Genomic DNA, 71736 nt, shown 5'->3' on the forward strand with positions numbered 1-71736 from the left:
TCCATAACAAAGAAAAGTAGGAAATACAGGTAAAGGGTTGACTTTTAATTATTAAAATAGTATTTACTGCTCAGAACTGAGATCTGACTTTAGCATCGGAGTGCCTTTTGCAGGTACCCTTTCCACGTCAGCAACGTACGGAAGGACATCATCCTATCCAGGAATAGATCAAAAGATTAGTGTTTTCCTAACATAAACACTAAGTTAATACGCGTTGAAATGGCTAGCTGAGTGTTGGAACGTTTAATACTTTGCTCCAACTCTAATTTTGTGTATTTGAGCGCCTAGTCTTTAATCTAATTTTTATAATTTAATGGCTTCTTCAAGACATTTCTCTATTCTAATTTTTTTCTAAAATAAAAATTAACAAAAATTAGTTAAATTAATAATAAAGTTACTTAAAGTTTAAAGTAATATGAATTCTTAAAGCACTTGTGGTTGCTAAATTAAATGTTAGGATGTGAGACAATATATTAAAATCAATTTCAAGAATGCAGAGATATAATGTTAATTAAATAGTAACGAATGAATGCACAAATTGCATTTCTAATGTTGGGCATAAAAAAGCCGTTTTGACACTTAACACTTCAATGGTACTAACGTTCACCAAAATCATAGGCAAAAAAATGCTTAACTCCCAACATTTTGATGCATGGGGTTCAAAATTATTATTAATCTTTTCAATTTCAAAGCGTAAAAATGTCAATTTCTTGGTATTTTGATGTTCTAGGCTTTGTTCATATACTTTTTCTTTCAATCATGCGTAAAAATTCCTTTCTGTAGGCATTTTGACACAGAATCTACAATCAATCATAAAATTATCAATTATTAGACATAAAAACATTACTCCTCTACGTTTTGATGCTTAAGGCTTAGCTTCATGGTATTTTTTTTTTTTCCCTCTCATTTTGGGTGTAATCACTTTTGGCGTTTTGACTCAGTAAAATACAAAACAATTCAACTTTTTTTAATCTTTTTTTGGACTTAAAAATGTCTACTTTTGACATTTTGACGCGCAAGATATTATAGAGGCAATATCTTACAACTTTTAGGATAACTTGTGAAGAAAATATATCATAGCTCCAATTTTTTTTTTCTGAAAAATTATCTTTTAAATTGAAATTGTAAAAAAATATTTTTAACAAAATAAAAACTATCTCAAAACTCGACTCAAATTATCTAGATGTAAAAATGTTCATAACGTTTAAATACTTAGCTTACATCAACTATAATTTCTTGTTATTGCAGGTAAAAATACTCATTCTTGCGTTTTAACACAACATACAAAAAATTATGTGTCATGTGTTAGCTTAAAAAAGCATAAGCTTGTCATAAAAACATAGAGTTTAACTTCTAATGATCTATTCTCCTTTTTTTCTTTTGTATGATCACTTCTAAAAACTTAGAAAATTCTTTATATTTTATTTTTCTCAATTAAAAAATAAAATTAATGAATTCAAAAACATAATTATAAATACTACATACAAATATGGAGTTGTCTCCAACAGAGCTTATTTAATGTTACAAGCTTGATGTACTTGGTTATTGCATGTTCTTTAATTATTCCTTCAAGTTTACAATAATATTCCCAACAAAGCTTTCTTGAGAATTATATTAGTGTATATCTCACTAGAACATGTCATGTCATGCTTTTTCTTACTTTTTTAGTGTGTGTGTGTGTGTTTTTTTTTTTTTTTTTTGTTATGAAAAGTATTCTCAAATTTGCAGTTTTCAAAAGATTTCTGACACTTGGACTCAACAATCTAACAATAGCAACCAAAATTTAATACACTTTATTTGCTTATGCAAACAAATGTGTCAAGTGCATAAATCATTTTAATGAGTATATTCATTATCAGCGTATCTTTCTTGATTTACAATTTGAGCATTCAACATAGTAGGGTGATATATTAAGCAAAATGTAAATAAATAAATAAATAAAATTATTTTTGAGTATATGTTTAATTGTACAAAATGACAAATACAGAAATATGATGAACAAACAATTGTGATTTGATTATCTTCTATTTATCTTTTTTACATTAAAAGTTATGTTATCTAACTCTTAACATGCAATAAAGATTAAGTTCTCTGATGTAATATATTTTAGGTTTATATTTATAGTTTTGTTTTGGTTAATAAATACTTTTCATATGCTTTATTTTTAGAGTTTATATCATTTTCTAGTTATTTGAATAAATTGGGCTTATTACAAATAAATGCTTTAATTTTATATTTTTGATTATTCTGACTTCTGAATACTCTTTTAGTTATAACTTTTTCTACAAATATCATTTTTGGCTGATTTTAGTTGCATTTGATTCTACATATCCAAGGCTTCAAAATGCATATATGGATCAATGGATTTGGAGTTATTTTTAATTTTTTATGATTTTTTGAAGTTGAGATATATTTGCTAAATATTACTGCTAGATTGCATTTGAACCCTTGTTATTTAATAATTGTATTTAGCCTTTTAGATATTATTGAGACCTAAACTTTGGCTACTTAATTTGCTCTAATCAGAATTTATAAATAGACTAATAAAGTTTTGAATTAGGGGAAAGGTGATTAGACACTTTGAGATTTTGAGACTTGATCGAAATAAGAATATTTGTTTCTACTTTCTCTCGAACTCTTTTTTTTTTTCATTCTTGCATGGAGTAAGCGTTTCAATGGAAGGCTAAACCTCTCGTTCAATCTGTGGAATTCAAACGTTGTAATTATGACTTGAGTTTTGTGTTAAATTGTTCTGAGTTTGTTCTCTTTTCTCTCTAATCTCGGAATTGTGTATTGCGATCGTAATTGACTTTTTTGTTGTTAGAATTCAAATTAGGACTCAATTGATGTTCTGATTTGATAATTCATGTAGATTATGTTAAATGATTATTTGATTTAATTTGTAACTCTATTCAATTAGGATATTCAATTGAATTAATAATTGAATTGGATGATTATTCAAACACAAATTTAAATCTTTAGATACTGTAATAGTCTAAGTTACACACAATTGGTATTTTGTGGATTGATATTTTTTAATTCATTTTTACTCACTTTAATTATGTTCGTAATTTAATTAATTGTAATTTTTAAAACTCCAAAAATCTTAGTTGTAATTTTTTAAATAAAACCTAAAATTGAATTTGATTAAGAATGTGTTTCCATGAATCGACTTAAATTTAACTCTATACTTCAAAATCTTTTAAAAAAATTTGTTATTTTGATAGCAACTTGGCAATCGTCTATCATTCTCTAATTTTAAGTCAACTTCAATTCCTTAAATAAAAATTCCAATACTATCGACCAAAACTTTTTAATTCTTTCAATTAATATGATTAGCACAGGCATTATTGTACCAGAACTCATAAAAAAAAAAACATTAAAATCATTGAGTGGTTTCTTCAATATCACAATAATCATGGTAAATTATTTAAATCTAATTTAACAACTAAATTTCTAACTATAAAATCAAGTTTGAGATCATATTTTAGCTCAACAAACTAGAAAATGCATTAGAAACAAACTGAATTGCAAGAGAAGAAAATAAATAAGAATGTAATAACATTAACAATAAATGAGAATTAAGCATAAGTCCATCCCATCCTAATGTAAAACAAATTAGTTATATATATTTACAATGATAAATAAAGAAACAAACAAAAAAGAAAACTTCATATAGATATGGAAAAAACATAAATTTTCCAAATTCCTATGATGGAAAAAAAAAAAAGAGAAAATGGAAAAGAAAAAAAGTTATAAGTAATGAAACTAAACAAAAATGTATGAACAAAAATGTATGAACTAAATGAGGTATATCTAAAAATTAATTCATATAATATTTATTTATAAAATTTAGAGTTATGTTGGACGTTAAAACATTGACATTGGTGTTTTTACCCTTGGAAATCAACATTCTACATTTTTCCATGATCAGGGGTGTAAAAATGTTTATACCTAGAGCATTTGGAATGGTGGTTTGACACGCGCATCTAGCGTGATCCTACAAATTTAGTTGCAGCATAATTTTTCCATGGTTGGGCAGTTTGATGTCCAAGTCTTGTAGCTTTCAACTTTTGCTTTCTTTGACGTTTTCAAGTTTTATTTCTTTGACAATTGATCCTACAAACAATAAAAATATATATAAACTAGTTTAATTCTTTTATAAATTAGATAAAAACAACTTTAATATATTCAAAAACACAGCTTAAAATCACGAACATTGATTAGATTACTTATTTGACTAAGAAATCATAGAAATAAAAGTTAAATACACATGTCAAATAATAGTTTAGTTGTAACTTCCATATACAGTCATATTGAAAACTATGACCACAAATTTGCATAATGCTTTGTAATGAAAAAAGAAGGTTTAAAAAATAGCTTAATTAAGCATTTATTTAATAAACTTTTTTATACAAAAATTTATGCCATAAATTTGACTATTAAATTTTTTAAAATAAACTAAAAATAAATATTCTAATTAGCTACAATAAAAATATTTATTAAAATAAAGTCAAAATAACTTATATGAGTTATAAATTATTTCTATAAACTCTTGATAAATTCTTTTAAATGCTCTTTAATTATCAAGCCAAAAATATTAATTTAGTAGTTTGAAAAAAAATAAAAATATTTTTTTTTCAAATGATGGTCTATTTCTACTCCAATTAACTTTTAAAATAAAAATTAAATCAATAAAATATAAAAGACAATAGAAGTACCGTTATAATATTAATAATGCACTTTTTAATATATTTTTTAACATATTTTTTATTACATGTTAAAATTTATTAAAAATAATAAAAAATATTAAATTAGAAATAAATAATAAGATTTACATAAGTTTTATAATTTTTAATTAATAAAAATAGTTTAAAAATTATATTAAAAGTGGGTTACCGAAAACTTTTTTTAAATGTCAAACTTGGTCAGAGCAGTCCCATTAGAATTCCATATCTTTGTTGTGCCGTCGTTTTTCTCCAAATTTCCAATTTATGAGTTACTTCTTTCCCTTTTAGTTCTCTCTCTCTCTCTCACACACACACACAAAGAAGCAAGGTAAATTTGATCTGATTCTCTCTAATTTGTTACTTTAATATATAGGTTTTTCAATTTGTTCTCTTCTTTCATCATACAGGGTTGATCGATTCATTTATGGCTTTTATTCTTTACTGCAGAATCATTTTTATGGGTTGACTGTGTTGTGTGTAGAAATGTAAAGGAATTTTGAATCTGATGATTTTGATTTTTGAAGAAATTGATCGAATTGATTCTATTTCTTAAGAACATAGGATTTTATTGATGGCTAGAATTTTGTCTATTGATGTAGATTAGTCTTTTATGTGTTCACTTTGTATGCAGGATCGAGTAACAACCGTTTTTTTTTTTTTCGTTGTGTTTGATTTTGTTCTTAGCTTCTGCTTCAATGACTTCTATCATCTCACCTGAATGGCATGATAAGGCTGCTGGTTTCTTTACTTCCTCAGGTATGTTTCACTAAATTGCTGCACTTTTATTTTCTTGATTACGCCCCGGTCTCTGCTTGTTTAAATTTAAGTTTGGTGTAGGGGTCAAGCTTAAAGAAGCTAAGGAATCAGCGGGAACGTTTGTTGGTGAGGTCACAAAGGATACAAAGAGTAATGTGGCTGAAGTGGCGGGGAAAGTTGGATTGATGGTCAAGAGTCGGTGGGCACTTCTTCAGCAGCCATCCACAAGACATGCTGTGCAGGATCGGTTGATATCAGCTGCTGCCACGACGGGTACGTTTCTTAGGAGAGGCTTCTCAGGGACAAAGGATAAGGTGGCTGTAGGAAAATCCAAGGTTGAAGAGGTGATGTAGTTGAGTAAATGATTTTGGTTTGTGTTAGATAACTTTTTAAAAAAGGCATATATATGCATAATGATTAAGTTCCATTGTTTTCCCTCTTTTTTGTTTACAAAACTTTGAAAAACCAAGAAATAGAGTGAGCACAGTGTGACGTTTTTGTAAATATTAGCAAAAATATATTAACCACAAATGAAAACAAAAGACAAACCAAACACTGCTTTATTATGATGATTTTATTTTTTCTTTTACTTGTGATCCTTATTTGGGGTTAAAGGAATGCCTTCTCCAACAGTCCAAAGTGATTTTGGATTACATATTCTGTCGGTTGGATGTGCGTAACTTTTGGTTTGGTTATAGATTGTTTAAAGCTATTATTTGATTTTTCAATTTTTCTCTTTATCTTGTCTTCTCTCCCCTTTCTTTTCCTTTTATCTATATGTTATCTGCTAGTTATATGCCAAGTTGTATTTTGCTGAATCAACTTGATGGTCATATTCTTTACTTTTTTCTCTCTCTGATTTGGCATTGTGGTCATTTAGGTGGCAAAAACAACAGCACAAAAAAGTAAGACTATCTTGACAGACATTGAAAGATGGCAAAAGGTGAATGACATCAGGCTAAATGTGACCTATTTTTACCAGTACCTGTCATTTTAACCATTCTTACTTTAATTTTCTGTTGCAGGGAGTTGCAAGCACTGATGGTAAGTTTCTCAAACCATATGACTCAGAAAGTTTCATGCATCAGAATCTTTTTGTAACTATGTAGAACTAGTTTCATTGTGTTTCCACAAGGCTTCTTGAGATGAAATACATTTTGTCGCTTTTACAGTAACATTTTTTATTGTTTGTTAGTTTATTTAAAATTTATACTGCATGCTTTGTTCCTATATAGATTTTTACTGTATTTAAAATTTGTTCCTGCCTGCATTATGGTAGTTAATTATTCATTACCTTGAACCCAGTATTTGGAGTTCCTATTGAGGTTACTGTACAGAGGCAAGATTGCAGCAAACCTATTCCTCAGATATTGGTCAAATGTGCAGATTATCTAATAGTTTCAGGTAGCTGTTTCTAGAGCAAGGTTTTACATCCATGCATCCATCTATTTTCTTATAGTGTTTTATTTTGATCCAATAGTAATTTCATCATTTTTATTTTATGTAGGATTGAACTCACCATATCTCTTTAAATCTGAAGGGGATAAAAAGGTTATTCAGCAATTGGTTTCCCTATACAACCAAGGTAATTCAATCATTTTTTATGTAATGAGTAGCTTTTAGTTATTATATTTGGATGATGTTATACTTGCTACCACAATTGCTTGTTGCAGATCCAGATGCTTTGGTGCCAGAAGGAACAAATCCAATTGATGTAGCAGCTCTTGCAAAATATTTTCTTGCCAGCCTTCCTGAACCACTTACCACATTGGAGCTTTATAATGAGATTAGAGCTACTCGATCTAGTATATATTCCATGAGAAACATACTCAAGAGGCTTTCTAGTGTGAACTACATGACACTGGAGTTTATAACAGCACTTCTACTCCGCGTTAGCCTGAAGTCACTTCTCAATAAGGTAGGAGACTTCTCTATGGGCTTGTGTATGTTTGTATGGTGGGAAATTGGTTTCATAAACCTGGTGAGAACTTATGTATTTTTATTTGCTTAACAAACCATGTATGGTGAATATCATGGCTCATTTCCATTTTCGTTGATTATCTGATATAAATTTTTTCTCCTACAAATAATGTCACATAATAAACTTGCCTTGCTATGCAAATAGCTTTCAAAACATGTGCTGAAAGTAATTTGAATTGATGCATTTTATTTGTTGTTTCTAAGTCATTGTTTTGAACAGTTGCTTTTGAACTGTTTCAAAGATGTATTTTCTCCCTTCATTAGCAATCTATGACTATCTTTTGTGGTTTTGTCAAATTTGTGTTTAGCCATTAACTTATCTTCATATTCTTATTCTTGCTGGTCTTAAGTTGCTAAATTTTATTATTCTTGATTGTCATATTTTTGTGGTTTTCTCCCTTCATTCACATGGTATCTATCAAGTTGGGTGGTTAAAGTGAAAAAAAATATCAACAGTTATTTGTTCGCGGATCTCCTTCCCCTAATGGTAAGAATCAAGAGCAAGAATTTCTGTTTACCACGGATGACCACGATCCTCATGAAATCACAGTGCAACCAAACTCCAAACAACACAAAACCCAACTCAATGTCAAATACTCTTCACACACCAACACCTTATTATTGGATTTACTCTTAGATTTTCTACCCCCATCAAGCTCCATGATTTTTAATCCCCCTTCTCTTGCATGCACCATTACAAATTCCCCATTTTCCCTCTCTTCTTTTAGTAACACTTCTAGTTGAAACATCTTAGCCTTAGGAGCACCCCTCAAATTATGAAGGTGCATGCAAGCGTGTGAGAGCTTTGATGAAGGTGGAATTGATGCGGTTGGGTGGTGCAGGTGACAACGATCCAGATCTGATGGTTAGAGGTCGAAAAAAAGTTGTAAAATGGTGGCCACTGGCAGGAACAATACTTGATGGGAGAGAGAAAGAGTGTTGGTGGTGTGGACTCTTTGGTTTCGATGGGAGGATGCATGGAGTTTCCATTTTTCTTATCTTATTGTATTTGCCATTTTTTGTTGGCCTCTATGTAGAGAGAGGAAGAGAGAGAGTGAATGGGTCAGTGAGATAGATGGATAAATTAGGGGTTGGAAAAAAGGCAAAGGGATAGATAGATAGATAAATGAGATGGGATGGAATGATGTTGTTTCTCTCTGCATAGGATGATGAGGATTTTAACCTTCTGTTTATCTTTTGGGAAAAATTGTTCTTAGGTTGTCTCGTTATGCCAAGTGAAGGGCTTGAGTCTATAGCAGAATGCATGACCATTTGAGAAGCTTGATCGTGCAGTGCCGAAGAAGAGGTGGAAGAATGAAGTTTAAGGATTTTTTTGCAAATATTAATATTTAAATAATAAAATATTCAAAATAACTACGACATGACAATGATGTGACAGTGATAAACTAAATTTCCGTTATTCAGCGCATCACTTAAAAGAGCACAATTGATGCAATAGACTAAATCTTTACATTTTGAAAATTTTAGGGATTAAACAACAACCAAACAATAAATTTGTCTAAGGTTCTTTCGGGTCCCCCTCTTTAGTGGAATAAGAGTCATCCAATCCACTCTCCTTATTATTACCTCCAAGGGTCTTCTCTGCTGACCGACCACTTTACTTTAGACGATTTTTGCGTATTCTGGTCTTTGATAATCGATTACATGAACTTGTGATTACTTACAAAGTTCAAAATTTTGAAAACTGACAACGGTCACTTTCTTGTAATTGATTACATGAATATGTAATCAATTACACAGATAAAATTTTAAACTTTGGGTACAAAAACAACATGGTAATCAATAATTATATATGGTAATCGATTACAATAAACCCCGAACTTGAAAGATTTAAGTTTTATCACTTTTTACATAGTTTTAAATCATCATTTACACTTTCTTTAGATCAAAACAATTATCTTAAAATTTATTTTGAGTAAAACTTGATTAATTTAAAAATGGCCAAATAAACTTATTAAAGAGAAAAACTTTTGACAAACTTTTCTAAAATCTAATGTTCTAACCATTTATCTTTGCCATTTTGCCTATTCATCATCAAGGATCTTCATGCCATTGAGTTTCCTTCTTGGTTGTCTTTTTGACATCATCAAAACCTGCAATATACATAGTCACATACCTTTTGTCTTTATTCTATGTTTATCTACTTCTTGCCTCTTGAAGGATTTTCTATGATCAGTTTCTTGTGTTTTTATCTTCTTATATATTTTTCTCCTGCAAATGTCATTATTTTTTCTTCTTAATCTAAAAGGTGAAAGGAAACATGACTATTTTCCTAGATGCAATACGATCATTGTCATCCTTTACTATTTTTGGTTTCCCTTCAGATAGTTGACCATACAAACAATCATCACATAGATATATATTCAAATATGATTTGAGTAGCATACTCAAAATTGTTGACTTTTTCCAGATGGATGCTCGAAGCCTTGCTATGGAAATGGCACCTGTTGTTATGTGGCAGAAAGGACAGAGACCTGAAATTTATTGTCAATATTGGAATCAGATGTCAAAAAGTCCTTCAAAAAGGAGCTTTGATCCAACACCTGGTTCACATACTGCTTGGGAGATGCTTGCTGGTAAGTGAAATGATGCTAAAACATGTAAATATTTAAGATAGCCAAATTGATTTAAAATACTATTTATTACTGGTAATTTTCAAAAGGATGACGATCATACTTTAGTCTCAAGCAATGGGGATTTTCTTCGTCAAAATGATTTATTAGCAATTATCTTCATTGAGTATAAACTTTTATATTGGCCAAGTTAGGAGAAAACCAGTAAAAGGCCTAATAAGAGGAGTTGATGACATGGAGATAACATGATAAACAGGGGTAGAGGAAGACCAAGGAAAACCAAAAGGGGTTGTTGATCTATAGAGACTTTTCTTCTTTCCTTCAAATTATATTTCCTATGAATCCTGTGTTCAGGGAATCATGAATTTTTGGAATGTTATAAATATGTTTGACATGCTTAAATATCACTAGGAATATTGGATGTTGTTTTATGGGTATGCCCAAAACTTTCCCACTTTTGTGGGAGAATCTTGGATTTAACCCTTTCCCATTGGGAAACATGGTTAAAAAAACATTTCTAAGAATGTTCATTTCTTGGAAATCTTATTTATAAAGTTCACGCCAAACATAAGAATCTAAGATTCCTATGTTAAGATTCCTTGTTCCTGGTAAACTTTATAAATCACTCTACTGAAGGCTCCCTAAGAGAAACCATTTAAAAAGGCCTTGATCTAAATGACATTTCCAAAATTTTGGTTTTTGATTGAGCACATTGACATTGTTTGATGCTTGTAGCCAACCTGCAATTATGGGAAAAGGAATTTATTGTTGCTGTTGTTGCAAGCATACTTTTGTAATGTTTAGTGCTGAAACTTCAAAAGTGGAAATAAAAAAATGTTGAGATGCCATACTGCTTAAAACAGTAAAACCTCAAAAGTAGATATCAATTACGTGCCTTACTCCTACTGGCTGTTAGCATTGAATTGTTTGGCATTTTCTTAAGAATAATCACATAACCTGAAAATGTATTAAGTGGTTAGGCACTGTCTTTGATATTTTTATAACAGTAAAGTAAAGTAAATCAATATTATGGATGCAAGTCGGCTGCTTCTATAATTAATGGGTTTAGCCTCATCTTGGGATCTTCTATGGGTGAGGCTAAACATCTTAAACTTTGCTTCAATTTGTACTTCTAACCTGTGGATCTTGAATCGACATTGCATTTTACTCTCATGTCACTCGCAAAATTTTTGGAAGGGTGCAAAAATTAGTTTAACGGTTGTTTGCTTTACTTAAGATTTTAATGCAGAGCATAGAATTAATGCTGATTGGAGATTGGCATTCCTTTTCTTGTTTCTTGTGTTGCAGATGATGGTGAAGCTATAGATGCATCATCCCCTATTCCTTTGGATGATGGCACACCGGTAGACTTTGGTGCAATTGAGGTTGTTCAGTTGCTCATAGAGCATCATAATGCAATTTTCACAGATGCAAATGAGACAGTGTGGAAATGAATTGCTTTACACCTCATCCTGTAGAGAATATTGGACTAATATTATTTTTCCAATCCGGTCATGAAGATCATTTATACAGGAGCTAATTTTGATGTTATCCGTAATCATTACGCTGCAGAAAGATGTTGGATACTGGTCCAGTTTAGTGATAAGGGTATCAGATTTTCAAAATCTTGTGCATTTAGGGGTTTGACCATCTTAGTTGTTGAAGTGGATAAAATAACAAAAATATTGTACAGCTATTATGTATCGCCTGCACAAATTCTCATCTCCAATGTGCTGTGTTATTGTGGTCTTCAGCTTGGGTCGATGACGTGATCTTTGTTTTTAGTTTAGTGTGGAAAGTCGTGTACATGTACATAAAGATCAATTTGGTGCAACTACTACCAGAATGTGTCATTTAAATCTTGTCCCATTATTGTAAGAATCCTACGTAACGGGGGTGAAGGTAAGTTTAATTTGAAGAGCTACGCACAAAAAAAATGCCATGGATTATTTTTTGAGCATTGCTATTTAGTATGATAAAATTTAGTCGGAATTTATATGAATACATGTGGATGAATTTTATTGGTTAAATGAGTTAAATAGGAAAAGAGCATTGTTAATTTAGTGTGGGAAAAAATTAGTACGAATGATGAATTTTATTGGTTAAATGTGAGTTAAATAAAGAAAACACCTAATTTCTACTGTTTGAGATAAATTACAGGTCACTGTTCGTATGTTTCTTCAACGTATTTTTCGTACTAAACAGCATTTCCGTTTTTTTTTATAATGGAATTTTTTAATCTTGTGACTTTAGAACCACAAGTTTTCGTTTTTACATATTTTTCGTTTTAGTACTTATTTTATTTCCTTTATTCAACTTAGTTGAAAATTTAATAGGGATTACTATTCGCACTTTAAGATTTCTAAATAGTTTATATTTTAATGTTTTCTTGCAAATTATATTTAAATAAAATATGTTAATTTAGTATTTATATGAAAACAAATTTATTGTTTTAAGAAATTTAATAGATATTAGTACTTCTATGAATTACTAGTGTTAGAAATTCCTTTGTGTCTTCTTCTTTGCACCTTCTTATGGCGGACGGGACTAGAGCACAAGAATATAGACATATTGAAGGAATAGTGAAGCTATTGAAGGAAACAACGCAGCAACAGGCCGCTTCCGTGTCTGATTTGACTAATATGGTGGCAGCTATCAGTCTAAAATTTGATCAATTAACCATTAGAAACGGAGATTCAACTGGCAGCAACAAGGGTGATAGGAATGTGCCCAATTTTCAGAATAACAATGGTTCTGTCCAAGATTTCCACAGAAGTGTGGACCCTTTCTCTTCCTCGGTAGTGTTGGTTAAAAAGAAGGATGGCTAGTGGAAGATGTGCGCGGATTATAGATCCCAACAAAATTATTGTCAAAGATAAGTTACCTATCCCTTTTATTGACAAACTATTGTACAAGTTACATGGAGCAAAGTTTTTTTTCTAAATTGGATCTCTGATCAGGTTTTCATCAAATAAGAGTGCATACTGCTGATATTCATAAAGACCGCTTTATTGGGTCATCATTTCCAAATAATTACGGATCACCTTAGCTTGAAATATTTGTTGGAGTAGTGAATTTTATCTTCGATGCAGCAGAAATGACTCACTAAATTGGCATGATACAATTATGAAATAATTTATTGCAGAGGGAAGCAAAATAAGGCAACAGATGCCTTATCTAGGCTGCCAGAAGGGAAAGATGAATATGTTATTATGGCTATAACACGTCCTATAGCCCAGTGGCTGAACGTTCTTCAAGACTAATGGAAGAAGGATGAGAAGATTTAATAACTAATCCAGGAATTAGTGGCTGATCCAAATTCACACACTAAGTTTGCATGGACAAACAATCAACTAAGGTATAAAGGGAGGGTATGGGTGGGAGAAGGATTCATTTTGAAATTTAAAATATTACAAGATGCTCATGGAGGGGTCGAGGGAGGACACCATTCGGGAACTAAAAAAACATTAGAAAGGATAAGACGAGCTTTTTATTGGAAGATGAGGAGAAAAGTTTGTAGATTTGTGATTGAATGTGAGACTTGTTAGAGGAATAAATTTGAAATTGTAGCAACTCTTGGACTCTTTGCCCTAAAATATTCTAGTTTACATTTATAGTTTTATTTTGATTAATAAACATTTTTCATATGCTTTATTTTTAGAGTTTTTATCATTTTCTAGTTATTTGAATTTTTGACTGATTCCAATTGCATTAGATTCTACATATCAAGGATTTTGAAATGCATATATGGATCATTGGATTTTGAGTTATTTTCAATTTTTTATTATTTTTTAAAGTTGAGGCAATTTGATGAATATTATTGCAGGATTGCATTTGGACCCTTGGTATTTCATAATTGTATTTAGACTTTTAGCTATTATTGAGGCCCGAATTTTGGCCACTTAATTTACCCTAATCAGAATCTATAAATATACTAATAAGGTTATGAATTAGAGGGTAATTAAACACTTTGAGTTTTTGAGATTTGGTCATAATAAAAATTCTTATTTTTACTTTTTCTTGAATTCTCTTATTCTCTTATTATTCTCGCATGGGTTAAGTACTCCGATGGAAGGCTAAAATTCTCATTCAATCTGCGAAATTCAAATGTTGTACATCCAATTTGAGTTCTGAGTCAAATTGCTCTGAATTTGTTTCATTTTTCTCTATTATCAAATTTGTGTATTGATATCGTAATTAACTTTTCTGTGGTTAGAATTTAAATTAGGATTCGATTGATATTCTAATTTGATAATGAATTTGGGTTAGGTTAAATGATAATTTGATTTAATCCGTAATCTAGTTCAATTAGATTATTCGATTGAATTAATAATTGAATTGGATAAACGTTTAAACTCAGATTAAAATCTTTAGATATTGTGATAATTGGAGTTACACGCATTTAGTATTCTGAAAATTGATATTTCTTAATTTATTTTTACTCAATTTTATTTTGTTTGTAATTTAATTTGATTAATTTGCAATTTTCAAAACTCCCTAAACCTTACTTTCATTCTTTTAAAAAATCTTAAAATTAAATTTAATTAAAGATGTTCCTTTGTGAATTGACCTAGTTGAGCTTTATACCACAAAATTCTTAAAGAAACTTAATTGTTTTGATAGCAACTTGACATCATCTATCACTCTTACAGGCTCTTTCTATACCTGATCAAGTTTGGTCTGATATATCCATGGATTTTGTAGAAGGCCTTCCTAAGTCCTATGTTAAAGAGGTTATTTTAATAGTTGTTGATAGACTAAGTGTGCTCATTTTTTGCCTTGTCTCATCCTTTTATAGCTAAAGAGGTTACTCAACTATTCTTAGATAATATCTATAAATTACATAGGCTGCCACAAACCATTATAAGTGATAAGGATCCTATGTTTACTAGTCAATTTTGAAAGCAACTATTTAAATTACAAGGAGCTCAATTGTTGATGAGTACCTCCTATTACCCCAAACCGAAGGGCAAACAAAAATTAATAAGAGTTTAGGACAATACTTGAGGTGCATGACAGGAGATAAGCCCAAGAAGTGGAGTAAGTAGTTGCCATTGACTGAATGGTGGTACAACACCTCATTCAATCTTTCTTCCAAAATAACACCATTCGAGGTGGTATACAGCAGGAAATCTCTTTCGTATACCTCCTACATCCCTAAAGAATCCTTAGTGGTAGCAGTAGATCAAGCTTTGAGGGATAGAGAATCGATGGTATGCCTCCTTGATGTGTTTCTTGAGAAGATCTTCAAGAAAGATCAAAGAATTGGATCTCCAAGAGGTAGACCAGCCATGATATATGCTTCAAATCATGTATTCCAACAAAAAGAAGGAAGAAAAATCCAAATGAAAAGCAAGAAGATGGAATTATAATGCAGCACACCACTCCAAAGGATTGGAGATAAGCACCAATGCACTCACCACATAGAAGAATCCATGATAAGATTATGATTCTGAAATTTTCAATGAGAAAATTCAGAGAAAACTCACTCACTCAAGAGGAGACTATGCTGAAAAATGCATCAAATGAATCTAAAATTTCAAAATTACAAAGGAGTTTAGCCTATATATAAGCAAGCTAAGCACAAAATGGTCTCTAATGGGCCTTAAAATAAGGAAAAGAAAGGGGATGGGGATTTGGGTTGAATACATGCCCAAAGAAAAATACAAAAGAGTCCACCCCAAAGCCTGATAGGCTTCCCAGGCCCATGGCCAAAATACAAGGCCCAAAACAAACTATTCTAAGCATGAACAATGCAAGTACAAAAGTATATACATGTGTGATCCGATGACTCCTAGGATTACATCACTCCTTAAAGAAAATCTACAGCAAGCTCAAAACAGAATGAGGCAAATGACTAATAAGCACATGTCCAAACGAGCTTTTGAAGTAGATGATTAGGTATATCTTCATCTACAACCCTTTAAGCAAACTTCCTTAGCTCTTAAAGTTAGCTCCTCAATTTCATAGAGCTTACAGAATACTCCACAAAAGGTTCAGCATGTAGCTTACAAATTAGAACTATCTCCTTAGTCCAAGATTCACCTTGTTTTCAATGCTTCATGTTTAAAGAAGTTAGGAGCTGCCAATGTTAACCAACAGAACTTCCCCTTATCCAAGATGGGAGAATGCAGTTAGAACCTATTACAATCTTAGACAAGCATATGGTCAAGAGAAATAATAGACCAATTGTACAATTAGTTGATATATTGGAGTAATTCCTTCCCTAAAGATGCAACCTAGAAAGATGCTTTGAAGATCACAGAGAAGTTTTCAGAATTTCAACCTTGAGGACAAGACCAGTTCTCCAAGAGCAAGAAAATATCATGACAATAATTATTATTTATATTATTTTTCTTAATTGATCCTTAATTAATAGGATCTTATTTTTGTTTCTCTTTTTTAGGATATGATTGTTATTTCCTTTCTATAGAATTTAATTTCTATTTCTTTTTTAGGATTTAATTGATGTTTATTTTTTCTATAAATATCGTAGTGATTATATTATGGAAGATATAAAAAAAAATTATAACAAAATTACAAGTAGAAGGAATATTCCTTTGTGTCTCCTTCTGGGGTCATTAGAATGGAGTCTTGCTACTGTTCTCACTAATTTTTTGCTCTAATCGATCATGCATGTGACATGTAATGGTGTTTTTCCTTCTATGCAATTCATTATTTTCATAGCCTAATTCCAACTGTCGATTAGAGCTCGTTTCACCTATTTTTGGTCTAACACTGTAAGTACTCTAAAATATGAATTCTTTTAAATACACAGTGGCTATTTTATGTTTTTTGGCCTTAACTCTAAAGAAAACTTATATGCAAATTCATATCTTCATCTTCACATTGAGAGATTTCTCAAGCATCCTCTCGATTGTGAATCAAAGTTCATTTTGCATGCTTTTGGTCGATTATTGTAAGTTGTGCCTTTGCTATCATAATTCTCTATTTATATGTGTCAAGTTTTATTAGTAAAACTATAATTTTATTACATTCAATGTATTCTTTTTTTTTTAAGTGTAAAACCATACCACATACAAAATTTAAATTTTTGGCACACTAGTCTTACTCAAGGTAAGGCGAAGGTCATATTTCAAACAATAGATAGGCAAAAGGAATAAGTGAAAATATGAATTTCCTTGGCTTATGGTTTGTATCATATGAATCAGGAAATGTAGTGTTATACTTAAAACATGATTCTATGTTTTGACTTGTGAAATTGAAAGTCAATTAGTCTTAGTTTGAATTATATGAATTATGTCATATTTGGATGAAATACTAAGTGTGTTATTGAGTTGTATGAATGAATGATTTATTAACAATACACTAAGTTATAAGAATAGACCTTGAAGGGTTGACAAGAATGCTTGAGATTAGCATGTAAATATACTTAAAATTGATGGGTAGCTATTACCTTAACTTTATTACTTGAATTAATTGGATAAATAAGGTTTATAGGCAAGTGCATAACTATATTTTTGCATTATATAATATCTTCCTCGTCATGATCAATTAGTGATAATTAGAAGTATAGAACTAAATTCAAGAAATGAACAATGGTAGAAGTTTTGATGACCCTAATAGAAGTGCATAATGCACTAGTATATGTTAATATGATTATGTAAATCTTCTAAATAGTGGAAATTATGGACTGTAAGTCCTAAATAAGTTAACCAATATGAATATGCCATGACAAAAGTTCATCAGGAATATATATATGGACTATTCAAAGATGAGTATGTGTATTATTTAGTCATTCCATTGAAAGGAAGTATCTATGTCATTACTATGACATTAATGGAACAATAAGGATGGATGTTTTAATGACCTAAGGGGTTTATAAAGTTTTTATTGGCCTCAACCCCTAACCAAGAGTACTATTGTTGGGTAGGAAAGTTTTTAGATATGGAGTCTCACAATGAGTAGGGCACAAGAATATAAAACTCCAAAACTTTAATGCAATGGACATATGGGTCTATCTCCTTATAGACCTCTAATTTGCTCATATCTCATTCCATGTGAGACTTAATTCACATTTGATTCTAACAACTATGCATAAAACATAGGATATCCCCACAAGTCCTGAAAGGTATCGCATTGGTGGAACTAGTTGTAGATGTTGCTACTCTATTACTTGAAACTCTCCACACCTTCCGAATTAAGAAAATATAGATATAGAATCTTATGAGATCATGAAAGTGAATTTATGCTTGAGTTATACGTCTAGATTTGGTGCATAAGCCTCATGCCTAATGATTTTTTAGCATTATAAATAAGAGACATGCCTGTGATTATGATTTTTATAATTGTAATGTTGTTTTTTATTATTTATTTTCTTGATAATGTTATTTGGAAATATATCTCTTTCTCTTGTGTTTGTTTTGTATTTTTATGTGTTATTTCTTTTGAAATTAGTATTTATAGATACTTAGGATGTCGATGCCACATTCCTTTTTGAAGATTGAGATTGATCTACATAAAGAAGGAGGATGGACAATGCATACTCCCAACTATAAAAGCATATTATGGAAGGGTTACTTTGTATATAGGAAGTGAATTTTGTCTTAGCACCTTAAAAAATTTGCCTTACGGTCTCTTTGACTGTTACTTTTCCTTTACCTTTTTCTACTTATAGACGTAGGTCACCTGCTGTTAACTCTTCCTCTCCTAAAATCAATTCAAGGCCCCTGACCTTGTAGAGTTTGAGTTTCAAGCAACAGTCACCCAACACCACCGTGGACCTAGGTTCATCACCACCCTTAGGAAATCCACCCTATCCCTACAACGCATGACCTTTCATAGGACTAAACCTAAACTAGCCAATACCACACAATTCACAAGGTAGATGAACACATTTGATTTTGACTCTGGTGATTTTAAGGAAGACCTATTTGAAGATGCATAAAGACTCTTTTTTGCTACTAATAAAAGGAGTCCTATTTAGCAATAGAGTAGAGTTAGTTTAAATATTTTTACATTATGGTGTTGTATTATCAATGCTTTATGTTATTTTCATTTACTGTATTTATGGCTTGACTATACTTAGATAACTTTAGAACATATGTTTAAATTTGGGTTGCATATGAACCCAATTATGCTTTATGAGGATATTTAAATTAAGCTTCTTAATTTCATGTTAGAATGGAGTATGGATTATAACTTGATCTTTTGAGACACACAAGATGAAATTATTTATGCTTATTGGGTTAATTAGGTACAATAGTGGAATTGATCTTATTAGGGAATAAGTAGTATTTGTATATTAAGATGTGATACAAGGATGAGTTAGGAAAAGAGATTTGAATGTGTATATATTATAAATAAGAAAAGATGTACATAGCATGAGTTTTACTTTATTACAAATTAATTATGTAAAAAAAAAAAGTCTCACTTTCCATATCAAAGTTAAATACTTTTCAATTTATAATCAAATAAAGTCATAAGTTGAGAATGATAATAATGTTCAAGTGTAAAATATTTCACTACTTACTACTATAATTTGAATATAATTTTGAGAATTATTCATGAGAAAATACATGATTAGATCTTATACCATAAGGAATAAAGGATCTTGTGAAATTTTGATTTTTGAGCTATGGAAACTCTTAAGTTTTTTAAAGGAAGCTCTGTATTATTTTCTTTTATCATCTTTTCTCTAAATGAAAAATAAATGAGAAAGGTGAAGGGTTCTTGTGCAAAGCATACCACTAATATGTATAGTGTGGGCAATCATTTTTATTTATATTTTTATCATTCCCTAGTAATTGATGGTTGATCAATATTTGATTTTATTTATCTTTTTCATCCTTTTTGTTTTCTCAATGTATGTACTCTTCAAATTCTATAAAGAAAATGGAAGATTCATTAATAACAACAATGAATCGATCCCCTTGTCATAAAGAAAGCTTATAACTCACCAAAATCCAATGGGTCCCCTAAACAACGTAGACATAAGGATGAACATAGAAGGACGGAAGAACCTCTAAATATAGAATCATTTAGGTTTTTGATAAGTCTATATTTTGTAGTGTTATTTTAGCCTAGTTTTATACACTTAATAGCTATTTGATGGAAATTTGCACTGATTTCTTTGTTCATTTTGCAGTTTAGGGTGAAAAAGATTACCAATGAAGTATAAATTGTTTTGCCACAATTACATGGAATTTGATGGAAAGATAGTCCACACGCAGAAAGAAGCACAATCTTGCTTCATATGCAACACTAGGGGTGCTTTGAGGACAGTTGTGCATATGATTTCACATTTACAATTCTCTATGTTTACTTTTAGATTAATTCTAATTTTAGTTCCTTTATGATTGTCAACTACTCATGTTAAATTTATTAACACTTAATGATCATAAAATATCAATAATCTTTTTCTAAAGTTATTATTCCTAATCGTTATGAAAGGTAAAAGAAAAGAAAACATAAAAACTTATAAGTTTATCAATTTAATAATTATTGAAAGAGAAGAACTAAGCTTAGTCCACCTAATTCTTTGTTTTGTTTTATTCTATAAATCTATCAACTATATGTAGTATAATTGCCTATAGTATAATTAATCATGATATATTAAGAGTTGTCAATTTCAAACATAGAGAATATAACATAATAGGATAAAAATCAATCAATAGAAGAAATTGAAATTATTACTAATCACAAAGTTATGCAAAGGATCTACCATAATTTTAATTATAGATTTAGGTAGACATAATGTAATAGGAAATCAAAAAAATAATAAACTAATTCATAATCATTTAAAGAGTAAACACAAGCTAGAGAAGTCCCTAGTGGAGAAGAGATGAAGTGGATTTTTGGTCTCAAGATGCAATTCAAAGCTCCAAAAGTCATCAATGGCTGACAAAAACCAAGATGATTAAATCGCAGCCCTCAAGGTTCTTTAAATAGGGTTCAAAACCTTAAAAGTTCTTATAAGTTTGTTTCTCCCAATAAAGAGCACGATCATGCACATTACTATGCATAGCAGTGCATATGTCTCAAAGTATAGACATGTTGCCTATTGAAGCATAAGTGTGTTTTGTAATGCTCCAAATTTTGTGTATATATATATATATATATTGGTTTATTAATATAAATATATATGGATTGACATATGTTATTATGTTTGATTTATATGATGATGATGTAAATACGTGTGTAGAAATATATATGGATCAGTTCGTGAGTATAAGTGTATCTGTTGGTTTGTGGTTGAATTGAAATTGTTGAGTATGACTGGAATAGGATTGAATATAGGCTAAGTATGTGTTATAAGGGTGTTCTCGCTATAGGGAGAAAGCAATAAAGAGGGATGTATTTCTGAGTACCGTCTCGCTATATCAAAATTCTGTAGAAATCAGAGTGCAGTTTCTTCTGATATTTTCGCTGTAATGAGAGGAGGTGTCACTGCAGCGAGAGTGTCATGACTAGAAGGGTATTTGAGGGGTTTAGGGTTTAGGAAACACATTCCCACTTTTTTCTCTTCATCTCTCTTCCGATTCTCTCTATTCCCAGCCCTATTTTCACCGATTGAACTGCCTCAAAATCCATTTGTGAGCAAAATTGAAGGTTAAGGTGGTGTTTGAGACGTTTGAAGGGACGAAGCACCATGTGAAGAATGTTTTCTACTATTATTTTGTGTTGGTTCTTCATTTGAGGTAAGGGAAGACTCTACCATATCTCTTTTGTGTTTAGAATTCGTTTGTACTATTATGTATTAGAATGTGATGGGGATAGGATGTAGAAAAATGTATATTTAGGTGAAAATAATTGATTGTGGTGAGATTGAGATAGGAAGAATGTATGGAGTGTAATGTGGTTAATGATGAATAGAGTGTGTGATGAGATGGTTTGACTATCCTTAGAATTGTGTTAGAAATGTTGTGTGTTGAATGTAATGCGATTAAATGTGAGCATATGTACTGTGTGTGAAAGTGAAACATTGTAATGTGATTGAGATTGTGTATGAAATTGTGTGTTAGCATGTCATCACTTGATGTTGAATAATTTGAATGATTAAAAATGTGCGTGAATGGCCTGTTGATGTTGACTGTGAATATGTTAGAAAGTTATGAATGGTTCAGCGATCTACTAGGGATATAGAAGATAGAGAGATATGGAAGATAGGGGCGGTAGAAATACCTTGGGGAGAGAGGGTGATGATGACACCAATAGTAAGCGTGGATGCACCACAGGCCACACACTCTCCTCCTGACTCGGTCTCTAACTAATACCTTTGCCAAGGAGCCTGTGACCGCACACATTGTATCTATGAGATGGGAGTTATCTAGCGACCATCTATGGTGTGAAACTAAGTAAGTCCTTGAGGTTGAAGGCATCAGGAATTTGTGATCACAGTGTCACATTGAGCGTGGCTAATGTGCAATAAGCGCACGTGTGTGTGAAATGATTCATGGTGCAGTAAGCGCACCTATGTGTGTGAATGAGAATGAAATGTTGAAATTATTATTTTGCGCCTGTTTGATGCATGATTAAGTTGTGATAGTAAATTTGTGGAATGGACAAGGTAAGTCTATATGCTTGTGTGTGATAGTATAGAGTACTCACCTTTACATTTATTTTTTAGGTGACCAAGACGATCAGCACTAGGTTTAGTGAAAGAATAAATGGAACTACCATAGGACTTAGAGTATTTATTTTGAAACTGAAATATATTAATTAAGTCCTGTAGCAATTAATTGATTCAAATTGTAATCCATCCTTATTTTGAAATACTTTATTAAATTATATATTGGAAATCCTTTGAATGAAAATTTCTATTATTCTCATATTTGTGAAATTTATTTATTTTAAAAATTAAATTTAAGGTGTTACATGTTTGTCCTATTATTATCTAATTTGGATCCAACTTGCACTCAAAACTTAATTGTGATCTTTTAATGCTAAACTGCATAATTAATATAAAAATTAGTGAAAAATCTTAATAAAATAATGATGAAGCATACAACTATAGGTTGTAAAAACATATCAAAATATTGTCTTACAGATGGTATACATGATCGTGCTGCTTGCATGGTGATTCAAATTATACTTTTTAGGGTTTTCAGAACCCTACTTAAGGAACAATGAGGGCCTGCAAGAAACAATTTTTCCTTAGTCGACTTTTGACAATTCTTAGGAGTTATTTGGAGTGGAGATCATTTGTGAAGATGTAGAATATCTTTCTAGAGTTTGAGCAAGTAATCAAGAGCATGTCTTATGGACAAGAACTTTTTTCATCTCTTTCTCCTTGAGATTTTTTTTAGTTTATATTTTCTTTTTGAATGACTATAGGTTTCTTTACAATTGCTTTCATTGTTTATTTCATTATGAATAGCTAAATCCAATAATAGAGTTATGCTGAATTATTTGCATGCTTTATATGATCTTTATTTTTAATGATATTTGTGATTTTATTTTCTTAATTAGTTTTATCCTAGTGAACTTATTTATATGTTCAAAATTGGTCACTCATAATATGGAGTTACCAAATTGTTTATCAATAATTAAGGTTACACAAATGATGCTCTAAAAAACTTTAACAAGCTTGGTTCAATTCCTTGGCTCATTTAATAAGAGTTTGACTCATTAGGTAATAATTCTAGACAAACTAGATTCTTACTTCTATAACGGGCTTATTCTTATTTTAACTCTATATGTTCTTTTAATATTTGTTTTATCATATATATATATATATATATATATATTTATTTATTTATTTAATATCATAAATAATGAGCAATATTTAGTACTATATCATTATTTTTAAATATTAAGCGAGTCATTAAATTAACATATTTATTTGATGATATATAAATTATATGATTAGTTATTTTGGCCTTATATCTAATTAAACACAAGGAATATAACATGTTACCTTTTAAAGTCTAATTTTATCTTACTAAGTATGGTTATGCATTTCATAGTATGACTATATAAAAAGTCATGTTATATAGGAGGAATAAATCTCATTTAGAATTTAGATTACTCACATTCCTTAACATGGTGTATTCTATGTTTAATCTTCAATTTTATGATAATCTGGTTACAGGTTAATAGTGTCAAAATGGGGTCAGCTTAACCTGCTTAAAAAATGAATTAGATTTTCTAGTTTGACCTGTTTAAGAGTGAGCTAGCAAGCTAACAGCCAATTTCTTAAAAACTAAAAATTAAAAAAAAAAGTAGCGAGCCATTGGATTAATGGACTAGCCCACTGAAAATTAATCAAAAAAATAAAAAGAATTACAATAAATAATAAAAAATATTTAAAAATATTTTTATATTAATAAAAATTAATATTTTATTATTTTTTATTTTAAAAATAAAATTTGGGTCCGATGGGCTAGTTTGCTCTAACTTGTCATTGGCCTGCATGTTAGCTAGTTAGGCAAGCTGGTGGATCTATAGCATTTAGTTTTTGACACTCCTATTTTAAGTGACTTTAAGTTAAAGACTCTTTTAAATAGTGACATTAAAGAGTGGTTATTTAGTAACTACTCTCTAAGTGATATTTATAGATCAATTCTCAATTAACTACTCTAAAAGGTGATTTTAGAGAGTAGTTTTTATTAATCATTCTATAAGTTCACACTCTATAAGTATTGTTATGGCATAGTATAGTTTGAGTTATAATAATAGCAATTTATGCATTGATTACTTGGAAAGTTATTATGAAAAGCACTCTCTTTTCCAAACTTTCCAAGTGACACTTAGAAAGTTATTCTAAGTGTATGATTCTCCAAAAAAACACATAGTCGCTTTCTAATATCTTTTTTGTGTAATAATGTTGTAGAAAAAAACACAATGTGATGTTAAACATTTAATAAAAATATAATTAAATCTTTTAACTAATTACAAAGTTAAAATGTCCATCTTTATTATATATTTGTGTGTTAATACTTCATTAGTCAATTTTTCCCTTCAATTCCAAATGATGAAGATAGCCTCCTTCAAGTGAGCCCAGTGGCGTATCTATATAGAGCTCAGCGGGGACAAATGCATCCCTCAATTTTGATAATTACTTTTAATAATATGATTTTTTTAATATTCTGCACCTCCTAATCTTATATTTTTGCACCCCCTAATCGAATGGAATATCATATGGAATATGCTAAAGGTTTAAATCAATCAAAATAATAATTTTTTATTCCTACTTTTTTACTTTTCTTCTGCAACACGTTTGTAAAATTTTCTTCCTTCTCCAACAAGTTTGCTAACTTTTCGTAAAACTCCTGGCTTAGCTTACGGATAAGTGAAAATTTCCACACAAAATTGTCAATACTTCTTCTTTGCATTGAATTAAATATTCTTCTTTGCTTTGAACATCCGAAATAGAGGTTGCAGATTACGACTCTTCAATCTTCATATTTTCTATTTCAAATTAAAGCCAAGGCAAGGTAAGTTGGATTGTTCTTCCTCTCCTCTGTCACTATTCAATAAAACTTTGCTTCTATATATTTTTTTAAATGCTTGCTCAGTAGAATCTTTTCATTTAAACTTTGTTAATCCCATATTTCAAATAGGTCATGGAAAATTTTTTTAAGAGAAAATTATCTTCAAATGAGCAACAATCTTCATCAAACCCTAAAGAATCAAGTTCTCAACCCCAACAAATTGAGCTCAATTTAGAAGACTTGTCATCGGATCCAGGAAAGTGCATAAAAATTTCAACCTATCATCCTAATGATCATGATAAGATTCGAAGAGCATATTTGCAAAGAGGACCTTGCCAACCTACTAAACTTAACTTTCTCCAAAGAAAATTTGGGAGTCTTTAAGAAGATTTTCTCCGTCTTGGTTTAATAAATTTGGTAATTGGATGGAGTACAGTATTGAAAAAGATGCAATATTTTGTTTATGTTAATTGTTATCTTTTCAGGCCTGATTTTGGAAAGCAATCTGGTGGGGACACATTTGTCACAAGGGGTTTTATAAGTTGGAACAAGAAAGAAGCACTCTCATCTCATGTTGGAGGTCCTAATAGTGCTCATAACATTGCTTGGAAGAGTGTCAGGATTTGATGAATCAAAATCAACATATTGAAGTTGCAATTTCTAAGCAATCTGAACAAGTTCGTGACTTATATTGAAGGCGTTTGACTGCATCAGTTGACTGCATTCGATTTCTATTAAAACAAGGATTAGCATTTTGTGGCCATGATGAATCAATCAATTCTATTAATCAAGGTAATTTTCTTGAACTTCTCAAGTTTCTTGCATATCACAATGAATCAATAAATTATGTTATCTTGGGGAATGCACCTGAAAATCATCAATTAATTACTCCATTAATCCAAAAGGATATAGTTAATGTTGCTGCATTAGAAACAACAAATGCTATTATTAATGATATTGGAGAAGAATTATTTGTTGTTATTGTTGATGAAGCTCGTGATTTATCAAATAATGAACAAATGGCTGTTGCTTTGAGGTATGTTAATAAAAGTGGAAGTATTGTTGAGCGCTTTGTTGGCATGGTGCATGTTAAGGATACTACTGCCTTATTGTTGAAAATGGCAATCGATGAATTATTTTCCAAATATAGGCTTAGTGTGTCAAGAATTCGTGGACAAGGGTATGATGGTGCTAGTAACATGCAAGGTGAATTTTTTGGTCTTAAAAGTTTAGTCTTGAAGGAGAATCCATCTACATTTTATGTACATTATTTTGCTCATCAATGGCAACTTACACTAGTTGCCATTGCAAAAAATCACATTTAAGTTGCTTCTCTTTTTAATTTAGTGTCCAATTTATTAAATGTTGTTGGGGGATCTTGCAAACGACATGACATGCTTCATGAAAAATAAATAGCCAAAGTTAGAGAGGCATTGAGAAAAGGAGAAATTTCCAGTGGGCAAGGTTTGAATCAAGAAACTAGTGTCAAACGAGCTACTGATACTCGATGCGGTTCACATTATGGAACTTTGATAAATTTGATTTTGATGTATTCTTCAATCATTGATGTTCTTGAAATTATAAAAGAAGATGGATCAAATGCATATCAAAGGGCCAAAGCCAATGGTCTTTTATATTTGATAGAAGATTTTGATTTTGTATTCACATTACATTTGATGAAAAATGTCTTGGGTATTTCAAATGAACTATCACAAGCATTACAAAGAAAAGATCAAGACATAATCAATGCTATGAATTTGATATGAAAGATGCTTTTTTGTCCAAAGGAAGATCACGACGCAAAGCTCAAGTTCTCACAGTAGAGCACTATCAAGTTGAATTATTCTATACTATTGTAGACATGCATGCAACTTTAAGAACTTAATGATCGTATCAAAGAGGTAAATACTCAATTGCTCTTTTCTATGGCGTGTGAATTTTCTTCAAGTGATTTAGTGATGCTTGATAATTAACTTGAGACTTTTATTATTGATATGCATGGTAGTGTCGATTTTGCATCCTTGAAAGGAATTACCAATCTTTCAAAGAAGTTGGTTGAAACTGAAAGACATATTGTTTATTCACTTGTTTATCTTCTTTTGAAGTTAGCAACGATTTTACTGGTAGCCATAACAATGGTAGAAAAAGCCTTTTTTGCTATAAAAATTGTAAAAAACCGATTGCGCAATCGAATGAGAGATGCTTAGATGAATGATTGTCTAATAACTTATATTGAGAGAGATGTATTCAATAGCATTGATAATGAGCTAATCATTCAACGATTCCAAAATATGAAATCATGCAAAGGACAATTATAAGGTATGTAATTTTTTTTATTATCTATTATTAATATTAAAATTCTAATATTGATACAATTATCCTTATATGATGATGATATTGTTAGTTTTTTAATTTTTTAAAATAAAAAATTTGCACCCCCTAACCTTAGGTCCTAGATCCGCCACTGAGTGAGCCCAACCCTTCATTGAACATGGCAGCGTCTTTTCATCTCATTTACTACGTGTCCCACCATCAAACTTCCCACGAAGAATTATTAGAAGCAAGAGTTAGAAGCTACCACCCAAGTTTACTCAATGATTTGCAAGTCTTGTAATTGTTTAATATCGGTTTAAATTTTTAAGCATAACAATGTTTTTACTTTGAATAAATGTAGGTAAATTTAATTTTAATCTTTCAAATTTTTATCAAGCTCTCAGTATTCAGAACCAAATAATGGAAATTAAGAAAGCGCAAATTTTGCAGGAAAGGTACACGTTTGATTTTTCTTATCTAACGAAAGGTTCCTAAGTTCGATTTAGCCAACTCAATTATTTAGCCAAGTATTGCATGTTTGAAGCTTGAGTAGTACGCAGATCTGCATACGGACCTTGGTTTCTAAGGGCCTGTTTGTGTAAACTGAAAATAGAGTTTTGCTAATGGAAAAGAAAAAAGAAATCTACTTATTTAACTGTATTAGAAAATGTCATAGCATGATTTTAACTGTTAGATATGTCTCAAAAGGTACTTTGAATCAACTGGAATCTAAACACTCTAATACAGTTATTTCCTATATTACAGTGATCTTATGGGAATTCATGCTTTCCGGCCTGACAGATTTGGGTGTGGCAGATGTGCACAACAGGTGATATCAACCCAATCAAGCATAGCAGATCTCATCATCCAATTTAAATATACTCCATTTAATTTTTTATAATAAATAAATAATTTATTAATATTAATAAATAATAATTATATGTCATAAATTTATTTTATTACATAACCTCTGTAATAATCAAATTGATAACTAAAATATTATATAAATAAATTATTCACTTATATAAATAATTGGTAAGTTTTTTGTTTACATATTATATTGAATGAAAACATAAAAATAATTCAAAAGTCAATGCATATAAAATTTCTTATACGAAAAATGTAGAAATATTTTTTTTTAAAACACTATTTTATAGGAATAAATGATAGAAAGGGTTAGAAAGTATGTTTATATTTTTTTTATTAAATTTTACTCAATAATAAATAGTATGTTTAAAATAGTATGTTTGAAATATATTATTAATATTTCTCTAATTTAATTAAAAAAAATTATGATAACCATAAAAAGAATCATCGGAGAGAATACAAAATCTTACTTAAACCTAACTCGACAGATCTAAATTATAACATATTCAGTTTAGGTTTAACTCATAGAAATAAGTGATTGATTTTAAAAATTTCTGTAAAAAAATTTAAACACCAACTATAATTTGGGAACACAAATTGAATCAAACATGCATTCAATTCCTAATGTTTAGTCTTTTTAAAAGTTACCAACAGTGAATCAAAATCACTTGAATTATAGTTTAGTTGGTAATAACTATTATGCTAAAATGAAGAATTAAAATGGAAGGATGCGTTAAGCATATAATTTAATTAAACATATTAGAAAAAATTAATACATGAAAATCTATATTATAAAAGCTCGAATATAAAATTTATATAAATAATTAATTTTAATATTATCAAATAACTTATTACAAAACTTAAAAGAAAACATTAATAATTTTTATAAACTCCTCTTGAACTGTTGTAAACTAGCCTGAATCGATACAATTATTTGTTCTAAATTCGTATGGCAATTTAAACTAAGCTGAAAATGGTTAAGTTTCTTGAGAAGATAAGGCGTCGGCGATTTGAAAAATGAAAAATATTGGCACCGGTACTGACATATCCAAGTTCCCACTTAATTTCCAACTTTGCAACTATATGAAAACAAAATTACCTATTCAGCCGTTGAAATTCCACACCAAATTTGGACCTTTTGTACAGCAGCTACCAAACCACAATGACCATTGGATCGAGACTTTCACCTATTAGTCCAAATAGTAAGGTCCCCAACTAGTATAAAAACCTATCATTTGGGTGAGTGTCATGCACCAACTCATAAATGAGTAACATGGCTTCCTTAAGCTCCCTAGTGTTTCTCCTTGCCGCTCTTACTCTCACCCCTCAAGGACTTGCTGACTATGGTAAGCCCCCAGTAGAAAACCCACCAGTGTACAAACCCCCAGTTGAGAAACCACCAGTGTACAAGCCCCCAGTTGAGAAGCCACCAGTTTACAAGCCACCTGTTGAGAAGCCACCGGTTTACAAGCCACCTGTTGAGAAGCCACCGGTTTACAAGCCACCTGTTGAGAAGCCACCGGTTTACAAGCCACCTGTGGAGAAGCCACCAGTGTACAAGCCACCTGTTGAGAAGCCATCAGTTTACAAGCCACCTGTTGAGAAGCCACCAGTTTACAAGCCACCTGTTGAGAAACCACCAGTTTACAAGCCACCAGTTTACAAGCCACCTGTTGAGAAGCCACCAGTTTACAAGCCCCCAGTTGAGAAGCCACCTGTGTATAAGCCACCATACGGGAAGCCACCTTACCCAAAGTACCCTCCAACAGATGACACCCATTTCTAAACTATGTTAACAGAGGTATATTTATGCTAAATAAGAGGTGTAGCTACTACCATTGCGAGATGCTCAGAATGTAGTTTAGTTTTTATAATTCTGGCAAGGGTTACTCTTGGCTTCTTTCATTTCAGCCTTTTGTTTACAATCATTGTATGGCCAAGATAAGAGGATCATCATATAAATGCATGAATGTCAAACGGGAAACAGAAAATGGTGCTTTCTGCATTGTACTCCAAATTATGAATAAAAGAACTTTATGAATTAGATATATATTGTCTTGGTTGATTAAGCATAGCATATAATTAATCCTAAATTACTTTAACATAATGTGCTCAGCTTAAATATAATCATAGATTCTGGCATGCTACGTACGAAGATACGTGCATGAAATTTACTGTGCGAGACAGACAGAAAGAAGAGTCGTTAGTGAAAGTCTCTATTTGGTGTTTAATTTACTAAAGTGCATGCATCTAAATTCTAAACAAACATGGAATTTCGTCCCTTCAGATTTAAGTCAGTGGTAACTATATAGTTTGGGGAGACATGTTTGAAATAAACTTATATCGACAAAAGTTTTAAATGTCTCTGGCTGTTGATATGTCTTTATCATTTGACACGTGCTGGCTATACATACGGAATTCAAAATCCACCTTTGACTAAGCATTAAAAAGGGGGGGGGGGGGAGAAATATCAACCTTTGAGATGTACTTTTCATATAAATAAAACTAAATTACATTGCTGATTGGGAAATGATTTTTATCTATACTAGCCACCTAACACTTGTATATTTTGAGATGTACTTTTTATGTAAATATATAAAAAATAAAATTAATCATATAAATATTAATTTTTAGTCATTTAAAAAATAAAATTTTAATCTTCTAAAAATTTGTTATTTTTTATTTTTTAAAATTAAAGTTTCTCAAGTAGTTTCTTTGATTTGTTGATCAAGAGGAAGGGTAAGACAAAAAAAAAAGTGAGTGAAAATGATATTATGATATAATAAAGATTTTAGCAAAATCTAAATTTTACAAATATCATCCAACAAAAGCATAAACTTCTAAACTCATATAATCTAATGATTAGCAAGCACTCATGTGCATTAACAATTGATTTCTTTAACCTACATTTACAAATCATTAACGAGGACTTTTTGTTAGGAATAGTAAATAGGAGAGGTTGTTGGGTCATTCTTGTAAGCCATTGAAATAAAATATTATTTTCTCAAAAGAGTTATTAAAAAAAAGGTGAGATGATAATAAGAACGATAATTTTTTAGTATTTTTCATTTATTTCATGTTGTATAGATGCATAAAAAAAAGTTAAGCTACAAGTTGTGAATCTCTAGTAGTCTTTTTTAAGATATGGTGAGAGTCAGATAAATAAAAAGATAAGTAATGTGAGAGTAAACTAAATTGATTGAATGAGTAAAAGTGTTGTGATATGAGACTAATGTGGGGCACATTTTGGCCACAAAAAGCTACTAATTAATTGTTAATTGATAACAAAACAAACTAATTTAACTAATCATTAACTAATGTATTGGCTTAGTCGATAACATTATAACAAATAAGAACAATCAAATCATTTAGAATGCTAGTTTTAAATGATACCTCTTTTTTTATATTTTGGTTATATGCACTTTAATTGAATCTTTTTATGCTGGATTGGGGATTGGATGTTTTCATAATAGCTGTTCTATGGCTATGCATCACCCTAATTTAATTAATTATCCTATTTGGTCCATCTGCGTGCCTTGATTATAATGACAATAATTGCAACAGTTATCAATTTTTAGTTTTAATATTTTTACTTTATTCTTCTCATCATGTGATGCTTTTGGATAATAAGAATAATTAAAAATTTTAAATTGATTCTTTTAAGTAATTAATGTAAAAAACTACTTTATAGATTGATTTGAATAAATAAATAAAAAATACACTTTTTTTATCAATTTTCTTAGGTAACCGATATTAAAAAATGTTTTTTTAAATAGTTTTAACAACAACATTTGTTAAGAAGTAAATTTTCTAAATCTATTGCTTAATGCATTCAATATTAAAATATATTTTTTTCATTAGTTCAATTAATGTAAAATATTTGTAGGATTTTTTTGAGAGGTAAGAGGATAAAACAAATTTATTGAAAGTTGCATGAAAATGAAAATAAATTCTTTGAGAGTGATGATTTATTAAGAGAGAAATATTTTTATTTTTTTTTAGTGTTATCTAAAAATAGAATGAAAATTTTAATTTTATAATTGTATAATTTGTAACTGATAGATTAAACTATACATCACTATATTTAATTATTATGTGAATTTAAAATTTTATTTTTTGATTTTTTTTAAAAAGGTAAAAAAATGTCTAATATTTTGAAGTAAAAATATAATTTAAGATAATTCACATGTACAAAGTATTAGATATTGTAGCTAAACTAGTACCATTATGATTTTATAACATACCCATAATAAGTAATTTATGTATCACTATTATAAATTATTTTATGAATAAAAAATAATAATTTATATATTTTATTAACAAACATTAAAGAATCTATAATTAAATTTTTTCATTTCACATTTACTTTTAAAATAAAATTTTATCATCAAACTAAAAAAATTTCTTATGCATCTAACTTTTTAATAAGCGAATGATAAAGTAATCTAAACATCCCTATTAAGAATATAAAAAGCATTTTAATTTTAAATTAGGAAGAAAAATTGTTTTTTTTCAAATAAAATTAATACTATAATAAAAAAGACATTAGAGAGAGATTTCACATTATTTTAAAGAGTGATTAAAAAGTTCTAACAAACACTATTATTTAAAGTGGAGTACATAAATAGTGATTCATATAACTGTTCCCCAAGTGTCACTAAGAGAATAATTTTTAAACCATACTCTAAAGTATGAATTGTGAATTTAAAATTTAAAATATATATATATACACACAATTATATTATTTCAATTAAATCTATTATTTTCTTTCAATTTCAAATTCAAAAATACAAAATAAAATAATGTCTTATATATTCACCTCATTAAGCACTTGAGTTTCTCTGCCCTAACCTTACTTTCATTTTCAGCGTCTACATTGTTCAAACTTGTTGCAATAACCATGAATTGCCGAGCTAGTCGCCAATAAAGATCACCCATTGTGCATATTCATCTCATCGTTGCTCAGTTCAATCTCGTCATTGATCACCCTCCGTTCAGATCAAATATAAGGAAGAGATATCTCCCATTCTAGATCAGCTTGTTACTTGCCACGTTGTTGGCCAGTTCCACCTTGTCATTGACCAACTTATAGTCTCCTTATCTACAAGTTTTGCCTGCTTGCTAGCTAGTGTTGTCTATCTTCTTCAACCACTCTTTGCCTTTCATTATGTTATCTTTGCATGATAAATAATCTCTCGTGCTAAATTAGAGGATACTTTAAATATGATTTGTTGGTTGTGTTATGTGGCATTTTAGATGAATCTCATTCATATACACTTGTCGAATTTCTTCAATGGTATGAACTTAAAACAACATTTTAGTAAGCTTTAAAAATTTTGTGTTCAACATTCATTTATTTAGTAGTGGTCCAGCAAATAACCTATGTGTCTAACATTAGTTTATTTGTGCTAATCTTTGCTTAAATGTTGAATTGCTATTTATTTTTCTTTTTTTAACTATTTTTTTCCTCATGTTTGTAGTCAACTTTTAGGACATCATGATACTTGAGTATCATTGCATATAATCTTTAAATTTATTGAATCAAATTGGTTGAATTGAAACTGCATATTAAATTTTTGTATTATTATGTTACTTATGAAGTTATATAAACATATTTTTTTACAAGTATTTTTTTTAAATAAATGCAAATAATAAATATGAGTATAGATATAACTAAAGAGTATAATGTAAATTAAAGTTATTATACACACGAGTATGAGGTCAAGTATTTTTCTTAAAATGCTAAATATAGATATTATAATACTATATTCATACCTTACCTATTGACATTAGTATAACAATAATAGAACTCTTTTTCATGTAACTTCCATTATGTTAGGTGATATACAAGCCATAACATTATTAAAACTAATTTGATATTTCTTACAATAATACAAATTAAATGCATAAAAAAATCTAAGTATTTATGTTACACAACACAGAAAGATAAATAAATAATAAATCATCGTATTGATAAAAGGAATAAAAAATACTGTATGGGAGAGGACTCTAGGCGCATACCTTTCAATTCTTAAAGGTATGGAAATGCACATATCTAGAATCAATGAATTATATGTATGATGCTTACGAGAAACAATGATAATACATCTACTCCTATCAAAAACAAGATTATAGATTGAAAAAAAGATATTAGTAACTTAAGGGCAAATTTTATGCAAGAAAGTTACTTGCAATCACCGCCCAAAGAACTAGAAGAATCTTCTTAAAGGAAGGAAAAAAGAAAAAAAAAGGTCCACGTGGTACCTCAAAATCAAGAAAACCAATATTTCAATCAATGCTTTATTAGGTCAATGCCTCGTGAGAGAGAAGCCAATAAAAGTAAATAAATATTGGCAACGATTGACGTGACAAAAGTAAAAACCCCCTAATGTATCGAAGGCAAGTGCTATCCCCTGTGCTTGTGTTCGAAAAAAGAATCGTGAAAGAGAGCAAAGTTGAAAAGCTCCTCCTTTTTATTCGTGTGCCAAGGACAAAAAAACGAAAATTGGATTTTTTTTTTAAGTTAGTTAAATTTTAAAAATGATTAGAATGTGTTATATCAGATTAAAATTTATTATGTAAGTGTTTAATTTAATTATTATAATACTTTTTAGAAGATTTATTTATTTTAAATTATATAAAATGAAGTTTTGTTATATTTAAGTATATTTTTCTTAAAAAAAAATTTATTGTTCATAATATTTATTTGATAAATCATATTTTCTATTTTTTTATTATATTTTTATGTTATTATAATTCTTATTATTTTGATGACATTTTGAAATTTTTAATTTTATTTAAGTAAAAATAGAATGAGACAAAATTAATTGTTGACAAATGTAAATAAAAAAAAGCTACAACGCTAACAATGCATATAAAAAATATGATAACAAACCTAACATTGATGAATAGCTTGTCTTGTTTAATAAATAGTAGTGAAAATGGAGGAGTCCTAGGAAGTGTAGCAAAAAATAGAAAAATGCACAATTTTTAAGGAAAGGGGTGGCAATACAAGAGTTTTTACTCAAAACTTTTGTTCCTTGAGAATATAACTTTTTTTTAACCTCTCCATATAAATAAAATCTAAACATAATATGACAATCGTATTTTAAAACAAAATAATTTTTACCTAAGAATGAATTATATTTTTATGACTTAAGACATACTTTTCTTAATAAGTTTTTCCTTCTCAAGTGCATGGGTGTTTAAAGCTGAATTAAATTATTTTTAATTCATCAAATTAAACTGAAAAAAATGAAATTTTATTAGACAAAAATAAATAAATTACATTTTATATATATTGCAGTTTGATTCATTTTTTTTTCAGTTTTTATTGTTAAAATGAAACCACACGCATTTTTTTATTATATTTTTATATAAAATTATTTTTCTTAAATTTTATAATATTTTATAAATATATGGTACTCTATTTTGTTTTACTCTAAACTCATTTTTATAAATAGAACATTTTTTTTTCTTGTCAATAAATTTTTTACTTTTTAGTTTTGTAAACGTTCGTGTTTTACCTTTTGATTTCCTAATAAACTCTATCTGACTTTTAACTACTTATTACTCCAAGGCAAAAATTAAACAAAAATCATATAAATAAATAATTAAAAAATTAGAACATAAAAATTATTTAAAATAAATAAGAACAAAATGATAATCTAAATTAATTAGCAAAACATGAGTTTAATTCCTTTCCTTTTTTTATAACTTCTGACATAAACCGAAACGAAATCCATCCCCGAAGGCCTAGTGAAGTTACGAAATTCATTCTTGTTTCTGGCGACCCAGGCTTCTCTCTCATTCACTTTGCATTCTCAAACTGAGTGATTTGCTCACGTCTCCTCACGTTCTTCTCTTCTCAAACTCGGTGGAATATTGGTAACGTTCCCTTCCCTTAAAACGATTTGAAAAATTGAGAATGGCGGTTTAGGGTATCTCTCTCTGGAATTGAGAAGTTGAGAATGATATATTATAATTTATGATTTAAATAGGTTTTTAGTGTGTTTTCCATGTCCACGTTGCCGTTCACATTATCGTCGCCCAATTCCCCAACGCTGTTGGCCGCAACTGTTTATTCGCAACTTCGGCAATTATAGTTATTCAAGTTCCATTGATTTACTCACTTGGAACCTGAAATAGCTACTTAGCTTAAGTACGTATAGTCTTGTCTATGATTTTTCACCAGTTTTTGTCCCGAGTCATGTGGCTCAATATTTTGACAATCCTTCGTTCCATGAACCAACCTTATTTTCACTATATACCTTCAGGTTATATCTTTGAAATGTTCGCCATAGCTTGGCATTTTATTTAATATAACAAGCAATGGCTGCCATGGTGATTTAGATGCAGATCAACTATTTGTGGAGTTACTAAATAAGGCTGTACGACATCTCTACCCTTGAATTTTAGTGAGTTAAGATTGCCATGTATTTTAAATTTTGTTAGAGGTGAATACCTTTTTCGTTTCCTTTATAGATAAACTTGCTTTATAAGAGTCTTGTTCAAGATAGAACATCTCCTATATATTCAAATAGGCAATATGAAACACGGTAAACTACTTAAGCTATATGAAACAAAACATCAATGAAATCCTAAATATTCAAATAGACAATCACCACAAATGTACAGGATATTATAGGATTTAAGCTCAAGTTAAAACACATTAAAGATAGCAGAGTAAAGAGTAAACAAATAACTACACTTTTTTGCATTTTGAGAATGACACTGTCCTAATGTTGTTCTGAACACCTTGTCTCAATGGTTTTAAGTTAAAGGGATAAAAAGAGAATTACTTGGTCTGGGAATGAATAATTGCTTCAATGTTTGCTTCAGTTTGATGCCTAGAGCTTGATCATGAATTTATTGATTGCCTCTTCCAATGCTTTTCAACAAATTGTCTCAATTTCCTTCTCTTCCTCTGTTTTGGCTTCCTGAGATGTGTGTTTTTTCCTCTTAATTTTTCTGTCTTTGTGAACATGTTATGTTCTTTTCTGAGTGTTATTTCTCTCCTCTCTCATGAGGTGATTATGTGTTATTTTAGTTTTTGAGAACTGTATGTTTTTTGACTTGAGAACTCTTTTCCTGAGCTCCACATTCTATATTTAACTTTATGTTATGACATCAAATGTAAATGTACATCATATCCCATGGCTACCTGCCATATGCCAAAATTGTTACTTTTTACTTTTGAGAGAAATTGAACAAGATTCAGTCACTGTTATTCTTTTTTGCAATACATTTGATCCATTTCTTGCAAAGGATTACATATATAGGATTTGCTTCCATTTTGGACTCACCAGCTAAACCTTTAACTATTTGCATAACCCTGCATGCCGTACATCTTGATTCCATTTGTTGCATAATTAAATACTTTTTTTTTTTCTAGAAATACATTAAAGACTTTGTTGCTTGAAATGAAAATGGAAGCATATTATCTAAGCGTAGTTGCTTGACATGGAAATGGAAGCATATGCTATAATAGTTGATTATGCTTGTTTTTTGTTTTGAATCACAATGTGCATTTTACAAATGGTGTGGTGATTGATGATAAATGACTTAATATCTTTTGTCAAGTTCAATATTATGACATCAATTGCTTGACAATGGTTATTAAGTGTTGTTTACTAATTTTTTAAAACAATATTTTTAATAAATTATTAACGAAAGGATATAAATCGTTCTTGAAACTAATCATAGTGGATTTTAAGCATTGTGTTCTTTTAATTTTAGGCTACAAGCAATAATTATAGCTTATTAATTTTAGAGAATAGTTTTTACCAGTGTTGTCAAGATTGTGATAAAGATCGCATGATCTTGTGATCTGTCCCCATATCTTCGAACTTAATTGCATACAGGATCCCAAACATGGAGGATTGTATTAGGATCATGATCTTTCTCCCAAGGATTGTAGGATCGCAGATTTGATCCGATCTTTCACGGGTTAGTGGGTTGGTAGTTGAAGGCCTAACACATCCCCTCTAGCTATTAGCCTATACTCTAGTTTGATTCAAATAATATTTCTACATATTTGCAGGATCAATTTAATGAATTTGTGACTTGGCTATTTTCTTGTTTAGATAATGTAGTGAATAAGTGACACAAATTTTTTGGTTGCGTACTTGAATATGATCTTTAGTTTACCAAACCAAATACTTGCCAGAAAAATAACAAATGCAAGTAATGGACTAGGTAGCTGTGAGGGTTGACAAGCTAAGGATTTCATGAACTGATCTTGTAAAGGACAAGGTTTTAAAACAAGATTTTAGATTTATAAAAGACTTGCCTGAAAAACTGGAATTATGACTAGAATAGTCTCAGTAACTGGATTTATGACAGGATCTGATTCAAAAACTGGATTTGTCTAGGAATCAATTTGGCTTCCATTTCTGTTACTGTGAGCAATTCAAAGAACCCTAATTCAGCACAAACAAGTTCACATGACTGGTAACGAGTTTCGCTTCTTCTTGTCTTGCGATATCAATCTTCCTGTTACCTTCCGCGTGGAGCGCCTTGAAGGCAATTTGCCACTTCCCAAGTTCCCTACTTCAGGTTCATTCAGCACCTTTTTCTAGAATGTTCATTTGATAAATCAAATGACTGTTAGTACGTCTCACTTAGAGGTTTGAGCCCTCATGTAGTCCAAAATGTCCACTAAATAAAATTGTTTACTTCATGATTTTATATTATATAATCAAACTATCTTTTTTGCTTGCAGAAGATAATACTCCAACGGAGAATAGAACGGCAGAGTTGTATGTGGAGTGTGCATTGTACATTGATGGTGCACCATTTGGCCTTCCCACAAGAACAAGGTTATTGTATATTTTAATTGAAATATGTTGCAGTTTATATTTCATCCAGCTTTAGTATACCTGGCAAGTTTCAATTGACATACTTAAATAATTATTATTATGGGATGGGATTTCTTTCACTGATTTATCTCTTCAATTATTCTATTTTATTTACTATTTTTTCATTTACATATGCTTCAACTTTTGTAGGTATTGTGTCAAGACTTAAGAATAAAGATTTGAGTACAAATTAGATGGGATTTTTTCTTATTAATTTTTAGAATGTTTTCACTTGATAATCCAAAAATTTGGTTTTTGACTGAGTTTAATGATATGATGTGATTCATGTAGTGAACCTTATCTAGTGCGATAAGGCTTGGTAGTTGTTTTCGCTTGATATATCGCTCATTTAGTACTCAATTTGATAATATTATGCTGACTGACATTTTATTGTTCTATGGATTTTATTTTTAAAATCTCTGGTAAAGGTTGGAATCCACAGGACCATCATATTGTTGGAATGAGCTCATCACATTGACAACAAAGTACCGAGACTTAACTGCTCAGTCACAACTCACTTTTACTGTAAGTTGCAGCTTCAGCTTACTATCTTATTTGTGCTTCCTCTGTGATAGCCCAAAAGCTTGAACTTTCTATTGGTTGTTTTGTGTCCATCTATTAATTGAAGCAGGAATTGAAATTTGGTCATGTTTTGCCTTACATAATAGTGTTTGTTTTGTTATCTTCTAGCATTATACAAAATTTACTGTAAAATTTGTAAACTGTGAGTTTAGATATTTTTAGCAATATTCTTGTGTGGACAGGTTTGGGATCTTTCAGATGGTGAAGGATTGATAGGAGGAGCCACAATTCTTCTCTTCAACAGCAAAAAGCAGCTTAAAACTGGAAAGCAAAAGCTTAGACTTTGGCTAGGAAAAGAAGCAGATGGAATAGTCCCTACCAGTACACCTGGAAAGGTATGAGCATTTTTAAGTGTCCATAGATGCCATCTTTCATTTTTTGTTTGCTTTTATGAAATCTTAATCCCAACATCATACTTTTAGGTCCCAAGGCATGAACGGGGGGAGTTGGAACGATTGGAAAAACTTATAAATAAGTATGAGCGAGGTCAAATTCAACGAGTGGACTGGCTGGATCGTCTCACGTTTAGAACTATGGAGAAAATCAAGGGACGTGAAAGCTTGAAGAACGGAAGTTCTCATTTATACCTGGTTGTAGACTTCTGTAGTTTTGAGCATCGAGTTGTTTTTCAGGTATTCTTGTGTCTTGGTTGTGACATTGCCAGAAGGATTAATATCACAACAATGCTTGTGAGAATACCTAGTCAAAGAGCATATAGTTATAATTTAGGTTAAACTATACATTTAGTCCCTATAGTTGACATTCTTTTATAAATTAGTCTTTATATTTAAAAATTTTAGTCTCTATACAAGTGTTTTGTGGCAAATGATTATCAAGATTCTCCACTTTAAGATTTTGGTTCTGTGGTGGGTTGATCATACTACTCACACCCAACACTTTCACTGTTGCTGTTGATTCAATCCTGGGCTCTGCTCTCAGACCAAACATAGGACCTCCCTCAATTTTTGCTGCACTATACAACCCAAAGAAGCACCCATACTCTGTCATTGCTGCCCCTAAGATTATTGAACTCAAGAACTTCATCCTTGTTTATGTTTTCTACTACTTCGTCCAGAATATTGTTGGGTTGCTATTGTTGGATTTCTCTCAATTCTTGTAACTTTCTTCATTCTTGTATTTGTTTTTTTCCCTTGAGTTGTTGGTTCTGTTCTCTCTAAGACTTTATCTTCTCTTCTGTTTTCTTGCACCAAAGAACCTTGATCTTCAAACCAAATTGGCAGATCTAGGTCATATCCAGGCTGGAATTCTGAGCAATAGCCTTCATGAAGTCCCACCATGATGCACTTGGATTGTCTTCTTTCCACACAAACCACCAAACAACAGCATGTCCCCTCATAACCTTCCCAACCTTTTGTATCTTTGCTTCATCAACTATGGCCGCAGATTCAAAGTGCTGCTCTGCATTAATCAAACACAAATAGGTTTTTATTCCTTCAAATTCTGGTATCTCCTCCACATATTCTTTCTTGAACACTTAGAAGAACTTGCTTCTCTGTTTTTGCTGACCTGAACACCTCTTAGATCAGCTTCAAGATCCACCCACAGCCTCAAGATCTGATCTCTGCTACCAGTTGATAGAAATCAGGTATTTTATTAAGAAGAATTAGGAATGAACCCCAATTACAAGGACAGAACACCGCAGTTCTTTGAGGGACTGCTCCTCCCAAGCCAATCTAACTCTCTTACAATTGACAAGATCTCCCTCTCCAATCCCTTCTACTTATTTATAGACATCATGCCTAATTAACTGACAAGCTAGCTAACTAACTAACTACTAATGGGTAACTAAAATATTGGGACTACTAATGTGGGTTACCTAACAGATCGCTATTTAGAAATGTTATGTACAAATTAGATAATTTATACTTTATTTATAAATGCTCAAAAATTTTAAAATCAAACTCAAAATCCATAACATATTCATAATTAAAAAAAGAATTCATAGCTTTTAAGCAAAACATACAACTAAAGAGCAATAAAAGTAAAAATTATCCCAAAACAGTGCTGTTTTTAGGGCAAAAATGATTTTTTTGAAAAGTTTTACACTAGTGCTGCTATAGTGGTGCTACGGCGGCTATTGTAGCCACTATGTTGACCTCTAGTTAAAAACACACTGCTATTCAAATTTTTAGGGGACTGTGGCTGCTCCACTATAGCACTGCTATAACCCACTATTGATAATTATGGCCTTCACAATGGTGGAGTAATTGGATGTTCCAAAATTCTGATCAACTTTAATCTTTTCTATTTTCTACGTTTTCTTACAAAAGTCTGCTTCAGTTAGGTTCTTCCAAAATCATTGTTGAAACAAATTGCTATTCTTTTGTTACATGACCAAATAAATATTGTTTTTGATCTGTTAGTATATGATGCAGTAAATTACTGCATACATTTAAGTTTGCACTTGGCTTATTGTCATTCTCACAGGTCACAACAATATGTGATACACTCCTGCATCAAATGCTTAAGTATTTAAGATCTCCACCTTTAATTTAGCATTTTAAATTAAATTCAGATGTACATGGGATCCCCAGAATGTATTGGGTTTCTAATAATGTTAGCATTCGATACATAGACCATCTAAATTATTGAGGTATGTTACCTTGCATACTGGTGTGAAATTACCAGTTAACCAAGCAACCCCTGAAGAAGTTGTTCTTTTTTCTTTAATAATATAATAAATGCAGATATGAATTTTACATGTAAATTGACTCTTATTTGTTAGAAAATGTAGGAATCGGGTGCAAATTTTTTGCTGCCATCCCCTATGGCTTCAACAAATGACATTGTTATTGTATGGGACCCAGAAGTGGGAAAGATAAATCCTTCTGAGCACAAACAGTTAAAGCTGGCCAGGAGTTTGACTCGTGGTGTCATAGACCGAGATCTGAAGCCTAGCTCAAATGAAAGAAAGTAAGCTTAAACTTTTGAGTCCAAATATAACTTCCCTGTTATATCTATGATCAGATTAATGTTGGGGATAATTTAACTCTTCAGTACTTGAAATGGTTAATTTGTTTGGTGACATATATCATCAACTGAGAAGCAAACACAACTAACATGTTAATGAAGTTGCATTTTCACCTCTTAAGAGTGGATACTTTAAGAGAAACATACTAATATCAGACATGATGTGACACTTCAAAAATACATGTACACATGCCAAATTCTGTTGTCTAACAATGTTATTGTCGAACTTAGATTACCATGTTCTTATGCCAGGTGGCTAAACTCTCTGAACTTAATGATTTCAGATTTAACTAGGATTTTTTTTTTTAAATTCTTAACATTATAACTTCAGTAAAATATGGTCTAACTTATCTCAAGAATTTTACATTTGCCAAGGATAATCTATTAATGCAAAATAATTGAATAAAGTATCTTCTTTGAGGACCTCATGGTCAGTACTTTTGAAGAAATTTAGACCCTATATTGTGGGATAAATGAAAATTTTGATAAATTGTCAAAAATGCAAGTCAAATTTGATTGCAAAAACTGGAAATGTTTTATCAAATATAACTTGTATTGTAGAGCTCAACTGACACAACCCACTTTTTTCTTATTTGATTTTCTCTTTGGCTCTGTTGTGAACATTTATTTACACCCTTTGAGGTATTTTACTTAATCCTTTTTTACACAGATGACTGTTTGACAATTTTATTTGGTCCTTTATTTCAAGGTCCATTCAGAGAATTCTAAAATATCCACCAACAAGAACTTTGAGTGGAGATGAGAGGCAGCTCTTGTGGAAATTTCGCTTCTCTTTGATGTCTGAAAAGAGGGCTCTTACAAAATTCTTGCGTTGTGTTGAATGGAGTGATGTTCAGGTTAGCCTATTATTATCTTGGAAATTAGTAATATATATTATGATATGTGGTTTTGGATTATGTTATTGGAATGGTACTTAAATATGATGAGGTCTATTGATTACAATTTTCCAAACCCTGAAATTGTAGCCTTCTCCATCCTGCATCAATTCATCACTAGGGGAAAAAATTGAAAATTCTGTAGTTTTGTAAATTCAATTGTGTATTGGATGAATTTTGTTTAATGAATTCGAAGTCATAGTGCACATGGTAGTCAAAATCAAAATTCTACATAGAATCGGAGAGGGAGTCAAAGATTGCAACTTGTAGAATTGTAACACGAATTATAAGATCTTACAAAATTGTATGTATGCATGTAAAATAATATAAATAGGAAGAAAACAAAGACATTAAAGAAACTTAAACATAATTCAAACCAAATACAAAATACTTTAAAAGTACAAGCTTTAAAGAAACTTAAACAGAATTCAAACCAAATACAAAATACTTTAAAAGTACAACTTTCAAACTTTAGATATCTATTTTATAATATCTAAAATATTTTGATAATAAAAAATATCATAATAAATTTCATCTTCATTTGGTCCATCATCTCTCCTTCACCATCTAAATTGTCCATATTAATATTAGGAACATCACCAACATCTTGATTTAAACTTTGGTCTAAATTCAAGTCCTCATCTTCATTTAAAGCATCAACATCCTCCTGAATGGCCTCATCCTCCAAATTGTCTTTTAGGTCCAAATCTTCATAATTTCTTCCATCATTATTTTTCACTTTCCACTCATTGTTAGTTGGAATATTATCTGCGTAGATGTCAAGATCCTTTCCTCTTCAAGTTGTCCTTGTTTTGGCCAATTTTGAATTTGCCATAACAAATACAACCTCATTCATTGTATTTTGCTTGAAACCGTTTCTTCTTTTAGTATGCACCTAAAAAAATAATAATATATTAAATTATAATTTAAGATAAAAAAATATTAAAATAGTTGGATAGTACATAATTTTAGAAAAAAGATTTTTACTTACCATCTCAAAGGTACTCCAATTACCTTAACACCCAGAGGAACTACATGTCAAGATTAGTATCTAAATAGCAAATCTTTGAAACTCAAGATGTTCATCCCACCAATCAGTTGGCAAATGCATGTCCATAGTGTTTGTTGGGTCTAAGAGAATTGGATCCCCGTTAAAGACATATCATAGAAGGAGTGATAAGCATAAGGGTAAAATGGGAAATGTGAGCAAGGAGGCTGATATGAAGGATTCTAACAAACTGAATACGTGGCATCAATGGAATGGCAAGGAAGATGCAAGAATCGGTTGAGAAGAGGAATAAGATGAAGGATGGAGAGGGCAGGAAACATCTGGGAGGTTATTTGGGAGTGGCTGCTGCCATAGGGAAAAGGCTTATCTCATTATTCGTAGATCCTTTTTCTGTTATTATTACCTATCTATTTTGTATGAATGTACAGGGTTAATCCCTGAGTAGCTCTATTATTCCAATAATTCATTCAATTCCTATCAGTGTTCTAACCAAGTGATTACCAAAATTACCAGTTTACTTTCTAAATGAATCAAGTTGATAACCAATTTTACATTGTTCATCTTCATTAGACATCATCCTTGTCAAACAATCATATAATTCATGCTTAACTTCAAAATCAGCTTTAAATTTAGGACTAAAGTGCATCTTAGGATTAAGAAAATAGCCTCCAAAATGCAAAGGCCTATGGAGCTGTTTGTTTCATCATTCATCTATGATATTCCATATAGGTACATAATTGATAAAGAGCAAATAGCGAATAAGGAAATAAATTGAATTTATTATGAAGATTCATTATACAACATAGATTACAAAATATCCACTAATTTAATGTTGATTTGATAGTAGTTACCTTTTCTTAACATTATTGAAAGTGGGTTTGAATATTCTCTGTAGCTTGATCCATTACCTTTAATTTGTCCCATAGTTTTCTCATTTGAATCAACTGTTTGAAGAACTTTGGTAAGAGGAAATGCAGTTTTCAAATAATATCCTTCCAAAATCTTAGCAAACTTGGAGGACTTTCATTCATTAGATGTAAATATTCTATCAAAGCAACGCTATTTCTTGAAGACACCCTGGAGTCAAATAAGATGTGGCAAAATGAATAATTCCTGGCCTCACCAAATCTTTGCCTTTGGTAAAATATTGCAATAAAAAATAAGACCCTCTTTGATGAAAAAATTTAGGTTGTAATTTTTTTACCTTTTGCAATTGTCTCTTCATGAATGAGTATTTTTTCAAAGTTTTTCAATATCAAATCAATGCAATGTACCACACAAGGAATCCAATACAAGTGTCTCTTTTTTCACATCAACATCTCTCCCGTAACTTTGTAATTTACTGCATTATTAGTCATAATTTGAACTATATTTTTTGCACCAATCTCTTCAACATCATCAAGCATTTTAAACATTTTATAAAAAAAATTGTTCCTTTAGGATTATTTACGAACAAGTTTGATATTGTTATCTTCCTCTCAGCAGTCCACTCATTATTCGTAAACAAGTATATCCATCGAAAAGTAATAAAAAATTCTACAATAAGTTGCCGAAATATTGTCCTAGAAGTATTGTTTTCAAAATTTAATTGTTTGAACTTAAAGGATGTGAAATTAAATATAACAAGGATTTGAATATAAAATTAATTAACAAGAAATTATAATAGCGTAGCCTCTAATAATAAACTAATCAAGAAGAACTTAAGGCATATGGTTTCATCTTTATATTTTTATGTTTTGTTTAAGATTAATTCTAATTCTGGTTTTCAATCATTCATATTAAATCTATTAACACTCAATAATTATGCAATATTAACAGTCTTTTCTCTAAACTATCACTCAAAATGATCATGCAAGGTAAAAGAAAGAAAAAACATAAAAGAATTTATGAGTTGTTAATTTAATAATGATTGAAAGAGAAGAACTAAGTTAGGTCTATCTAATACTTTGTCTCGTTTTATCCTTTAGATCCATTAATTATATGTGATATAATCACCTACAATATACAATATAATTAGTTATGGTATGTTCAAGAGTTGTCTATTCCAACATACAAATATAGTGCAATAGGATAACACTAATCAATAACGGAAACACAACATTATCATAAATCATAAAAATCTCGTAAAGAATTCACTGTAATCCTAACTATGGATTTAGTTAAACATAATATAAAAGAAAATCAAAATAATAATAAACCAATCTATAGTAATTAAAAAGTGAATGCAAATTAGAGGAGTCTCTAAACTGCACAATTAATATATAAATTAGTATAAAATTTAATTAAAATAATAGTCACACAAAAATACATAGGCTATTAAAACATATCAAAATATAGACTTATCACCTATCAATCATTAATGTGCATCTAACAATATTCCATTCAGTTTTATGTTCTTCCAACTTTTCCCTTCTCAACTCTATTTACTTCTTCAAATGTATATATAGGGTTAGGCTAAATGTGTCCATAAGCTTACAGACATGAGTTTAGGACATTGTCTGGTAGACTGTGGGGGTTCGACGTGCCATTGTCTCTATTCAAATATATAAACTAGTTTTTTTTTTTTTTTTTTGTTTCTCTTTACTGAACATGTAATTCAACGCTAGTTATTTAACATTAGATGTAATACAATACATCAAGCATGACTCTAAGAAACCATTGTTTAAATCTAAATGACCTTTTTGAAATTTGTTTTGGTATAACACAAGTGTCATTTGATCTATTTAGCTAAATCCCATTAGTGGGATCGGGGAAAAACTTATCTTTTTTATTCATGATTTAACATATTGTTATCTCTATTTATTTTGTTTTTATTTTTTAAAAATTTTTATTCCTAGAAAAAAAGAAAATCTGATATTCTCTAATGCTGATTTCATCTCAGGAAGCAAAACAAGCAATAGAATTGATGGGCAAGTGGGAAATGATTGACGTTTGTGATGCACTGGAACTGTTGTCTCCTGTGTTTGAAAGTGAAGAGGTAATTTTGTAGAATGCTATTTGGGGAAATTGTACCCAATGTGGGTGTAGGTCTTTGCATATATATTAAATAGGTCTGCAGTAAAAAATAGTACCAGAGAATTCTGTGCACATTAATCATGTACATAACGTCCTCAGCACACTAATCACCTAGCTATCAAAGGACATATTAGTAAGTTTATTTCTAGTTTCCTATGTAATATCATTGAAAAAGGAATACAGACTGGGGAGAGAATAACATCTCTCCAAGCAAACAGAACTAAGTTCAACTAGGAACAAACTAATGAACATGAGATCAGTCTAATCTCATCTGTATCTCAGATTCTGTAACTCCCTTGTAACATAATGCTATATCAAACAGCAAGGGTAGGGGCTAAATGCCATTGCACACCCAGCCTTACTGTTGGTATAGATGAATGACTTAATATTGAAAATTGTGTCTTTTTATTCAATAGGATAAATTTATGCACCTTTAGAGAACTATATGATGCCTTACGTAGCTGCTTCATTTCAGGTCCGTGCTTATGCGGTTAGTGTTCTTGAAAGAGCTGATGATGAGGAGCTTCAGTGTTACTTACTTCAATTGGTTCAGGCTCTTCGATTTGAGCGTTCTGACAAATCTCGCCTTTCTCATTTCCTTGTCCAGCGTGGTATGTGTATGAGAGTTTGAGAGCTATTTCAGGTGTTGTTTCTGGTTATATTTGGCTCTTTCCTTAAAGAAACCTAAATTTTAACAGCATTACGCAATATTGAATTGGCAAGCTTTCTTCGCTGGTATGTGGCTGTTGAACTTTATGATCCTACATATGCCAAACGATTTTACTGCACTTACGAGATTCTGGAGGAGAATATGATGAAGGTTTGAACTCAAATTTCTTAATATCTGAGTATTTGCTTCTTTTTACTTTTGTACTGATACTTATTAGCATATAATTTTGCCTATTATCTACATTTGAAAAATATTGTTTGTCAGGATATTGTATATTTCTTTATTGTTGCATGTTTGGCCTAATAACTAATCCATTTCTCTACTTCATTTGTACTACTACATTAGAAAATCTTTTCATGTTTCACCATTTGTGATTTGTGTTTCTATGTGAATAAGTGGATTTCTTCATTAATTTAATTTCCGTAATATAAACCTTGAAGACAATTACCAGACCTATATTTAGTAGATGACATAATAACTTTGTTCTTGATTCAGAAAAATTGGGTGTGTAACTTGGCTGCAATGACACTTTGGTTTCATTTGTGACTTAAAAGATTTTGGTTTTATATCATGCAACAAATATTTGATAAAGGAATCTAATTAACACTAGTCTTGCAACATATTAATCTTCATTAAAAAAATTAAAGGCCATGAACATGCTAGTTGAAATGATTCATTTTGGAACTTGACAACTATGCCCTTGTCTCAGATGGCAGCTGGTGTGAATGGAGAGGAAGATGGGTTTAAACAGTGGCAGAGTTTGGTACGCCAGACAGAGTTGACTGCTCAGTTGTGTTCAATCACCAGAGATGTAAGGAACGTTCGTGGTAATACACAGAAGAAGATTGAAAAGCTTAGGCAACTACTTTCTGGTCTTCTAAGTGAGCTTACCTATTTTGATGAGGTATCAGTTTAACATTTAGCTGTGTAGTTATCTATTGTTTTCATCTTTTTGTTTACCTTTTTACTTTAATTAATTATGCATCATGAAGAAACTATTTATTTCTTCAATTTATTTTATTTCCAATAATTATATCTAATGCATTCTTAACAAATTCCTCAACTGTATGTTTATTGTTGCTTGTTTCACTTGTAGCCAATACGATCACCTCTGGCACCAGGTGTTCTCATTACTGGGATTGTACCCTCGGAGTCATCCATATTTAAAAGTGCATTGCATCCTTTGCGCCTAACTTTTAGAACAGCAAATGGTGGAACTTGTAAAATCATATTTAAAAAGGGTGATGATATTCGGCAAGATCAGTTGGTATTCCTCTTAAACCTTCCTCTGTATCCCTGTTATGCATGCAAATGAATACCTGAGTACATGTGTGAATTGATACACCAAAAAACACATGCCTGCCCACATGTTCACACACACACACAAACTCCATCTCAAGCATTTGGGGATGGATTACATAAATTTTGGTTTTCTGTAGGTTGTTCAAATGGTATCACTAATGGATCGATTGCTCAAGTTAGAAAATCTTGATCTGCACCTAACACCATACAAGGTGCTAGCAACTGGACAAGATGAAGGAATGTTGGAATTTATTCCATCCCGTTCATTGGCGCAGGTGTGGTGCCATATGATTTTTCAAAGCTGTTTCTTGTATATTAGCATGTAGTCACTTCTTTTCATGACTGCCGGTTTCATCTATATTGATGTGGAGTAAGAGTTAATTCTGATCCATTAAGTGTGAATGTTTTATATATATAATTATATCATATTTACCATTGTTAACTAACAACAGATTGTTAAGCTGATGCTTAGGCCTAGGTTTTATGAATCTTGTTTTGTCTGTACTTTCATATCTGCTTACACATTGTGAATATTTTGATATTATCAGTAAAAAGAGTTGAAAATGAATCAAAATATTTAATCATTGTGACATAGTAGAACATACTCAAAATATTTGGAATGTTGTAGCTGTGTTGAAACATTTTTTTCCTAGAAAGTTTATATATTTAGTTGCTAATATTTTTGTGAAAGATTATATTTTATTTCTTTAGAGTAGGAATTCAAATGGCTGTCAGGTAAATAATTACTAATTGCTTTATGCAGTTTGTTTTTTATAATATTGAGTGTTGAAATTGATTATATTAGTTGTATCCGTTGCTTCCCCTTCCCCGAGCTATTAAACCCTGATTTTACATTAATGAATAACCATGTTGGTTGTAGGACACGCAATCTTGCAATTGCTCAACTAATATATAATCTTTTCATGTCTAGATTCTATCAGAGCACCGTAGCATTGTAAGCTATTTGCAAAAGTTTCATTCTGATGATCATGGACCTTTTGGAATTACAGCCACCTGCCTTGAAACGTTTATAAAAAGCTGTGCTGGCTACTCTGTTATCACATATATACTTGGTATTGGAGACAGGTGATTGTTGATTTCATTCATTACATTTATTTTTTATCTACACTAGTTGTGGTATTATTTTGTATCAATACTTCTAATTTTGTTCTTGTGATGTGTTGCTAAGATCACCTACACGATGTCACCCACCCCCAATACATAGGAGGAATCTATTGCTAGGGTTGAGACATTGAGTAGGTATGGACCAAGGACAGTTGTTCCTTTAGGTGTTGAAATTGATCATGTCTTGTGTGCTATTAGTCGATAAGAAATTTGTTCAATCAGGATTTGAAAAGGTTAGAACTTAGATGTGTTATGATAAAATTATCTGCATATTTTGGTTCTATGATTTTAACATCTTTAAAATGGTCTGTGTCTTTTGCCCTTGCTCTCAATAGGGTTGTCTTCATGGCTTTTTGACTATCTGCTCACAGTTATCTTCTGCATTCTTTTAAATCAAGATTTATACTGAGGAGATTTATTTATTATAATGTACTGATTTACTTTTTTCACTGTTTTGTTGTTTTTCAGCTTTTGAAGATGATCTTGTTTTTATGTATTCTCTTTCTCTTGGCAATAAAATTTCTCAATTGATAAGAAACATTTAAGTATTTCACTTGTTTGGAAATGTATTGATCTTTTCTCAAAAATTTAAGCAAAAGATCATAGTTGTAGATGGGTATAGGCGTCATGTTACATGAAGGCTAGAAAGGGAATCGAGGTTAAAATAAATGAACTAGGCTTGGCTTTCGACCACTTTCTAAACAATAAGTTAATCTTATTGTTTAGTTATCAAGAGTTACTGCCATGTGTGTATCTTAACTATCTTGAATTGTTGAATTTATACTGCGTATAACTCACATAATGTCCAAGAATTGTTTCCCCATTTTTTGGTGAAGAAAACTCTGATTCTCTGTAGTTTGTGAAATAGAAAATTACATTGTTCAACGAATCTTTATTTTCTCCCTGCTTGAAGTGAGTTTTTATTTTTATTTTGACAGACACTTAGACAATCTCCTCCTTAGAGATGATGGACGTCTTTTCCATGTTGACTTTGGTTTTATTCTTGGACGAGATCCTAAGCCATTTCCACCACCAATGAAACTTTGCAAGGAAATGGTTGAGGCTATGGGTGGAGCTGAAAGGTAAAATTCCCAATGGATGATTCACTTCAGATTTGACATGATGGTTGTGTGATTTGTCTTAAATTGTGATATAATGATTGATCTCTTTGTCTCCCCGTGCAGCCAATATTATACAAGGTTCAAGTCCTATTGTTGTGAAGCATACAACATTCTTCGGAAATCAAGTAACCTAATTTTAAATCTATTTTATTTAATGGCGGGTTCCAATATTCCTGACATAGCTTCTGATCCTGAAAAGGGGATTCTTAAGGTGAGCTCCCTTGTCCTTCAATAAATAAGTCAAAATTGTTCATTTTTTCTTACACCAAGAACTTTGTGGCTATACAGCTTCAGGAAAAGTTTCGGTTGGACTTGGATGATGAAGCCAGTATACATTTCTTCCAGGATCTTATCAATGAGAGTGTGAGTGCATTATTCCCTCAGATGGTTGAGACCATCCATCGTTGGGCTCAATATTGGCGATAACCCCAATGTTTTTTTGGGTGTTATTACACAAATTAATTAACCAGGTAATTTCTAGTTTTATTCTTTGGAAAACAGGGAGAACCTAATTTCTATTGGCTGAGATAGGTTTTAGTAGACAACTATAAGTTTTGATGTAACCCATTGATTCGGTAAACAACTGCTCTGTGAGAATGCTTTCTAATTAAATAATAATAATCACTCCAGAGCACTGCCCCTTGGCTATTAAAAGTGTGATACTGACATGATTATTGGTAGCTGATCGGAACATCATAATACCTGCATTTTCCATTCCACTTTGGTGATTCTGCATCATTTTTCTATTCTTCATAGTTGTTTCTGTTGTTCAGGATGATCTTATCTACTAAGGACATCTGCTATACATAGTGAAATGGAAGTTCTTTCAGGTTTCTTTCTCATTCTATATCTTGTTTCCAACATCTGATGTTGTTTGTAGGCTTGTGAAGTAGCATGCGGTTGTCTTCTCTTGGAACTCCATAATCAGAGTGAGACCCGACTGCTTCTGTGCAGTCGGCTGTATGCAGTTGTAATTTCAAAACTAGTGCTATAATGAAGGCAGCGAGGTTTTAAACAACTGTGTAAATAAATTAGTTCTTTTTCATTTTTCTGGTTATGGTCCTATCAAGGCGGCAGCATAACTTAAAATTTCTTTATCATGCGCTAACTAATGGTCATTTAGGCTAAACTAGGCCTTTTGTTATTTGAAAAGAAGTCCTCTTACATGCTCATAATCTGCAGTTAGATGTAAATCTGGTGTAAATAACTTTGACAATGATGCCGGCCAATTTGCTAAAGGTTACTCGCCAAAATTGCGTTTGCATTGAATTATGAAGACTTGAAGAGCCTGATAGATCATAAAGTTCAATTCTATGTATTTAAAAAATATATATGCTAAAGATTATAGGGAAAAGGCCATATTTTTCTACAGAGTTCATACTTGCAAAATAGGCTATTTCCTCGAGTCATGAACAAAATGGAAACATCTTCCAAAAGGGTGATGAAGTAACGATATCAAAATGCTTGGTTAAATGTAGAAAAATAAAAAGTTTAAAGTTACTTTTTAAGAAGATACGAAATTAGAGGAACAAATTCACATTAAAATAAATATAAAATCCAAGGCATTTTTCAGTTGATATTATTTGATCTTATTAGTAGAGCATTTTAAATTAAATTAATGCATTATACTTAAATATGTATGAAAAGTTAAGTTTTAGAATTTGAATCCTCTCCCGTTGTGGTGGTTCTATTTTTCTTAGGCAAATTTAGATTTGTTAAAGTGAACTTAAAGAAAACAGTAAAAAAATAATATAAAATTTACTTAAACGAATTTTATATAATTATCTTAGCGAATACGTTTCTTGTCCAACTTTTCCCCAACATGGTCCATCTTATAATTCACCAACCTAACAACCGCAAACGGTTTTCATATGTCAATTATTGGCCATGTCTTTGACTAAAATAAAGGAAAGAAAATGCGCATCTTTCCCCCGATCATTGATGCGATTTTCAAGTTCCAACTCCAAGGGAAAAGTATGTTCCAAGCAGCATTGACGAAATGCATATGAACATCTTCACCAAGTGGTCAAATCATATCATTGTCCCATCTCAGCCCAAAGTAGCAAAATGACCCAGTGCAGCTGCCAACGTTTTTAACATATAAATTAGATTGATCAACTGCTCATTGGCCTCTTCTCAGATGTCAAGGCGACTCTTGGTGGCAAGAATGGCAGATTGATTGTTGGAGAGTGTCCTGTATATCCCTCTAATAGTAGCTGGAGTTGTTCTGCAACAGCCACCTACAATAACACCATTTGAAGGCCATGGAGGAGTTTATGGGGGCGCAGTTGAAGAAGAGGTGTATTCGTTAGGGATAATTATGCAAAATTGGCTTTGCCTAATTTTATTTTTTGTTTTCCTAAGGTTCTCTTAAACAAAAATAGAGCTGAATATTCATTTTCTATGACAACGGAGGGAATACAGATCCATAGTTTTTTATGACCTTGGACTAGAGCGCGTATAGTTATGTATATTTTGTTTTTGCGTCGAGTAGAAAATATTAAATCAAATTGTGTGTATTTGATTTCACTTATTGTAATTTTTTAAAAGATTATATTTGTAAACGGGTCATCAATTGGGTTTTTAATAATATTGAAAAAGAAAAATTACCAAACATAAAAGTATTATCGAATTCTTGTTACCTCAAATGGTTGCACGAAATAAATAAAACAAAAGATTGCATACACTAAGGTTACTATTTTTAAAATCCTTTCTGTTATGTATTTCAACATAATCTTTTAAGGTTATCTTTTAGCCTAAATTAAAAATTGAATTTAAAGTCAAATAAAACTGACAAAGATATAGAAGAAGCATATATTAAAGGAAGAAAAAACTGTAAAAGGAATTTTGTAAAATTATTGAAGAACATTCATCTAAGAATTTTTGAATTAGATGGAGACGTCTTTTGAACGTGTAGTAGAAACTGTTAATGAAGACATCTACAACTGAAGAATCCTAAAAATATACGTCCCTAACTGAAATAATTTCAACATGAAACTTGTAAATTTTTTCATTATTATTTTTCTATCTTTTTAGTTTAAAATTTTTTGTACTTTATCATGTTTTTACAAAAAAAAAATATTTAGCGTTTGTTCAATAAATATATATCTTGACAGAAAAATATCTGATAAAAAAATTAAAAATATATATTACCAAATTGAATCTAAAGACTAAAGTGTCAGAATATATAGAATTTAGACGCATGACATTTTTAGTATGTTAGGGACTAAATGCTAGACGTTGACTCTCTCAAAGATCAAAACAGGGTGTAGCCAATTTATCATATGCCGTTGAACATTAAAATAACTGTTACAAAATTATCTGTTCATTTTTTTTAATAATTTGTGAATAAAAGTAATTATCGATATTGCCCAGCAGCGCCTTACCGTTCCAGAAATACTGTTTCAATAAATACGTTAATTACCCCACAAATATATGAGTAATGTTTCGAGTATCAATGAAATAGATAAATGCCGTATGCTTTATTCGTTTAAAAATAATTGTCGTTTTATTATTTTCAACAAAAGTAAAAAAAAAAAAAAAAAACATTCGTTTTAATTAAGGTTCTGAACAATCCCAAAAGTCAAAACAAGTTATCCCAGAAGGCCCCCTCACACGGTGACACTATCAACCTACAAACAGAACCAAAGCACAACTCCTTTCCCTCAACGTGACAGATGGCGGCGGCTATAGTTTTTTATCATAGAAACGTTAAAGAAAAATAATAAAAAATAAATTAAGAATTTTATAAATAAAAGAATGAAATATTTAACAAATAACAATATAAAGAGAATAAACAAAATAAATATATATATCACATCAATCATTATTTGTTATTGAATGAGAAAATGTGTCTTAATATTAATCACACAAAAAATTTTAGAGATCTGGATTACTTGTAGTTCTGGCAGGAGATTTAAGTTTTGCATTCACTTCAATAAAATTCTTTTGCTTAAGCTAATTTTAATAAAAAGTGATTTTAATTTAAGTTAAAAAAATTTGTGAAGTCAATTTTTTTTTTCATTTAACCTTTTTTACTTCTTTCTATTAACTTTTTCTCGCTTTTCTTCTTTCTTATACTCTTGTTTCCATCTTTAATCCCTCTCAGTCTCTTTTTTTCTTTTTTTTATATTCTTTTTTTTCTAGTTTTTTGTCTTTAGAAATAGAGTCAAGAACACAAGAAAAAGGAAGAGAAAAAAAAAACTAACAAAAAAAAGATTAGATAAGGAGCAAAATTAACTTAAGTAAATTTTTTTAACTTAAATTAAAATTATTTTTTATTAAAATTCACTTAAACAAAAAAATTTCATTTAAACAAATACAGAACTGTAGCATACAAGGCGATCTGAGTTCTAGGTTTTAGTGTGCTAGCTCTGTTGTCAATGAAGATAGGGGCAAACAAGGGCACGAACTTTCACGCAGGCCACCGCTAAAGTATTAAAATCGTGTTGGGTTTCCCACCAATCTTAAAGTAAGGTCAATAAATAATTAAATAACAATGGCAATGCCCTAAGGCCGCAGAAATCAATCATGTCACTCCACTAAAAGATGCACAGAAAAACGTTAGGACCAGCGTGGCCTTTTCTGAATCGTGTACGATCCTGACAAGGACTCAACCATTTCAAAACGCTGTAGAGGGAGTGAACAGTGAACACTTTCTGAACTGAATCAATCAGAAGAGACAAACCCGTACACGTGGGTTCCTCAGATCGTCTATTTGCTTTTGGATCCATTGATGGCGGCGATTAAGGAGTTGCCTGATTCCACACGTCCCCTGGTTGACGAGGTATGCATATAACGTAGTCTCAATCTTGTGTATATACTTTAATGTGCGTCCTTTCCTATGTTACTTATTGTGGGAAATGCGATTTCCTCATTGCCAAATAATCTGTAGCGAGTTTCGATTGAACTTCACTTTTATAAGTTTGAAGAAACCGCAAGTCGCTTCCTAGATCATAATGTTGTAATTTCCTTTTGGCAATGACAACATATTCATTTCACTTGTCATTTTGCATTTTTATAATATAATTTGTTAAGATTAGAATTGAATGGAATCCTAAATAAAATCTAAAATTTTCCTATTTAAAGCTGAAGCGGCACTGTTTGCTGATAACTTCTACCTCTATTAGCAGAAGAAATAACACAGAATTGAAATGGAAGATTCGGTTCCAATTTTTACAAAATCTAATTCTGATGTGCAGGAAAAATTGATTCCTTCATCGGATGAAATCATAGAGAATGGTTTGCGAAATTTTGGGTGGTCGGGGTTGGTGCAATGCATCCTTGTGTCGATTGCTATGTACTTCGATGCACAGCAATCATTCATAGCCATCTACAGTGATGAATACCCAACATGGCACTGCACAGATCCCACCATATGCACCTCAGATTCTGATATCTGTGAGCTCCCAAAATCTTCTTGGGCTTGGGATGGACCCTCTTCGAAGACAGTGATATCTGATTTTGGCCTCCAATGTGCCAGCAGCTTCATCACAGGTTTACCCCAATCCTCTTTCTTCATTGGTTGCCTTGTTGGTTCCTTTCTTTTAGCCACCTTGGCTGATACCTCTCTTGGAAGAAAGAACTTGGTCGTTCTGTCTTGTTTAGCAATGTCCATAACTTCAGTGATCATTGTCTCATCCACCAATGTTTGGATCTACTCGGCTTTGAAATTCCTAGTTGGGTTTTGGCGTTCATCCATTGGAACATGTGTTTTGGTGTTACTGACAGAGAAAGTGAGCACAGAGTGGAGGTTCACGGTGGGCATTGTAGAATATTTTTGCTTCACGTTGGGGTACATGTGCTTGCCTGGAATAGCTTATTTAAATAGAAATTCTTCATGGAAATATCTTTATGTTTGGACATCTATTCCTGCTATTTGTTACTCTGTCATTGCTTATCTTTTTGTTACCGAGTCTCCAAGGTGGCTCATCATGCAAGGCCGTGAGCAAGAAGCAATGGCAATGCTTAAAGGAGTTTCTTCAGTGGAAAATGGTGCTACTTTAACTTCAAGCTTACTAAAAGTACCTCCTAAACAAAAGGCTTCAATTTTCCAATTATACTCGTCAATAGCAGAATTGTTTGAGAGAAGTTGGGCTCTTAAAAGAATGGTGGCAATTATGGTGCTTGGTCTTGGTGTTGGAATGGTGTATTTTGGCATGCCTTTAGCGGTGGGGAACTTGGGATTCAACATTTACTTGGCTGTTGTGTTCAATGCCCTGATGGAAATACCCTCTTGTGTAGCCACCTACTTCTTGGAAAACTACAGAAGAAAGCCATCTATTCTTGTATTCTCAATAGCAAGTGGGATATGCTGTATAATGTGTGTTGTGGTAGGCAATGCCCTACCAGCAGCTAAGGTAGGGCTATCATTGGTAGCATTTTTTAGTGCTGTCACAGCTTATAATGTGTTTCTCCTCTACATTATAGAGCTATTTCCCACTAGTGTGAGGAACACTACAACCTCACTAGTGAGGCAAGCAATTGTATTTGGCAACATATTCATCCCATTTTTTATATCTGCGGGGAGGAAAAATGACATTTTCTCTTATGGCGTATTTGGAGTAGTCATAATGTCCTCTTGTTTGACATTGGTCTGTTTGCCAGAGACCATAGGAATAGCTCTTTGTGATACCATGGATCAACAAGAGAAAAAAGATAACTTATCTGTTTAATGTGTGTATCCGGTTTATGATCCTTTTTGTATGTTGGCTGTTTTCCATTTCTCTCGATTTTGAAGTGAAAACCTCATATTTAATTTTTGAGTCATACTTTTCTCTTACTTTTCTAGTGAATACCTTCCCAGTGACAAGTAATTGTTTTCTTGTTCTCTATAAAATAAAAATAAAATGATAATTTTGTAATTAATAGTAAAATTGAAAAATAAAAATGGAGAACGATTATTGAAACTAAGCAATTCCTTACCCTTCTCTTCTTTCCCCACTATGAGCAGTAACCGTGTAGCAATGTGTTAATTACTCAACCTTGGCATGTCTATTGTTAGAGATGTCCCTTTGACACTTATGCATGAAGAAACAATTGGGTATCTTCTTTACTTAAGCTACTGTTCTAGTAATTTCAAAGGCAGTTAGCGTGGAATTAATTTATTTTTACCCTTCTCAGGTTGAATATTGATTCTCACCATTTTGAAGGTTGAAGTAACCATAAAACTGGTAGAAGTTGCTAGCAGATGTTAGCTTTGTGCGCAATTTGTTTCTCGTGTTTTTTTGGGAGGGGGCAATCTGGTTGCTTTAACTTATAGTGCATGCTTATGGGTAATTTATTTTTGTAATAAAAAATCTTCTTCTTCTTTTTTGTGAACGAAATTCTCTCTCTGTCCAAACTCTCAACTGGTACAATACCAATGAATTGCTCGTGAATGCCCATGCCCTTAGTATTAATTGATTCATAAGTGTTCACACCCTGGCAGAACAGATTAATGTTTTTCATGCAGCGAATATTTCCATACTTGTGCTGGGCAGTGTTGACCACATCAGTTTGGTAACTTACGTTTTTCGATTGGGTATACATGCTAATTTTTCACTTGTTCCATTATTTGAATATCAAAATAATATATCATTATTTTTATTTCTTATTAAAATACAAGTGTTTTTTATGATATATCTCAAAATCAGAAAAAAAAAATCCTTTTTAATGTAGTATTTTAATATTTATAAGCAGTTTACTTTATACTGCTCCGCAATCACCCATAGGCGTGGCGCTTTGAAAAGAAATCATTTACATAATCATCAACTCAATCTCGTAATTGAGTACAAAAGTTATAAGTTGCCTAGAATTGTTCAAACATATAAATTAAGTAGCAAGTTATTGGTGTAATGTATGAGCAATAATAAAAGATAAAAAATGAAGAGATGACATTTTTTATTTTAAATTAAAAACATTATATATTATTTATAATAATCAATGCATAGTTAATATATCTATTTATATCTTTTATTTTTTAAAAATATTAATTTTAAATATATTTATTAAATAAAGAATTTGTCTTACTCTTCTTTCGATTTAAAATTTCACTTTCCAAACAGTCATTAGAATATTTCTTTTATTTAAAATTTTAAGATTAAAAAAATAAATCATTTAATAATCTTTTTGAAAAGTCAAATAAATGCATTAGAACTTCTTAATAAATTAATTTATAAATAAATTTTAAAATTAAAAATATATAAAACTATTAAACAACGTTAGCTTTAACTTTAAATTTCTTGTTTTTTAATTTTAAATTAATTTTTAAATTATAAAAAAGCCAAACACTCATGTAACAAAAATAAGAGAAAAAATAATTAAAATATATAAGATTTTATTAACGTGGTTAATTATTTTAAATATAAATTTCAAAGACAATATATATCAAAATATAATATTTTTAGAAAATTTAAAAAAATTAAGATTCAAAAATTGTCATTGACAAATTTTAGTAAAAATGCAAAAATTTAAAGATGCAACAACGAAAAATTATAAAGTATTTAAATTTATTAATGACAATTTTTTAAAAATAATAAAAAGTCAAAATAGTTCATGGTAATTTTTGAAAAAAATAATTGAAGAGTCTGACAATATTTAAAAAATTATATTTTTTCATTATTCTTCCCCAAAACACCATATTTTGATCATTTTTCTTCTTTCCATATAAAAAAAACCGTATATTAATCTATATACAGGATAGAAAATGCAATCAGAAGTCAAGGAGCCATTCAGTCAAATTTGTGCCACTTAATTCCATACTGATGTATAGCATTATCTGACGAAGATCAACATGAACAACTCAATTCTCAGCCTCCTGAAGTTTCATGTTCTCTTAAAATATTACATATTCACTGCAACTGTGTATTCCTCTCCACAAGAACATTTTACCACATGACGGATCTCCTGTAAAATCAGTGGTATATCTAGAAATGGAAAGGAAAAACTTTGACGGAAATTAAAACATAGGTTTGATTTTATATAAAATAATGATAGTTTTAAATGAATATTGTCACTCGATTATTCCTATTTGATTACCTGCTATTTTTTTATTGATAATTATTTCAGTGCCTTGTAAGATTTTCAAGTGGATTAAAGTTATTTTACCTTGAGTTTCTCTACTTGTTTCTCTAGAGACTGCAAGTATTCAGTTTCTCCAGCTTTGTCTGACAAAAGGGCGTTATATTCCTCTTCAAGAGCAGATATATCTGCAGCTTTTAGGTCCGGCTAGCGTAGCTCGCTCATTATGAACAAAAAATTAAATAAGATAATTTAAGAAATCATTGATTAAAAGCCACAAATTTAATGCCCGTCCCAATAAGAGGAGGAAAAAAAATAGCTAACCATCAAAGATCTAATGTAAATCAAAATAATAGGGTGCAACAAACTTATATATGGAAATGTCTTCCACCCGATCATCTCAATAAAAGAACATTATGATAACCACACATTTCCCAATAATTCCTGCAGAATAACAACCAACCTTAAACTCATTTTCTCTGCACTTCACATCCTCAATAGCCAGTTTTATCTAGGATGAAAAAGATTGTTAGTAAGAAGCAAAGAAATTATACAGACAATATAACCATATTAGCACAATATAAATAATAAATTCCCATTCTGACTTTCTTAAAAGCATTAAGGGGTTGGAAAAAAATCATTGTATAAGGCTGAAAAAGTCACACATTTGCCGACAGTTACAAATAAGACTTCCCACCCCATGATTATGCTTCAGAGCCATTTTTTGCATCCCTCTGTTTGCAAAAGATTGATTTTCAAAACCATCAGCAGCCATTTTAACAAACTTATCAGGGAAAAATGTTTGCATCTAATTAACTTTGTGAAAGCTTGAAAATTGGCAATTTTCAAGAATTATATTTTGCCGACCTTTAAAAGTATTAACACCAATTAATTTTGAGTAAGGCTGGAGAAAACGAAAGACTCAATCGAAGAATTTGCACTGTTTGTCACCCTCAATATTTTAATTAAAGAGCATGAGGGTAAATGTGTCTGCATCAATTCCATTTGTATAAGTAAAGCCAATTTTCCGAAAATTCAGCAGACCAAAATTGGATGATCCACATATTCTGTTTTTTTTTTTTTTTTTTTTAAAATGCTAGGGTTCAACCTTGATCACAGTAAATAGGATCTGCCAGGTACATATTCCATCACGTATCATAGAAAATATGGTTGAAAGTTGAAGAACAAAAATGGAAAAGAAAAGAGATAGAAGGAAGGCTATTTTGGAAGAAACATATTTTCAAAAATTAGGAGGGACCAGGAGAACTTAAATCAGATAGAAATGATTTGTGTAATTTAAAACACTATATTTTAGTTTCCAGAATCAATGAAATGTTTCGCCATATGTTATAAAAATATTACACAGCAAAAATAACTATATAATCAACCACAAACTGGAGTAGTTAATACTTTCACCACTTAAAAAGGTTGCAAATAAGTGACCTTGTTGCTCTCCGTAAGAACCTTGGCTTTCAAATTAAGAATCTCATCAAGCCTTGCTTTAGCAGAATCCAATTCAGCGATTAAGTTCTTCCTTACATCACCCCCCTGTCAACCGAAGATAAATTACCAGCTTCCAACTCCATGTAGTTTACAATGATGAAAGAAGTAATCTACCAGGTTATCCATGATAGGGTTACCATCAGCATCAGCCTTCCCTGCAAGTTAAGATTATAAAAAGAAAGCTAGGATATCAAATTTAGTTTTAAAAAATGGCTTTTATTAAACACCTCTAAGTTCAATACCTAAAAGGCGAAAAAAGATGGACTTCCGATTTAGTGTGATGGGAATTGATAATTACCATTAGGAATTAATAATTACTGTTAGGAGCAGTCATGTATTATTAAATATAAGTGTAATATTAACTGTCATGTTGGCTGATCTGTAGGAGCAGTTATGTATTTTAAGAGCTGCTACTTTAGGTGTGGTGTGATGATAGACAGTTATTAGGTTCAGTTCTGTAATTTTAGCAGCAGTTATTGTATGTATGGTCATATCATAGACAGATATTCGGTTTTGTAGGAGCAGCTATGTAATTTTCATATATGATATGCACTGTAGGAAAATATAGTTTAGGTATGTATTTGGAAGTTCTTTGGACACAGTTATTGTCTGTAGGAGTTATTAATACTCTGAGACAGCTGCCGTAATTATCTGTTCAATTAGTGTTTAATCCCAAATTCTAGCAGTGTTCTACCATTAGCCTTGACAGAAACCACAAGGTATCCCACTCTTTACTAATGGTTACAGTTTAACAATATAGGTATTCGTGGGCAGGTTTGAGTTTAAACTACCGTACCAAATTCCACTGATTCTCAATTTGAGAAATTAAACCAAAGCCACTTTATGTTACGGAAATGTATTGATCATTCGTTGCTATTAAACCAAAACCAGTCCAGTAAGGCAACAGACAGTTTTAACTCTAATGCATCTTAAACTACATGAAAAATGTATTGATCATTCATTGCTATTAAATTCACATGACAAAACTTCAACGTAGTTCAGTTAAACTTGGAAAGAAACGAGTACTATTATATTTTTTTCTAGGTTTATTTTATAAACAGAAATTAGTCATTAATTAGCCCATAAGCTTATAATCAAATGTAATCCATCTATATACACTCAGCTTTCCGGTGTGTAACTGAGAAACACAGTTTTCATCATCCTATGCTTCTCTTTCAACAAGCATGTCAAAATTTCTAGCATATATGGTCAGAAGAGTACAATATCTGAAGTGACCACTATCATGCATAGCATTGCCATTATTGCTCGATTACTAATTCCCACTAAATGGCAAATAAAAAAGGAGAAATTAAAAGAGGAATAAATAGTAAAATTAGTACATGAAAGATAGACAGCACAGGTCATATTAGACCATGAATAATGGAAACTACATCAATGGAGTATGCATTTACAATCATGTTAGTCTTTAATTGTCTTTTGTCACTCAAAGTTAAAGATTCTAGGTGTAATTTCTATCCTTCAGTGATATGTCCATAGGATTGCGAGGGGTGCATGTTGGGTTTGTAAACCAGGTTCAAGCCGATGGCCAATGCCCAATGGCTTAAATAGGGAAGGACCTGCGTCTGATGCAGGGTGTTATATGTTTAGTGTTGCGCCTCGGAGCCGGCACGAGTTTGAATCCTGGGTTTGACATGCTTTCAAATATCTTAGAGTCGTGAGGAAACCTTCTCTAAGAGGGACATAGGGTTGTGAGGGGTGCATGTTGGGTTCGTGGATCGGGTTCAACCCTGTGGCCGATGGCCAATAAGCACCAATGTTATCGGCGGATCGTGGCGGAAAGCAAAAAAATCTGTCATAAAATTATGGCGGATGCCATGGAAGAGGTGATAATATATATATATATATATATATATATATATATATATATTGTAAAATGTGATATAAAAACTAGAAAACTAACTAATATAAAAGAAGGAAGGTTTTGGGAAAAAAAAAAAAAATGGTCCTAAAGTAGTGAAAAGAAGGCTGGAGTTTATGACAGAAAAGTAGAGAATTGAAAATAAATATGGAAAAGGAAACTTGGAAGTGAAAACAGAAAAATACAATAAGAAAAAAACAGGGGAGTAAAACAGAATGGGAGAGAAAAAAATAAAATTGAAAAAAAAAATAATAAAAAAAGAAAAAACTAAAAAAGAGGGACAGAGTCAGAGAAGTAAAATGGAAAATGGATGTCAAAAAATAAGGCCTTTCACTCACAGTTGTCGGAAAACAGCCAGAAAGGATGTCTTTTCCGGCAAAAATGGTGAAGGAGATGAAGGCCAAGTGAAGGGAAGGAAAAAATTTTAAGTGGGAAAAAGTTCATTTTGCCCTTAAAAAAACCCTAAACGATACTACAACAAGGGGAAGATCGGATTTTCGCTCCCTTTCTCCATTACACTTCAAAAGTGCATACCCAGACCAAGACACTGTCTGCAATTAGGGCTTAACCTCTGTGACTGAAGGAACACTTAACCACTGCAAGCATCACGTGGCCGACCGTCGCTCCACAGCGACACAATAGTGACGAAGAAAAGATGTGATTACGTGATTTAGGGTTTGGGCTCACGGGTTTTCTCTTTGGACCGGGTCGGGTCCGTGGCCCAACTCAATTTTTCCTTTCAAAAACGCCATTTTCGCCATGGTCGGTGTTACCACCGTTACCGTCAGGCGCCTAACGGCCGCCACTTAAAACTGCCATTTTTCGCCATGGTCGTGGCGTCTTGGTTGGAAAACGCCACCCTTACCCACCATGGCGCCGCCATAACGGTTTATTAAAGTACGGCTGCCACTGAAAACTGCCATTTTTCGCCATGGTCGTGGCGTCTTGGTTGGAAAACGCCACTGTTACCGCCATGGCGCCGCCATAACCGTTTTTTAAAGCACGGCCGCCACTGAAAACTGCCATTTTTCGCCATGGTCGTGGCGTCTTGGTTGGAAAACGCCACTGTTACCCGCCATGGCACTGCCATAACCGTTTTTTAAAGCACTCTTGGTCATATCATTTAGGGCCTACAATTTAGAGACCTAAAAATTATACTCTCGGTTGCCTTCTCATTACATGAGGCATGAATATAACACAGCATGTTGTTCTATAATGACCTGTCAGTTCAATCCAACAGATTTTTTCTTACACACAGAACCCCAATGATCTATATAACTGAAAGGTCAAAAGAATGCTGATAGTAAATGACACAGCAATTTATTGTCATATAATGTAATAAAAACAAAAACTAGGAGACTCTCACATTAGCTGTCATTGGCTACATGGATCAATCGATATCAATGAGCTCTATCAAAAACCAAAGTTTTAGTGAAATAATTTAGTGCAAGTTTTATTTTAATGGCTTCTGCTAATATCTTCTTGGGTCTTCTTTAACTCTATTAATCAGACTATGCTCTATTTGGTGAACTTATATGGCTATATCCTTTATTGGTTTACAGTGCTCCTTTTTTAGTTGAATGAGAGATAAGCATGGTTATGGAAAGTTAGTAGTGGAGCCAAACTAAATATTCATCCTTTCTAGCAACATATTTCACACACAAACCCCATTTTGAACCTGAAATATGATTCTTAAGCTTTGCCAACAGGGTAAAGAAGAACTATTCCTTTGCTTCCATCTACACAGCTAAATTTAAAAACAAAGAAAGTACTGAGCATATTCAAATAACTTATCACAAGCCATTTTGCATAAGACTCTGTAAAACATCAAAAAAAAGTTTAGAACCGTGCCTTCAGCTTTACTTCTTCGCCCAGCAAGATTTTCCATGACCTGCATAAATTCAAGATAAAAGTGACTAGCAGAGACTAGTCAGAAAAGCACATAAATTTAACAATTAAATAAATAAGACCTGAAAATAGGAGGATGAGTTCTTTTCCTATATTCTTCCTTTTGGTCAATAATTTATCGTACAATATTATTTCCTAAGAAATAAGCAAGCTCAAGAAGTTTGCTCAAATATATACCAAGGACTCCTAGTTTCAGAGGAACCATAGGAATTATGATATATAAGGATATTCTAGATAAAAAAGCATACCAACTCATGCTCTTTCAGCTCTCTGCTAATCTTCTTAGTACTGAACCATTCCTGCCAAAGATTTATATTCAGTACAAAGTTGCAACTTGCAGCAAACCGGCAGAAGAAGAATGAAACGCAGAGCTGGTCCCAAGAAAAACTGGCTTATATATCATGACAAAGCTTAATCATTACTGAAGAAAAATTATCTTGAATATACTTAAGGACATTATGTATCATTAAATATTAACTATTAAATATATAATATTTTCTATAATTAAAATATTATGTATTAAAGTTACTTGATGAAAATTATTTCTTACTTGAGAAAAATTTACTTCCAAAATAATTAAATGACAATATGGTTATTAACTCTTAATAAAATTTCTTTTATACAAATATACTTTTGACAATAATTTGTTGAATTGATCGTCAAAGTTTCAAGATATTAATATAGAATGATTCATAGATACTCTAATTGTATGTTAATTTTAGAAGAGCTTTATCTAAAAATTAAAAGGAAAATTTATCAAAATATAACCAATATCGAATCAAAATTATTAATAAAATATAAAGTAAAAATTTTAAAAACTTATGTATATAAATAAAACATTATCATAACATAAAAGAAGTTAAATGATTTTTTTATTTTTTTTAGTCTATTTACACAATTTACATGCAAATATTTAATTATGTATATAAATATAAATAAAAATACTCGCAAGTATTACAGCAAAAAAATAACATAAAAGTCAATTCATATAATTATTAGATATCATGTGGCACTAAAATTTCACACCCCAAGATACCCCCGCAGTATTTTCCTTACAAATGTATTAAGACGAGTTTTAAGTTTACAACGTATTTATAAACAAGTGTTTCAACCCTTTTCAGCACCCCACAACCCCCAACACCCAATATTTATAGACTAACTGATTGGCTTCTTGTTCAGTGGTGTAATGTTGACTCACACAAACAACGAAACCATAGTTCCACCATGCAGAACATGTATGTATTTCAAATGGAATTATTCCCAAAACATAATCACCCCTTTGATGTCAACATTTGCTGCCAGTGTTCATGGATATTAGTTCATGCATTGAGCCTGCCGCTCCAAAGGTCACACACCAATAACAAAGAAGAAGAATAAAAGTGAACCTGTTGCTTCAGTAATATGGCACTCATGTCCTCTGCAACCTTGCTATAGTAGGCTCTGAAAGGGTAAAGCAATTTAGATGGAAATGCATCAAATGCATAAGACCATTCCCTCAGTATCTTCAGTTACCTCTTCTCTGAAAGTTTGGCAGATAACCCAACTCTCTCATGCTGAATAAGCTCCAAAGTCTGTTTGGTAGAGAGTCAAGAACAACACCAGAAATAAGCTATGAATTCCTCATAACCAATCCTAAAGCCCCACATAAATTTATCAATTTTTCACATCACATCATCCCCGTATTAACTCTAGACTTAAGTCGGAAAGCACAAATGTTAATCTAAAATTTGATTTTATTGTTGCAACCTTGCAAGTATACATTTCTGACTACTACATTTGAGTTTTCTATACCAAAACGCATATAGACTTGCCATATCTAAAATAATGCTAAAATTAAAAGTCTTGTCTGCTTTAGATTGTGTTTCTATATTTTTTTTTATTATTAATTTTATGTATTATATTATAGCCCTGTCATGTTCTGTAATTTTTGAAATTTGTCGTATCCATGTTTCCTAAGTAGCTTAGTTACCAAAATCAGTTCTGGCATTCACATTTGAGATAGAAGCAATTGAATGATGAAGCGGGAGAAGGAACTGACCTGGGTGAGGTTGAATGTATCAGACTCCAAAGAGGCAATCCTTTTCTGTTTTTCCAATATCTTTGAGCATATCTCACCCTTTGCCCCTTTCATCTTTTCAGTGTCTTCCTTGAGTTGCGTTATTCCAGATTTTGCTACATAGTTTAGCAATTTTACTTAGAAATAAAATAACGTTGATAGAGAGAAATGGAATAAAAGGACATGAAAAGGACCTGAATCAATGTCTTTTTCCAAAGTGCGTATGTTGGTCAATTGCATTTCCTCTTCAACCGAAATCTTTGCCGCTTGATCTTCCACATCTGAATTAAATTCCTATTTCCATATTCAGATCGGATAAATAATAAATAAATATTCACAGATACCGTTCATTTGAGAGCGCAGGGTCTTCATGTACTCCAAGTATTCCTCCATCTCCTCCACGATCAGAGAAACAAAGATCGAGTGAAAAGTGAAAACCATTTATATAAGCATTTTTGGAGGGAAAGGCTTTCTATTTATCCTACGTGACCTACCCTTTTCCATTCTGTTGTTCCGCGTTTTATTAATTTTTATTTTTTTTCCAGATATGCTTACATAATTTAAAATTAGCCCTCAAGTTAAAAATGATAACAAGAAAAATTATTTTTCACTGTAACAAATAAAATTCTAAACTCGCATTTTTTCAATTACTAGAGTATATATTTTTATTTTGATCAGAGATTTTTTTTTTTTATTAAATTAAAAAAGAAGATGGGATGAGACGGAAATCATAGTTCCTGCTATTCGTATGCTATTTTGTGTCATATTTTCAGACTACAAAGCAATTTCCATAAATTTACAATGTTTACCACCCATTGAAATTCAATAACCTTATTACCCTGTGGTTATAGACATCACTAGAAGATTTTCCTTTCAACAAAACAGCTATTACAATTACCAAATGATTAAAATGTGCAAAATAAGATAATAAGGATAGAATACATTATTCAGATTACATAAATTTTCAATTTTCCAATTCACATTTTATCGATTCTATGCCTTTATAGTAAAATTTTAATTGTGGCAATTATGTTAAAAAATATGTCATGGATATTCAAAAGAAAACTATAAGTAACTACAAGTTAAATAAATAATGATTGACTAATTGGTTTAAAAAATGCATAAACAAAACATAGGCTTAATAATAATTTTGTTCGTCCTAACTTGTCACTTATTTGATTTTGGTCTCCTAACTTCTCATTACACAATTCCAGTCCATACCTAGCTTCTAATTATGCAATTTTGGTCTCCTTTAAAAAAAATTATATCCATTTACTTGTCATGTAAATTTTATCATAGTATCCTTTAATAATATCCACCGGTATGAAATCATAATTTTGTTATTTGATTTTCAGCATCAAATACTCTAATTTTCTGTATTATTCTCAGTCTCCTCAAGAAATCCCCCTCAAATTTTCCTTGTCATAGACACATAAACATGTTCGTATAATTAATAGCAAAACAGACATGGACACTAAAACATAATTAATAACCAGTTCATTATTCTGTTCAAATTTGAATAAAAAATTAATTAAGTACCAAACTGAAAAAATTGTGGGATCTAAAATCACACAATTGAAAATTAAGACACCTTTAACAAATAACAAACTACAAAGACCAAAATTATAATTAAACTTAAAACATAAATAAACAATACTTAAACTTAATATTACATATTTCAACTTTCCTTCCTGAAATAATAACATTAATTACTGGAATCCTTAAGCTTAAAAAACACTTACTTTTAGCCTTTAATTTTACAAAACATTCGCTTTAATCCTTAATGTCAGTGAAAAAGTTAATTAAAAAAAAATGAATGATGTTTTACAAAAATAAAAAACTAAAGTTTTGTTAAGTCAAAAAATAAAATTGTTAACGCTTACAATCTCAAAAAACTAAAATAAAAGTTTGTCTTTAGATTACATACTGACTAGTAATAAAAGTGTGTAACACTGCCTCAAGTGAGTGTTTGTTGATCTGAATGGCGGCCTCCCTCATTCAGAGTTTCACAATAAACTTGTAAACGGCAAATCCTCGAATTGCAAAGAACATTTGTGATTCGTTCATTTCTATTCTTAGTGTGCTCTTTCTACATTCACCTCAACCCAATAATACCAAGTGTGCGAGAAGTACAAAAATTCATACAGCTCCACACATCTAAGTAAAGCACTCCAAGTAGCGTTACAAAATGCCACTTTATGTGCTCATTTCTTGGTTTTATCAAGAACTTCAATATATCTCTTTGGAACTCCATATTGTTCTATCAAATGCCTAGCCAGGTCATCAATAACTCCTCCCTGAACCAAAACTTCATGCCCTTTCTTACCTGCAAACAAATACCTTCGGATTTCAGATAGACAATATAATAAATGTATATCATTTTATTAGATGTATCTAGAAAGTCAAACTTCACAGATCAGAATCATGAATGTTGGAAAGGTGTAGTCTCTGACCATCATCCCCAAGCCATTTGAAACGAAAATTTTGATGAAATAAACAAGGAAATTTATACACTTGCTGTTAGTTCACCTCATCCCTATCTTGTTATGTTAACACAGAAGCACAGAAGGATGCAAAAGATGTGTAAACAGAAGAACATAAAACATTTACCTGCATGCTGCATGCATCCCTAATCTCTGGTTTTAGTTTGTCACAGTCAGAAGGAAATCAATACATATTTATTAAAATGCCTGTGTAGTTGCCCCATATACTCAACAGAGATCATAGTAGTCACTCTCACACTTACTGCACAAGCTTCAGAAAAGTGCCATATTAAATCAGTTTAGTTTCCCATACAGCCCCTTACTCTCTTTTTTTAAGTACTGGTACAAAGAAATCAAATACTAAGCAACTACAATTATCTAGTTATCACCTCTCCAATAGTTCTACAATTATCAACTTGGGCTTGCAACTTGAAAATAAATCCCGTGAAGCTTTGTCACTTTTTTTCTTTACAGGAATTCATACAATACAATAATATTAATCACATATATAGATATATCATCCTGGAATTGCAAAGAAATATACAGAGAGTCCTACTTCAATGATTACAGAATCATACCACCAGGTTTTAGGAATAATGCACTTCACAATAGTATAATTCCCCAATCTATTATATTCTTCATATTGGTCAAAATTTAATATGTTTCTATAAACATAGTAGACTAAACAACAGAGATTTGATA

General features: G+C 31.1%; 6 protein-coding genes and 1 pseudogene across 19 annotated transcripts in view; 5 read left to right on the plus strand and 2 right to left on the minus strand.

Annotated features, from left to right (window-relative positions):
• Positions 1-5296: 5296 nt before the first annotated feature.
• Positions 5297-12085, plus strand: LOC113874941 (uncharacterized Rho GTPase-activating protein At5g61530). Of its 4 annotated transcripts, none has more exons than XM_027513258.1 (9): positions 5297-5486; positions 5568-5830; positions 6367-6429; positions 6512-6530; positions 6792-6890; positions 6994-7071; positions 7160-7404; positions 9898-10063; positions 11369-12085. In XM_027513258.1, exons 1-9 carry the CDS (start codon positions 5426-5428, stop codon positions 11512-11514), a joined length of 1140 nt encoding a protein of 379 aa, XP_027369059.1. In that variant the 5' UTR covers positions 5297-5425; the 3' UTR covers positions 11515-12085. The 4 variants fall into 4 exon arrangements, with proteins under 4 accessions (XP_027369059.1, XP_027369067.1, XP_027369077.1 ...); XM_027513266.1 differs by having other exon boundaries at positions 5568-5821; XM_027513276.1 differs by having other exon boundaries at positions 7160-7377; positions 11369-11900.
• Positions 12086-26081: 13996 nt separating this feature from the next.
• Positions 26082-27662, plus strand: LOC113866250 (annotated as a pseudogene).
• Positions 27663-29891: 2229 nt separating this feature from the next.
• LOC113852434 (repetitive proline-rich cell wall protein 2-like) lies at positions 29892-30672 on the plus strand. 3 transcript variants are annotated; one of them, XM_027482700.1, is made up of 2 exons: positions 29909-30320; positions 30366-30658. In XM_027482700.1, exons 1-2 carry the CDS (start codon positions 29909-29911, stop codon positions 30419-30421), a joined length of 468 nt encoding a protein of 155 aa, XP_027338501.1. In that variant the 3' UTR covers positions 30422-30658. The 3 variants fall into 3 exon arrangements, with proteins under 3 accessions (XP_027338500.1, XP_027338501.1, XP_027338502.1); XM_027482701.1 differs by having other exon boundaries at positions 29909-29982; positions 30103-30657; XM_027482699.1 differs by having other exon boundaries at positions 29892-30672.
• Positions 30673-36357: 5685 nt separating this feature from the next.
• LOC113853303 (phosphatidylinositol 3-kinase, root isoform) lies at positions 36358-53572 on the plus strand. Of its 7 annotated transcripts, none has more exons than XM_027483872.1 (19): positions 36358-36522; positions 39009-39192; positions 39359-39455; positions 39923-40019; positions 40259-40411; positions 40499-40708; positions 42832-43010; positions 43777-43924; positions 47854-47949; positions 48463-48598; positions 48686-48807; positions 49367-49561; positions 49754-49924; positions 50097-50234; positions 50891-51045; positions 52023-52166; positions 52269-52416; positions 52494-52675; positions 53086-53572. In XM_027483872.1, the coding sequence occupies exons 2-18, from the start codon at positions 39081-39083 to the stop codon at positions 52629-52631; spliced, it is 2439 nt and encodes an 812-aa protein (XP_027339673.1). In that variant the 5' UTR covers positions 36358-36522; positions 39009-39080; the 3' UTR covers positions 52632-52675; positions 53086-53572. The 7 variants fall into 7 exon arrangements, with proteins under 7 accessions (XP_027339673.1, XP_027339675.1, XP_027339676.1 ...); XM_027483874.1 differs by having other exon boundaries at positions 36388-36522; positions 38980-39192; positions 53086-53471; XM_027483875.1 differs by having other exon boundaries at positions 36393-36522; positions 52979-53427.
• A 2979-nt stretch (positions 53573-56551) lies between these two features.
• LOC113853069 (organic cation/carnitine transporter 3-like) lies at positions 56552-58991 on the plus strand. Its single transcript, XM_027483517.1, has 2 exons — positions 56552-56991; positions 57407-58991. The coding sequence occupies exons 1-2, from the start codon at positions 56941-56943 to the stop codon at positions 58877-58879; spliced, it is 1524 nt and encodes a 507-aa protein (XP_027339318.1). The 5' UTR covers positions 56552-56940; the 3' UTR covers positions 58880-58991.
• A 2037-nt stretch (positions 58992-61028) lies between these two features.
• On the minus strand, positions 61029-68944 carry LOC113866316. Its single transcript, XM_027501201.1, has 12 exons — positions 68896-68944; positions 68746-68832; positions 68534-68667; positions 68008-68066; positions 67881-67935; positions 66744-66794; positions 66439-66478; positions 62823-62863; positions 62649-62753; positions 61669-61716; positions 61293-61412; positions 61029-61091 (listed from the first exon to the last, which is right to left on the minus strand). The coding sequence occupies exons 1-12, from the start codon at positions 68942-68944 to the stop codon at positions 61029-61031; spliced, it is 852 nt and encodes a 283-aa protein (XP_027357002.1).
• Positions 68945-70378: 1434 nt separating this feature from the next.
• Positions 70379-71736, minus strand: part of LOC113868799 (eukaryotic translation initiation factor 2D) — a 7419-nt gene continuing 6061 nt past the window's right edge. Inside the window, exons 7-8 of one of the 3 annotated variants that reach the window (XM_027504720.1) lie at positions 71162-71296; positions 70542-70877 (exon numbers count right to left, since the gene is read on the minus strand). In XM_027504720.1, coding sequence (XP_027360521.1) covers positions 71208-71296 — 89 coding nt within the window. In that variant the 3' untranslated portion in view covers positions 70542-70877; positions 71162-71207. Of the gene's footprint in view, positions 70878-71161; positions 71297-71736 lie in introns of all 3 variants that reach the window. The other 2 variants (XM_027504704.1, XM_027504712.1) reach the window with 2 other exon arrangements.

This window comes from Abrus precatorius, unplaced genomic scaffold (genome assembly GCF_003935025.1).
Source record: "Abrus precatorius isolate BTA unplaced genomic scaffold, Abrus_2018 Scaffold10, whole genome shotgun sequence".
In the NCBI taxonomy this organism is placed as follows: Eukaryota; Viridiplantae; Streptophyta; class Magnoliopsida; order Fabales; family Fabaceae; genus Abrus; species Abrus precatorius.

What these genes read in the sequence shown, in the direction of transcription:
- LOC113853303 (XM_027483872.1), top strand. Translation starts at nt 39,081, where the DNA reads ATGACTGGTAACGAGTTTCGCTTCTTCTTGTCTTGCGATATCAATCTT. An exon ending in CCTAGCTCAAATGAAAGAAA is followed by an intron (nt 43,011 to 43,776) that starts GTAAGCTTAAAC and finishes CTTTATTTCAAG; the next exon opens with GTCCATTCAGAGAATTCTAA. An exon ending in TTGAATGGAGTGATGTTCAG is followed by an intron (nt 43,925 to 47,853) that starts GTTAGCCTATTA and finishes ATTTCATCTCAG; the next exon opens with GAAGCAAAACAAGCAATAGA.
- LOC113866316 (XM_027501201.1), bottom strand. Translation starts at nt 68,944, where the DNA reads ATGGAGGAATACTTGGAGTACATGAAGACCCTGCGCTCTCAAATGAAC. An exon ending in GGAAAAAGACATTGATTCAG is followed by an intron (nt 68,668 to 68,745) that starts GTCCTTTTCATG and finishes TAAACTATGTAG; the next exon opens with CAAAATCTGGAATAACGCAA. An exon ending in GCGAAGAAGTAAAGCTGAAG is followed by an intron (nt 62,864 to 66,438) that starts GCACGGTTCTAA and finishes CTTAACTTGCAG; the next exon opens with GGAAGGCTGATGCTGATGGT.
- LOC113852434 (XM_027482699.1), top strand. Translation starts at nt 29,900, where the DNA reads ATGAGTAACATGGCTTCCTTAAGCTCCCTAGTGTTTCTCCTTGCCGCT.
- LOC113874941 (XM_027513258.1), top strand. Translation starts at nt 5,426, where the DNA reads ATGACTTCTATCATCTCACCTGAATGGCATGATAAGGCTGCTGGTTTC. An exon ending in TGGTTTCTTTACTTCCTCAG is followed by an intron (nt 5,487 to 5,567) that starts GTATGTTTCACT and finishes AGTTTGGTGTAG; the next exon opens with GGGTCAAGCTTAAAGAAGCT. An exon ending in TGAAGTCACTTCTCAATAAG is followed by an intron (nt 7,405 to 9,897) that starts GTAGGAGACTTC and finishes GACTTTTTCCAG; the next exon opens with ATGGATGCTCGAAGCCTTGC.
- LOC113853069 (XM_027483517.1), top strand. Translation starts at nt 56,941, where the DNA reads ATGGCGGCGATTAAGGAGTTGCCTGATTCCACACGTCCCCTGGTTGAC. An exon ending in CACGTCCCCTGGTTGACGAG is followed by an intron (nt 56,992 to 57,406) that starts GTATGCATATAA and finishes TCTGATGTGCAG; the next exon opens with GAAAAATTGATTCCTTCATC.